Source organism: Lactuca serriola, chromosome 4, assembly GCF_051521515.1.
Source record: "Lactuca serriola cultivar US96UC23 chromosome 4, Lser_US96UC23_V15, whole genome shotgun sequence".
In the NCBI taxonomy this organism is placed as follows: domain Eukaryota; kingdom Viridiplantae; phylum Streptophyta; class Magnoliopsida; order Asterales; family Asteraceae; genus Lactuca; species Lactuca serriola.
In genome coordinates this window covers 383,085,501-383,157,589 of record NC_136411.1, presented here as the reverse complement: position 1 = coordinate 383,157,589, position 72,089 = coordinate 383,085,501, and the positions used below count along the sequence as shown (strand labels likewise).

Genomic DNA, 72,089 nt, shown 5'->3' with positions numbered 1-72,089 from the left:
ATACAAATCACTACAAACATGGTTTTGTTATAGTAAATTACAACGTATAATGAAAAAAAAAACATCTTAAAATTAATGTTTTTTTAGAAGAATGTTAAATACTAATAGTGAAAACATTTTTAAAATGTGAGTTAGTTTTCTAAAAGAAAAAAACAAATCAAATAGTAACTTTTGAGATAAATGATTAAATGTATATTACTTTATCTGAAAACAAAATTCCAAAATAAAATTGATATTTAATTTTAACATTTATTTGAATTTCAAGAAAAGTTTGGAAACATAGATGAGTGAAATTTTGGGTCAAACTCAAGTGAGACTAGATAACACTGCAAAAGCATATGCAAATATGATTAAAAGAGGTGAACATTATGACCCATAATGATTACAGATTGTCTCCCAAGAGGAACCGGCAATAATATTTCATACTCATACGTGTTGCACAACAATTATATTTTAGTATGCTTTATAACTAAATTTGGTGATCAAACAAGGTTAAGAAATTAAAATTAAGCCATATATGTGTATACATTTAGATGAATTTGATGAAATACAGAAAATAGATATCAAAGCCTTCTGAAAAGTCCGTAAAATGTATTAAATACCATTTTAATTTGACCATATGATTTTGATAGAACCGTAGATGAGTAATCGTTGTAATGTTGCCATTGCACAGCTATGAGAGTACATCGTGAACCCTTTATTTCAAAAATTAAATAGGGTATCTATTCTATATGTTAAAATAAAATGTTTTTTTTGCCAACCCTATGAATTATTATATCTGGTCAATATATTTTGTATTATATTTATGACTATTTATTTTAAGAAATATTTTGAACGATGCACGAGATCAAAGCCCAAAGAAATTGGAGATTTACAATTTCGTGAATACGGAAATTGAAAGACAACTTGATTGGAAATCATTTGATTTTTAATTAAAGTTAAATGTTAGGGAATAGTTATATTAAGACAAAATTTTAGGAATGATTTTTTTGTTTAATTTTTTTCCATTTGAATGGTGCTTATGAAACTTTTTTGTTGCATCAATGGTGTATTAGATAAAGAGTTGACACACCAATAATCTTTATACATAAGTTGGTTAGAAAGAAGTGTTAAGTCCTCGTAAGGATTATTTGTGAAATTTTACTGAAATTTTGTATAAAGACAATTTTTGAAATTTTCTGAAACTTCGCATAATAATTATTTGTGAATTTGTAAAAAGTTCTATAAGATTTAGTATTAATTAACATATAAAAAAGACAAAAAAAAACTAAAAAAAAAATCCAATATTTATATAAATAAAAATTAAAACTTACTAATTTTAATCAATATTTATATCATTTTAACTACTTTTATTTTTACTTGATATAATTCAAAACTAATCTACACAATTATATTAATAATAAACTCTGACCGACATTAAAATAAGTTCAACATTAAATAGTTCCCCTTTATTTTTAGTTATCATCATATAACGAATGAGAAGGCAAACATACAACAAGTTGCGTTGGTAAGCTCTTTTGATATAATTTAAAATTTTAATCTTCATGTTGTTAATTATTTTAGCATGTAGTAAATGAAAAAAAAAACTAAATTGATTATAAATATTTAATTATTTTATTATTAACTAACAAAGTTTTTTAATTTTGCTTTTAAATGTTTGTCTTTATTAAAAAAAATACATTCACAATTTGATAAAACTAAATATTTTTATTAAATAAAATATCAAAAAAAGATTATCGATTTGATTAAAAAATTAATCGTATGCTATTCGGATTTAACTTAAAAAACTCAATTAAACCGATTAAATTGAAACGGAAATATTTAATTATGTATTTTCATTTAAATATTTTATATAACATTTTTTTTATATAATAACTAAAATATATTTGCATGTTGATTAAAATTAGTAAATTCTATATTTTTTTTATATATAAATATTACATTTTATGGGTTTTAGTTTTTTTTTTTCCTTTTAACTTGAAATTTTAATACTTTTTTAAAAATTTCACTAATGTTCATCATGCCAAGTTTCAAAAAAATTCACAAATTGTTGTTATGCGTAGATTCAAAAAAAAATCATAAATGGTCCTAATGGAGACGTATTGTCTCTCCCTATCGAACGTATCACATAAGGAGCATTGGCATGTCAACTTATGTTGAAAGGACGATTGATGCAAAATAAATTTATAAAACCGTTTGAGGGAAGTTTTCTAATCCAAAAGGATATTCATGAAATTTTATATTATATTAATTATTTCTTCAATAATTATTTTAACTGACAGATTTTTTATTTAAACAATTAGCAACCCATAATTGAAACATGTAAGATTTAACTGCTCTCAACTTCGGCACGTTTAAATCAAGGCACATTGATGGTGGTGATGAAATTATTTTGTTAAATAGAAAAATTAAAATAAAGATAAAACTGTAAAAATTGTACATATGGTTGCATTTTTTTTGGTGTTGGTACCTAAAGTTTCAAAATCGGAGATTTAGTCATTTTCAAAAGATTTTTGTTGTGGATTTTGGTGCTCCAAAAATTAAATTGACTAACTTGTATTTATTATATTTATTTTATATATTTTTTTCTTTGGTTTCTAATAATTATATTACTATTAAGTAAAGTAAAAGGCCCACATACTCATCCATCACCTTCAAGCGCCACGCTCCACCCGAAAATCCAAGGGGCGGTTGTTTATTTTCTCTCTCTATACAGTCACGTCTTCATCTTCTCATGATGACCGATGATACCTGAAACAATAAACAACTGAGTAAACACAAAGCTTAGCGAGTTTCCCCCAAAATACCTCATACGATAAACATAAAAGCATGCATAACGACCGCTCTTCGGGTATTCGGCCCGACTGGACCGCCTTGCAGGCCTTTAGTCTATTCGGGCCGGAATACCAGGGTTTGTTGGCCTACCGCCTCAACCCAACCGCTCTTCCCGAGCTCTCATGCCTTCAGCTTACAGTCGGCCCACAACGAGTATCTTTGCCTACAACACAAAGCAGAGCCGCCTCAACCCACCACTACCATATGCTGACATATAAACAATCAAGGATCAAGTAGGCACATAATACAGGCAAACATCAATCATACAACTCACTACCACCTACTAGTCCTCTCACAGCATACAATCATGCTACCAGCTAACCTCCATAAAATGTATAACCATAAGTAACCAGAGGTGAGATAGCAACCCGAACAGATGATCCTACTCTAGAGCCACAACCAAACAAGGAACAAACAAAAAATCCTAGATCAAGAGTTCTCAGGCTATCCTATATTACCACATATAGTCCCTAGGGCACTCCTCCAGATGATAACCAGCAAGTACAGATAACATATGTTGTGATATGTTGGAAAGGATTAGGTTGGAACTGTAGGGGAGATCCGAGCTGGTATCTTATCCTAATATCACAATGCAAAAGAGAGAGAGGACCGTTAGTCGACGTCCGGGAGGAGTTCTCGGGACGAAGCTCCGACGATCAAGTTGTTGAGTTATGAGCATTCCAACACTCCTAAGTGTACATGCAACCCTAAATACCTTGGATATATGTTTTCTCTATTATACATACAAATATGAATATTCCAAGGTATTACCCTATCTAGCATACGATCTTTTGATACTTGGGTAAAATAACAAGTTAGACTACATACCTCTTGATGTGGCTTGACTCCATGAAGATCGAGAGCCTAGTACCCCAAGTGTGACACCTCAAATGGTTCACACAACATCATCAACACATGGAATAACCAAGAGAAGAAGACATGAACTCTAGAAATCGGCTAGCCCTCTTGTGGATACACAAGTGAAAATTTCACCAACCAATGGGGTCTTTATATAGTGTGGCTATTAGGGTTACACCATGTAACCCATGACTTTACCCATTCCTTATGCTCCATGGGTTTTAACCTCCATGGAGTATCCATGGGTCACCACATGGGTTAAACCCAACATAAGGAATCTTGGATCATAAGCCTACATATATAAGAATGAATGATTTACATAATCAATCCCCATATATTTAATTAGTCTCCTTTGATCACTAAATTAAGTCCAAATTTATTCTTGATCAATACTAATTAAATAACATGATTTCATATTAATATATTAGAACTTATAATATATTAATATGTTACACATGTCCTCTTCTCACAAACGGTCTATCCAAAATGTTGCGATGCCATGCAGCCCAAATGGACAATAACGAGTCGAGTCAAGTACATACCAATTATAGTTATGGACTTAGACACTAATCTAACAGTCTCCCACTTGGATAAGTCTAAAACTATTATTGAGTATGAATTCAAAACCTAACTAACAATCGTAGCTCTCAAAAGCCGTTGTCGAACTCTGACCTTGTCGATGAACTCTGACCTTTGTCAATGACTTGTCCATTAGATAAGGGATCATATATTCCTCCATTATAGATATCATATGGACCGAGACATGGATTACAAATCATTCTCTCTGTCCATTTGTTGTTTCTCGACTTCCGATTTATGGCGACTGACTGATTGAACAGATCAAATCAGTCCTGGCTTGGCCAAGCACTCACACGTGTCATCATTAAATAATCGAGGGGCCCACATATATCACTTTTATCCCGAAGGTAAAAGGAATGGATAAACTTCGACTCATATGGCTTGTTCTACTACTTTTTGAATCATACACATAGGCACGTTTTATAACATCGAGTTACCAATGCGTTTTCGTGCAATCAATGTATAACCAACTCATAGTAACAACTTATATCTCTCGGTTTGAAGAATATAAGATATTATCGTCTCATGATCAATCATGATAAAATCCATGAAGTGATTCCAATGAGCATGGGTTGAATCCAGTACTCAAAACTTATGAGCACTCATGAGTGTTGTAGCACCACTTTGTCCAACATATTTGACCTCTACAAGCCAACCCATGACAGTCTTGATTCATATATACTTCCAACATATGACCGACTGTGGATGGTTTGAATAACTTAGTCATTCAGGAAAAACAACATCGTTATTCCTGGAAGTCAAAACATGTGAAGTGAAACACAAGAATAATCAAATCCAATATGGTCTCAGAACTTATGAATATAAATAAAACACCCTTTATTTATCACCATATTGATTACCCATCATTCATTGCATACTATTTCAAACTATCAACTTTATACTTGAATTAAAATAATAGTTGTCCCAAGCTCCAAGCATGTATACTATGTTTGTTTTTTCTAAACACTAGTCATGCCATACTCTAAGTATGCATACTATGTTTGTCTAAACATTAGTTATGCCATACACCAAATATGCATACTAAGTTTTTCTATGATCTATACTTTGTGAAATAGATCGATTGAACATAATTCCAATGATTCTGTTTTCACAATCCCAATTCCTTACCGCAAATGTAAGAATTCCAAATTCCTGCCATTTACCTAAATCTGTTAGATTCTAAACTTATATGCATTGGTCCTCATGTAATGATTATGCACAAAGTCACGAAGACTTGACAACAAACATTACAGAGCATTCCAAAGGAGATCAACTCCTTGGAAACATCCTTCTTGCATTAAGTTTCCTAATCTTACACAGATTTATTGAACAACTTCCACCTTCCCATATTCCCATTTTGACTATCACTTCTGAATAAGAGTTGCCTCTTTTTAGAATATGTCAATATGGTTCTTCCAAAAATTAACATTATACTTCCAACTGTCCCTAAGCAACCAATCTTTGGTAAACCTTAGATTGTCCTCGACAATTGCTTAATCATTTTAGTCATATCCAATTCTAGACCTTTTCCCTTCTTAATGCCCCAGGCATTTGGAAAATTTTAGAAAGGATGAATATTATAGCACATGCAATCAATCCTATATCCGAAGCATATGGGACATGATTCATGATGTCTCACATAAAGACATGATACTATACTAGTCCTTTTGCTACAATATTTCTATTTGCCAAGTTCTCATAATTCAGATTATGAAAAGGGATGCCGTAATCATAATCGAATTTTAGAACGCAAATAATAGACCTATATATAGAATTTCCTTATGTTGAGCCATTCCAACACAAAATTCATATATATCCTTGATTAAAGATGATTAAAACCTCAATCTAAGCTTTTAGAATTGAAATGAAGTATAATTTCCTCTCCCTTAATTATAGCAAAACAACTTTTTCCTAATTGAAACCTTTTGTTTTCTATAATTAACATTACTAACTTGCAACACTAACAATAATTATCATGCTCCCACTAACATGATGATTATTATCATAATACATATGCTCCCACTAGCTTTGACATGTACTAAAAAATCAGCTGGACTTCTAGAGGTCAATATTTTACTGACTTTCTTACCAAAGTTCAGATTTCTGAGACAAGATTGCCTTGATAAAACTTTATCAAAAACATACACCTTATCTTAGATAGCTCATAGGTGTGTCTAAACACTTTTAAAACTATGAAAAGGGATGTCGTAATCATAGTCTTAATTGTTTATATCTTTGCTATCTGCTTCAAATCTACTTGGTGGAAGTGTTTCCTCACCATCATTTTCATGAATAAGAGAAACCTTATGACCCTTAGATTTTATGGTGTATGTGTTTTTATCCATGTGAATTGTCAAAACCATAGTCACAAGACAAGGATAATAAAAAAATCTAAACTCATATGGATTGAACTCAATCTTAATTTCTTGCCACCTGGCAGCTCAAGGGCCTGCCATTGCTTCCAAGTTGTAATGCAACAAATTGAGAATTTTAAGAACTCATATGCAAAGCCAACTTTAACTGGAATGGGCACAGAAATAGAAATATGTCAACACGATAGGTTATAAACCTCACGTCGTGTGCTAGTGTTAAACTACAAGTTTTTATTCTTGATTAGATCTTGAAATTCTTCCAGGATCTTGAAGACTCCCACTGTCCTCTTGACATATAAGACTATCTTGCCAAATATTCAAGTGATAGTTTGGGTTCTTTATCAAGACAAACACTTCAAACAATTGGTCATAGTTGGTCTTTGTTTTATCCAAAACATCACAACTTATCAATTTCAAATGTACAAGATTAGGATACTTTTACTCTTACATTTGACTAGTGTTAAGAAACCTTCCTTTAAGATATGTCACGCAAGTTATAATCTTGGAGTATGACTCTAAGAATTGTTTTTGGAACGAGGTATGAATCATCTTCTTGATTTGACCACTTCAACAATTCATAGCTCCTCTTCTTAGCTATCAGAATGCACTTAGAGGATGAATTATGATAAGGTCTCTTAATCATTAAGATGATCATATAACATGATACTAAAGTACTCTCCCATCTTTTCAGATTTGAGAAACTTTTATCCTTTTGCCTAATTTGATTCTTCTCATTCGTTCTGCCATACACCGAAATTTTTCCAATGTATCAGAATTACACTTAAACTTGCAAGTGTAACCATATTTACGAAACTTTAGTAAATCATGACGAATAGTCTTATAGATCTTTTGTGGTTGACTTGATCAGTGCACAAGAATGTGTACTTGATCCCTTAGTCCTTCATTTGACTCACATATAAATGTGAACAAGGAATTAGTCTTAATTTTCCAAAGCTGAAAGTTCTCATTCATCATACTATACAACTTGTATGATTTCAAATTTCTATCCAACTGAAAACTTGGATGATGATGATAAGCTTTCCTTATTTGGTAAATTTAGACACTACCACAAATGAAAGAATCAAATTCAAATTTCTATTATTACTAGAAACATACAAACATCAAGTTTTCATAAATGTCATTGCAAGGAGATATAAAATAAAGTAAAACAAACTTTAATTTATTTATAAAATGCGGAAAAAAAACTTTTCCTTACAATGAAACTTTAAATGAAAACTATGCTATTACATGTTTCCTAGCAATCTATCATAACTCCTAAGAGTAGCTCAAGAATCCGATCTTCAATCAAGCGATATAAATCCATCTTCGCGGTCAGATTCAGCATACTCGTTCTTTAAGTTTCCTTCACTTTAGATAGTGGACTTTACTTGAAGTAGAGTCAAACTTATTGACTTTACCAGCCTTATGATCTTTCAGGTAAATTTGGCAGCTTTGCAACCAATGACCTTTCCTTTTGGCAATACAACCATATGGACCCTTTGGGAATGGTACATGAGACAATTTTAGACTTGGCCTTTCTCTTTACCATTTGGTCAACCGAGTTGACTATGACCAATCCCTTTCCATTGGGAAGAGAAAGCGTTTACTGGGTATCCAATGCAACCATTGTCAATGTCCATTGAAGGTTTGGAAAGTTGATCTACTAATCAAATTTGCTTTACCAAAGCTCCAAATCATTGCTGATTCAGAAGTACCAAGCAAATAGATAAGATCATTCGGGGTCATGTCATAGTTTATTTCATAGTAGCCCCAAAGGTAACTCACTATGTGACTTAGAAAGTGATTGAACATCCAACTTTCTTAAGACTTTGACACCCAACTCTCCCGGGTTGTCAATATGTGCCTTCATCTCCAGGATGCGATCACACTGATGGGTTTTGAGCATTCTAACACTTCCTAAGTGTACATGCAACCCTAATAAACCTTGGATCTATGTTTGTCTAAATACATGAAAATTTTGGTTTCCAAGGTTCATAATCATATCTAGCATACATGGGAACTTTAATCCTAAAAGGATAGCTAGAAATACATACCTTGTAGTTGATTTTGATTCCTTGAAACCTTGTGAGCCTAGCACCCCAAGTGTGATGCCTCAAATGCTTTACACAACACCAAATGCTTTTGGAATGACTTTAGAGAGAATGCACACACTCTAAAATCGGCCTAGCCCTCACTTCTCTTTGTGTTGTAGCCGATTTTGGTGGAGAACATGTTCTTTATATAGTGTTGACACATCTAGGGTTACACCATGTAAACCCTAATGTGTCATGGCTCTTCATTTCCATGACCCATGGGTTTGTAACTCCCATGGAGCATCCATGGAGCATCCTATGGGTTTAACCCATCTTGATAATCCATGGAGCCTCGTAGCCCACTATACAAGTTATGGATGATTTACATAATCAACCCATATATTTAATTAGTTATCTTTTGATCACTTAAATAATTCTAAATTAATTCTTGATCAAACTAATTAAAAAATACTATTAATATATTAGAACTTATAATATATTAATAAACCAGAAGTGTTATTTCTCTCATTTAGTCTATCCAATTGCATGGTGCCATGCAACCCAAATGGACCATGCCGGGTCGGGTCAAGTACATACCAGAAATAGTTATGGACTTAGACACCTTATCCAACAATCTCTCACTTGGATAAGTCTAATAACTATAACTGCAAGTATGACTTCAGGAACCGACCGACAATCGTACCTCTTTCAAGGTCTCTCAGAACTGAGAAGATGATGATACGCCATTTAAGATAAGTGATCATATAATCCTATGTTCTAGATATCAGCCGGACAAATACATGGAACAATGTCTTACTTATTGTCCAGAAGTTTGTTTCTCGATTTCCGATTTGTTTGACAAAGAACTTAATTGAACACATCAACTTAGTTCTGATCGGGCCCGGTACATGGGTCAAAAGAAAATCATCGAGGGGCCCAGATATCAGCTTCTAATCCAAGAAGGAACAGATAAACTTCAACTCATATGGTTGTTCTACTACTCATTGAATTATACACAAAGGCACGTTTTATAACATCGAGTTACCAATACGTTTATGTACAATCAATGCATAACCAACTCATAAGTAACCAATCATATCTCTAGGTTTGAAGACTTATATGATATTACCGTTGCACGATTACTCGAGATAAATTCCATGGGGTGATTCCAGTGAGCGTGGGTTGAGTCCAATGCTCATAACTTATGAGCACTCATGATTGTTGTAGCCATGTCCAACACCTTAGACCTCTGCAACCAATCATGACAGTCTTGATTCATACCTACTTCCGACATATGATCGACTGTGGAGGTTCGAATAATATGATATACCAAACATAATTATTCTGGAAGTCAAAACATGCAAAAGAAATATAGTAAACGATCGACAAGAGATAGCAACACTTTAATCATAAATAAAACACCTTTTATTCATCATCTAATGTCAATTACACTTTACAAATTTCAAGGTTATCTAACTACTAAATCTAATATCATCCTTCAGCCCTATGCTCCGAGCATGCTGGAGATGCTTAACCCGAGTCAGTCCCTTCGTGAGGGGATCTGTTGGATTCTCATCTGATGATACCCTCTTCGCCACGAGGAGTTCTTCTTCTATTCGATGTCTGATGAAATAGTATTTTTTGCCGATGTGTCTGGATCTCCTGTGATCCCTTGGTTCCTTGGCTAAGGCAACTACACTTTCACTATCACAGAAAATTTCCATTGACTCCTTAATGGCTGGTACAACTCCAAGGTCTCCAATGAAGTTCTTCAGCCATATTGCCTCCTTTGCTGCCTCGCTAACTGCTATATACTCTGATTCGCAAGTGGAATCAGCCACTGTCTCTTGCTTGGAACTCTTCCAAGAAATTGCTCATCCGTTTAAGGTAAAGACCCAGCCTGACTGAGAGCGGAAATTATCCCTATCAGTCTGAAATCTAGCATCACTATACCCTATAACTCTCAAGTCATCACTCCCACTGAGGGAAAGGACCCAGTCCCTAGTCCTCCGTAGGTACTTGAGGATATTCTTTACCGCAGTCCAGTGTGCCTTACCAGGGTTCCCCTGATACCTGCTAGCCATGCTCAAGGCAAAGGCTACATCGGGTCGAGTACACGTCATAGCATACATGATTAATCCTACAGCCGAAGCATAAGGTATTCGACTCATTTCTGCTATCTCAGGCTCAGTACTAGGGCTTTATGTCTTACTCAATCTGGCGTTACTCTGAATGGGTAACTCTCCTTTCTTGGAGTCCTGCATGCCGAATCTCTTCGGCACCTTATCCAAGTAGGTACTCTGACTAAGTCCATTTAGTCTTATAATCCGGTCTCTCAAGATCCTTATCCCTAGAATATAGGCAGCTTCTCCTAGGTCCTTCATAGAGAAACACTTCCCAAGCCAAGACTTAACTTCCTGTAGAGTTGGGATGTCATTTCCTATGAGTAGTATGTCATCCACATACAATACCAAAAATCTAACTATACTCCCACTAGCCTTGTCATACACACAAGATTCATCTTCACTCTTAGAAAAGCCAAATTCTTTGACTTTCTCATCAAAGCAAAGATTCCATCTGCGAGGCGCTTGCTTTAATCCATAAATGGATTTCTCAAGCTTACACACTCTTCTATTAGGGTACTCTGTATTGACAAAACCCTCTGGCTAACTCATGTAAACATCCTCAACCAACTTTCCATTAAGGAAAGCGGTTTTGACATCCATTTGCCATATTTCATAGTCATGAAATGCGGCTATGGCTAACAAAAACCTAATAGACTTAATCTTGGCCACTGGAGAAAAGGTCTCATCATAATCAACTCTCAGAGTTTGTGAGAAACCCTTTGCAACCAGTCATGCCTTATAAGTGTGTACATTACTATCCATGTCGGTCTTCTTCTTGAAGATCCATTTGCACCCAACTGTCTTATGACCAGGTACATTGTCAACCAAGTTCCAGACTTGATTGTCATACATGGACTGTATCTCGCTATCTATTGCCTCTTTCCACTTGGCTGACTCGGGGCCTGCCATGGCTTCCGCATAACTGTTAGGTTCATCCAGACCTATCAGTGTCTCATCACTGATAAGTGTATCACCTTCCGTAGTAATATGGAATCCATAGTAATGCTCAGGTGCATTCATAACCCTTGTGGAACGCCTCAGAGGTACAAACTTGTCAATTGGCTCAACAGGAGTTTCCTCCTCAAGTTGAGTGCTAGGGTTTGAAGTTCCTTCACCACTTGACTCTTGAATTTCTTCAAGGTCAACTTGCCTCCCACTGTTTCCTTGGCTTATGAACTCTCTCTCTCTCTCTCTCTCTCTCTCTCTCTCTCCCTCTCTCAAGAATGCCCTCCTAGCTACAAAGACCACATTTTCACTAGGTCTATAGAAGAGGTAACCAAAGGATTGTTGTGGGTAGCCGATGAAAATACACCTTTCACTTCGAGGTTCGAGCTTATCATGAGTCTCGCGTCTCACGAAAGCCTCACAACCCCAAATCTTGATGTGGTCTAGTTTGGGTACTTTACCAGTCCACATCTCATGAGGAGTTTTGGAAACTTTCTTTGTAGGGACCAGATTAAGGATATGGGCGGCAGTCTCTGAGGCATACCCCCAAAATGAGATTGGTAGCGAAGCTCGACTCATCATGGAACGAACCATGTCCAACAAGGTCCGATTGCGCCTCTCAGCTACACCAATCAACTGCGGTGTCCTGGGAGGTGTTAATTGTGAGACAATCCCACATTCCCTAAGATAGTCGAGGAACTTTGAACTAAGATACTCACCACCTCAATCGGATCAAAGCATCTTAATGTTCCTGCCCAATTGATTCTCGACTTCCTGTTTAAATTCTTTAAACCTTTCAAAATTCTCTGACTTATGCTTGATTAAGTAGACATATCCATATCTACTGTAATCATCAGTAAAATTCAAATAATAACGATTAGCATCCCTTGTGGCATGTTTGAAGGGTCCACACACATCCGTGTGTACAAGATCCAACAAACCTTCACCCCTCTCAAAACAACCTATGAAGGGTGACTTTGTCATTTTTCCAAGTAAGCATGATTCACAACTATCATCTGACTTTAGGTCAAATGACTCCAAGACTCCATCCTTTTGGAGTTGGCCTATGCGTTTCTTGCTTATATGTCCAAGACGACAATGCTATAATGATGCTTTATCCAAGTTATTATGATTAACAGAATCAATACACAATACATTATTTCCTAAGTTATCAACCACAGATACAATTTCATACACACCATCACAAGGTAATGCTTTAAAATAAAGAATATTATTAAAGAAAGCATTAATCGAACCACCTTCATTATCAAATGAAAAGGTGAAACCTTGTTTATACAATGCATGAAAGGAAATAATATTTCTTGCCATTTCTGGCGAATAACAACATTTATTCAAATCTAAGCTAAACCCACTACTTAGCGATAAAGTATAAACTCCAATCTTGGTGACATGTAAAGCTTTCCTATTCCCCATGATTAAGTTTATTCTTCCATGCTCCACATTCTCATTTCTTCTTAGTCCATGCAAATCAGAACATATATGAATACCGCAACCGGTATCAAGGACCCAAGAGTTAGAATGGGGTGAGTTATTAGATAAGATAGTGTAAATACCTGCATGGTTGGGTTTAACTTTCCCATCCTTCACATCTTGCTGGTATTTTGGGTAGTTCCGCTTCCAATGTGATTTTTCATGGCAATAGAAGCATTCAGCCTCTTTTAGGTCAGAAGAAGGAGTGACAAAACCTTTCTTGGTTCCACTTGAAGAAGAGCCATCAAGGGTCCTAGCCTTGGTACCCTTCGAAGAGCTCTTCCTCTTCTTCCCTTGACCTATCCTGATTGCCAAAACCGGGGCGGAGTTTGGAGTAGGAGTGTTAACAACCGACTTACCCTTAAGACCTGTTTCTGCGGTCTTGAGGAGTCCCTAAAGTTTACTGAGTGTGACCTCTTCCTTATTCATGTGATATGTCATGCGGAATTGATCATAGAACGATGGTAAGGAGTGCAAACTGATATCTATTGCAAGCTCCTCAGGGAAGTCCACATTAAGCTTCAGCAACCGATCCACATACCTTTGCATTTTCTACATGTGGCTCGTGATGGATTCCCCGTACTTCATCATGGTTGTTATGATGGAGCAGATGATTTGATACCTCTCTTGTCGTGCACTTTGATGGTATCTTTCCATCAGATCTTGGTGCATTTCAAAAGGGTGCAAGTCCTCATAGGACTTTTGGAGTTTCGCTGTCATGGTGGCCAACATGATGCATGCCACTTTGGTAGCATCCTTTTCATATGCCCGGAAGTCAGCGATCTCCTAGGGAGTTGCAGTGGTCTCCTCAGTCTCCTTAGGCTCCTTGTCAAGGAAATATTCTTTGTCCTCGTAGCGGGTAATCATCCTGATGTTTCTGATCCATTCATTGAAGTTGGATCCATCAAAAGTGACTTTCCCACACAAGTTCATAAGGGTAAAGGAGCCATTAGGATTAGAGCTAGAAGCATCATTGTTTGAAGACATCTGAAAGAAGAGAACAAGATTAGTTTAAATATTAAGAGAGTCCTTAATAAAACACCCAAATGTAATATTAAGGCTAGGATCCAATCACAATATATTATAACTTAGAAGAGGTATGCCGTAATCCAAGCTATAACATATTTGAAAGGTAGGTGAATGACGATTCACCAATTTCCACCATGAAAAACGAAATATAGATATTAGGTTTTTTAATTGGTTCTTAGAAATTCCTAGATTCTTTTGAGATTCAATGAGCTTTTCAAAGGCATGTTTCAATCTCGAGTGTTCCCTCCAAGTTTTGTAACAAGGATACCGAGGATCACAAAACGAGGTGTGAAGTAACCATGCAAATCACTTGGTACCCTTAAAGTTTATCACTCAATCGATGTGCTGGTAAACCACACACGCTCCACCGATACTATGATATACCTTAAGTCACCCTTTACCTACCTTGTTAAGTCCAAGTTAGTGTTGGTTAACCACACACGCTCCACCAACGACTTAAACAAAGTGTAAAGTGTAATTTCATGGATTAGCACCTTATTCACATTTTTCCTAAAGTAACTAAGATTGGGAATTTAATAAAATATTTAGTTACTTTATAATATTCATCATACTTTTAATGAGAATTCATAAGTCCTTGTCCTACCCGTTCGGCTAACGACCCTCCACCGATCAAGGAAGCGGTGGGTGAGAGTGGACACCCATTAAGTTGCCATTTTATAGGCAACAACTTTATACCCCCTTATAGACCGGCTTCGTGAATGAGGCGTACTAGCGGTAAGACGACTTGATCTTACATATATATATATATATATATATATATATATATATATATATATATATATATATTAACTTATAATATTATAAAGTATAAGGGTTGGAACTAAAGTTTTAATCAAGACTTTACTTGTTCCAAAATTTGAGGGCAAGTTTTATAAACTTTCAAAACTTTTCATTTCTTATAACTTATGAATTAATTGAGTAATAAAAATGAAGACTCTTCATTTTTTTATAACTCTTGTGTTCTTTTAATGGCTTTAATAAAAGTGTGACTTTTGATTTTCCATAACTTGAGAACAAGTTATGGACTCCATTAAAACACATTATGATCATGAATTAAATTACCATGAAGGTTACAAGCAATTCCTATGATCATCTAATCTTCATAAGTTCAAGAACATGAATATGAACACTTTCAAGAATAAAAAATTACACTTAAAAACTTGTAATTTTGATAATTGCCATTGTAATGGATTAGCATAAACATTACACCATCTAAAACAAGTTTTAAAACACCAAAACAGATTAGGGTAATGCTCAAAACCCTTCATACATGTCATACATAATCATGAGCCATACATATCATACATATACCACAATCAGTAGGAGTTTTATGTGACAACCATAGTCTTGCCATTATGCCACGAGCTAACTCGTGGTCTTCCTTGCCAGGCTAGGGGCGAAACCCTGGGTCTTACAGACAAGTGCTAGGAGCCACCTCCTGGTCTTCCATGCTAGCATCATAAAGATAACTAGCATACAATATACCATTACTAACTAATTAACTGCCAGAGTTCAGACTCTGGTCTTGCATACAAATTGCCAGGAGCTGCCTCCTGGTCTTTCATTCAAAATGCCAAGGGTCACCCTTGGGTCTTCCTATAATACATAAACCAAACGGGTCGGCATTTGTATCTTCGACCAATAGAAGAGTGAGGAGACTCACCTCGAATGCAGAAGCTCACTGAAAGAAATCCCTAGTTGTTTCCCTGACGACTTCCCGAGCTATCAATGCCAAAATAACACCCAATTAACAATTGGATTCCAAACTATGCTCCATAATCCATACTTGGGGTAAAATGACCATTTTACGTCTGGCCCAACTAGACTTACAACTAAGGCCTAAGCCTAAAACCAAACACGCCCAAAACTACAAGGTCCATAAAAGCCCACTAATGGCCCAATTTTCCAAATTGGGCCCAACCCCCATACATGCCTTATCCTAAAGCCTAATAATTCCTTATCCAATAAGAAATTTCAGATGACCCAAAGGCCCAAATAGAAAGTCCAAGAAAAGCCCAAAACGTAACAACCCAAAATCCATCAGATCGACGAACGCGAGGCGTACGCTAAGCTACGCTGGGCGTACTCTAGGAGTTCCAGATCGCGACTAAAAGGAGGTACGCTGGGCATACCTTTAGTTACGCAGGGTGTAATCTCAGTTTCTTTAAAACTCGATTTATGACTTAATCCTTTAAGTCCTTTGCACTCAAACCTCAGAAAACCTTCCAACGAAGCTCTTAATGCATAAAGTCGGCACCTTTTTGCATTTGCATGACTTAATGGGCCCAACAACCAACTTAATCCATTAAGACCCAACATAATCCATCTAGAACATGCATGGATGAATTTTAACCTTAAAGGTGGCAACTTGATGAACTTATAACCTCAGAAATGCTAAGAGTAGCAACTCAAAGTTCCTGGAGTGGTGTCCAACCACTAGATCTCATCCATGAGGTCAAAATGGGACCAAAACCCACATAATATTAGATCTCAACTTCTAATGAGCAAGGATAGAACTTTTTACCTTTTATGATCTTGAAATGGAGCAAAGATTCAAGATCCATAAGCCTTCTTCTTGATTCACCACCTTCCACAAAGCTTTCACTCTTGAATATACAATAAAACCCACCAAAAATGTACATAAAAAACTCACAACACTCTTGGATGAGGTTACAACACAAGATTAGGGTTTATGACATTGGAGGATGAAAGCGAGGCTAATACCTGGGACTTAAGGTGTTTAAATAGTGAGTTAAACCTAAAATTTAGGGTTTTGGGATCCAGCTCATTATGCTGGGCGTAATGTCTGTATGCTGGGCGTACAACTTCAAACACTCGCATTTGCTTTCCAATCTTACGTTGGGCGTACCCCAGCTTATGTTGGGCATACACAGCCAACACGTGCATACCCTCATTGCATTCATTGGACCGATTTGCCAATTATTTCCATTAGGGGCCAAATCTGCCAATATCTTCAAAATGCAATAACTTCCCCATCTTTGATCCGTTTCCAACGAACCTTATATCCACGAAAAGGTGGCGAGAAGCCCTACGCTCCTAGCAACACACCCAAACCTTAAAACTTCCCTAACAAAACCTAGAATCCATAAGAGACGTCCTTATCAAATTACCATCATACCCTTGACCTCCAAAGACACCATCGAACACTTGGATCATTCAAACCACGACGCCCACATCGAAAAAGGGTCAAATCCTTTCTTTCCCAAGGCCCTAAGCCTCATGACCACTGAAGATTGGGCCGCAACCTCGAATAAAGAAGCAAATCTGAAACCAAGTGTTACAGAATAGATGAGGATGGATCATGGCTCATACCAGACAATATGAGGTGGGTCAAGACTGACATGAGACACAAAAAAATATTTGAAAGTTGGAAAGGGTGGTATAACAATTGAAGAAGTTCACTCCACATAGGTTGTGGGGAGGACTGATGGGTTTTGCGAGACAAACCAAGGTCACAACCTAGGGATTCATTGTCTCGGAGATGCATAAGTAATGACCACAACATGAGGTGTTGGTCATCCTAAACAAGCCTAAAGATGGGAAGGCGAATAAGATATAAAATATCTGGAGGAAGGGAAACGAATTTTGAAGTATAATGACCTCAAGATTAAGGAGTGAGAGTAACATTTACCAGATAGAATAAAAGAACTTTATGGATTTTGAGGCATTTTTTTTGGTTGGTTTGTTTAAGTTTTGTTGTGGTGTTGAAAAAGACAAATATTTCCATGTTTTATAATAGGGTAAATGTCACTGTTATGTAATGAACTATTACCAATTAGTTTAAATTGTCCCTAAGGTTTTTTTCTTGCTTTCTAAGGGCACAAAGTACCCATTAACCTGCTTAATTAGTCCTTGTTGCCTGATTTAACTGGTTGTAGAAGGATTCTAATTAAATCCATTATGTCCAACATACCTTTTCCAAATCAAGATCAAAGAAAAACACAATTTTTGCGATTTTAGGAGCTTTGATCGGAATTCTCCTTTTCTGGGTTTCGCTTTTTCTTATAGGAGATTCAAAAACAACAAGATATTCAAAAACAAAAGGAAAAAAACTCAATTTCAAAGAGATTATGTAAGAACAGTAAAAGCTTGTGTTTTGCTCAACACCGGTGCAAAATGGTTTCATATGGTTAAATTTCTGGGAAAGGGTAGAGCTTTCGATGAAATTAGGCATACCCTCAATCACACCATATGGAATTACGAACCGCTAGAATCGCACAGCGAAGGGGTAATCGTGCTCAAGAAATCATAAATGAAGGGGTCGTCACGTACCTTAATCTGCTGCAAGGATGGGTATTTGTATTCTCATAATAGGGAGCATCAATAAAACCCTAGAATCACACCTGGGTTCGAAGTTGCAGAGGGCAGTGTTAATTCAAGATTCTCGAGTCACACCAGAGGAAGTGGTGTACTCGGTAAGCGTCAATTGTTTGTGCCCTAGTAGTCGATGAAAGGGGCGTTGGTTAAAACGATAATGAAGAGGTTTTAAGAAAATCGTGTGATGCTTCTGTTCGTTCATGAGAATAACGAAGAAATCCAAATCATCAGAGGGCGTTGGACTTTTTTTTATGTATAAACTCGATCTTATGTTGCAAAACATGTGATCGTTACTTAGTTAGCGATGAGATGGGCTTTGGATTTTTGTTCAATCTCATGTATTTTTACTTAAACAAAACCAAACTTCGATGTAGATACACTATGTTGACTAAACTGCCACATAGACTTATACTGCCAATGGAATCACCAAGTCATCTGAGTTACCCAGTCATATATCTAAATGTGACCTTTTAAACCCGAAAAAATGCACTTTGTGCCCTTAAAACGCAAGAAAAAAACCTAAGTGACCATTTAAACAAATTTGTAAAAGTTTGTTACCCGATAGTGATATTATCCCTTTATAATACGTTGGAATTTACTTTTCACATAGCCATGCATGATTGTTTTTTTTTACTATCTTGAAATCACCGATATGTAGTTATCATGTCTTTACAAAGAGATTTGCTAACATTACATTTGATGGGAGTAGACATCCCAATTGAAGCTCATACCACTACACCTAGCGGTTTACTAGAGACTCCTTTAACCCCAACCGCAACTTGTGGGCACGACCAAGGATGAGAGGGAGGTAGGGATAAGGGAAAAAGCCAATGAGCTGTCATGATACCAATACGTGCACAATCGATACATGCAAGCTCTAATTTCAATCGTCGTTGTGGTCGGGGTGGGGTCATGCAACAAATATAGGCCATCATGGAAGAATTAGCTAATGAGATTGTTTGGGGCATACAAACTACCTTGTTGAATATAATTGATCGGTCCCGAAACACAATATTGAATGCCAAGGATGACAACGATGTGATGAAAATGATGATACATGTCATTACAACAACAATATACCAATATTGAACCCTAATATGGCCCATGCCAACCATGAGCAGAGAGACTATAGCTACATTCATGGTAGTCAGCCTAATTTTAATATTATTTTGATGTCGAAAGAAATATGAATTCATGGTGCAATCTGTGTAAAATATTGATCACGACCGACCTAGCTTTTAACTTTATTCCTTATTGCATAAAATAGGCTGAAAGTCGTCAACAACTTTTACATTAACTTATAATTTTTTTTTTCTAATAAAAGATTGTAAAATCATATAACCCTGTTATACGGTAATCTATGTAATAAATTCACATTATAGTAATAATTATTTTTTAAAGGAAATATATAATCGTCTTGTATTATAGTACTATCAAAACCGGAACCTAAATATGTTTTATCCATAAATGCATCATATACAATATATATAAATATTTTAACCAATTCATTTAACAATTCTTTTGTTTATTACTACTTTTTTTTCTTTAATATAGTATTTCACATTTTATCGAATTGTATAATAATATCTTATGTTTCTATCAATTTATAGTTTATACAACCGACACTAATTTAATAATATTATAATATCTTGTTCTTAATCAAATTATACCATAATATTCAATGAATCCCAAAATAAAACGTCATTACATTTTGTTTACGTAAAATCAAACTATTGTATATATAACTTTATAAAAAATTCAACATTATCTTGTACATCAAACCCCTTCTAGATTACATCTTAATAGTAACATAATACTACTTTTATAATAAATATTAATTAGTTAAAAAACTTAACAAATTACAAGGGTTACAAGGATAGTCGGTGCTATATTTAAAAATTTCCTACAAATTTTCAATCACAGTGTGAATTTGTTGAAATTTTTTTCTAACATAATCTGCTAAATTACCTTAAAATCAAGTGTATTATTTTTGTTTGTGGTCCATCACTAAAACAAACAAAAAAGAAATTTGAAATTTTATATAAATGAAAATGAAAGTAAGAAAGATTTGTCTATTAGTTAAGTATTAGTTATCTCCCTACCTAATAAAAGAGTAATACATTTGTCACGTGTCAATCAATTAGAGTTTCACATTAATTATTTGCCACTTGTCATTCTAAGATTTTTTCTCATTAATTAAATTTCCACTAATTCGCTCCTCCATTTTACACATATCAAACACGTCAACAAAAAATTTATTTGTAATATCTATTTTCTAATTTATTAAATTATTATTTTTTTATCATTACTCAATAATTACCTTATAATTTAATTTAAATTATTTTTACCTTTTTATCCGTGGTGCCCATGAATTATAAACTAGTTATTATATATTTTGTGGAAATTGTCATTGTAAATCAACTAAAAATAAATAAAGAAATTGAAAACGACATCAGATAGAATTTTTGGTTGAAACAAAAGACAAAGGAAAAAAGCCAAAACTTAAGCGGGAGAATCGGAAAATAAATACGGTGTAGTCGTGATGGCGACTGATGGATGCACACACTCACTCTAAGCGAAGATCATGTAGAAAATTACAAACGACAGAATGATGACTGTCGGATTAGCGTGGGGATGCAATTATTGGATTGCTCCCTTCTCTATCTTTATCGCTTTATCCGTCGTCGTTTTCACCTTCCTTCGTACTCTACTCCATTCTGTTTCTCTTGCCGGAATTCTCGCTCACTTCACCCACCAATCACGTAAAATCTACCACTCTTTTTTTACCTTTTTACCGTTCCTTTTTTACCCAACCATGCCGTATATTCCATAAACTATTTTTTTCACTGTCTCATTACTTTTGGAAATCCTATATTCATTTATTGAATTTAAGGGTTGTTGTTGAGTTTAATTTGGTTGAGTAAAGGTTCGATTTAATCATATTTAGTTTTTAATCTCATAGAATATCATACTTTTGTTTATTTAAATAATCTAACATATTTCACTTTCAACAAAATCTATTATTCTATACAAAATTACCACTTTTAGAAGTAATATTGTTAATATATACAAAAACATAATAAAACCAAAAACATAAAATCAGCATCTTTCAAAAATTGTTGTTGGAGAAATGTCATAGGATTATTAAGATCACATCATTACATCGATACATAAAATTATTTACGGATTGGAATTTATTTATCATGAAAATTAGCTTAAGTTTAAGATTTGTTTTCTAACAATATTGAAACCAATTGTTTGTCAAATTGAAAACTATTATTGTAAAAGTGTTGTCATGGAGTATAATAAGAGAGGAGTGAGTGAGTGGTGGCACTTTTAAAACATTTTACATCCTATAAGCATTAATGTTTGGAAACTTATTTTACATAGAAGTCATGTTTAATAAATCAATTATTATAATTTATAAAAACCACGTTTTAAATACAATATCCCAACAGATAACGATCATATCTTGGAATGGGGTTACTTTTTTTTTTTTTTTTTTTTTTTTTTTTTTTTTTTTTTTTTTTTCTGGCATCATATTTTAAAATAAACCGTGTCTTTGATAAATACACATTAATTTAATTAATTTTACCACATTAAAATAAAAAACTAGTTGTAAAAGATCGTTGTTTTAGATATTTGGGAGCAACCACACAATTTAGAGAAATGGAATAACCACTTTTTAGTATACTTGAAAAAATAACCCTTATTTATTTTTATTTTTTTCAAAAATGACCAATTTGTTCGAAATGGTCTATTTCGGACAAAAAAAAAGTATTTTGTTGATTAACTACGGAATGACATTCTGGATTCCATACTAAAATTTTGGATTTCGAAAAAACAAAAAAACTCTGAAATTTCAAAAACAGGTCCAAAATCCAAAAAATAATTCTAGAATTTTCAGAAAAAAAAATTGTTTTTACTTCAATTTTACAAAAAGTTCAACAAATATAGTAAATATGAAATATATATATATATATATATATATATATATATATATATATATATATATATATATATATATATATATATATATATTAGTGCATAAAATTATACATTTTATTGAAAAAATTAATATTAATACTTAGAAATAAACATTTTGGACATAAATGAGTAATTTAAAAAAAAATGGTAAAAAACCAAAAAAAAATATTCTGGAATTTGAAGATCAAACCCGAAATGAAACATTTCGAAATGGAGCATTCTTTGATTTTTTTTTTTTTAAAAATGGTCTGGAATGTAAACAGTAGTCTTGAATGAAACGTTTAGAAGAAAATAGTCATTTTTGAAAAACTGAAAAATGTAGTTTTTTTTAAAGGTAATTTATATATGTTTGTTTACTAAGTTTCCCACAATTTATCCTATTATATTTAAATAGATTATCATGTTAGTATTTATTTTTTTATATATAACTCTATCATAAAATTATTTCAACATATTGAAATCTAACTGAGCACATTTAAAAGAAAAAAAAAGAACAATTGGTTTTCCACTAAACAAAAAAGTTCAATGATCATAAATTACCAAAATTTAGGGCTCTAACTCAAATTGAGGACTTTATAAATCCATTGAACGAAAAAATGTTATTTTATGTGATTGTTTTTAATCCACTAAATACTAACTAAACATATAGTATTATGTAACAAATTTTATTAAACTATGCATATATTTTGATTTGTATTTACATTCTAATTAACAATTGCTTACTTAATTTACTTCTACTAGATGTCGTTGAGCTCGTTAGTAGTAAATATATCATGCATACAAATGTTATTATCCTAAAATTTATGGATATAACTATATACTTCCCACAAAAAGGAGCATGAACATCTTTTAGGTAGTCATTGTAATTCCAACACACACACACACACACATATATATATATATATATATATATATATATATATATATATATATATATATATATATATATATATATATATATATATATCACTAAACGCCACATACATGACACCAAAGATGGTGTGCACGACTGTGACCACCCTGCCATGAGAAGAGCTCATGACATTTATATCCGGACGGCCTAAAAGGTTAGCGATGCATATTGTTATCATTCTATCTTCCACATTGATGTGAATGTGAATAATGTAATGCTTAAATCAATAAAAATTTGAAAAGTTTGGTGACATCCATACTCAATCTAAGAACTCACATTTATAGTACACATAATTAAATTACTATGACATTAGTAGAATCACATGAAAAAATATTCTTAGTTTTTCTTTAAGAGTAAAAATACCTTTTTGCCATATCATCAATCTATTTCTTGGTAACATATCTATTTCTTGGTAACATGGAATGATAATATAATTAATGTGTACAAAATAATAAACATATACACATATTGTCATAATACTTGATCACATCATCCATATGCTTGTCCTTTTTGAACTATTCAAAGTTTGTACATTTTGTTATCTATGGTCTCTTCAGTACTAGACATCTATAAGATTCTAATCCACAAATAATGAATGTGAAATAAATACATGAACAAATTTAGGTAGCACAACATGAATATAACATTTAATCTCGATTGATTGAAAATCAGCACCACCAAATTGGTCGAACGCATGTGATGTCTTAACTACAATTTGAAAAATACAATAATGTAAATAAAATATGGAAAATAAACATTTATTATTTATTTATATATATTATATATTGTTAAAAGAAATTAGTAAAGATAGATGTTGGATGATTGGTTGAACCGGAGCCAGGGGTCCTGATCGCAGGCTATGTTGGGTCTGTCAAATAAATGGACCGGCACCTGTCCGGTTGTCAGTCAAACCGGTCGGAGATTTGGTTTCCTAGCACGCGCCACCTATTTATTCTTATTCTTATTCTTCCTAAACCCCTCTCTCTCTTACGTCTCTATCACGCACGCAGACGCATCCCATACTATACACATATACACCTTCTCTATCCCACCAACTATTTGTCTTTCACATCATAACTTTTATAATATTGTTGTATTTAACTTAATCCTATTTACGTAAAAAATTATATGAAATAGGGTTAATAACGAGCTTTTTTTTAATTGGAGAAACTAAAATATGTAACCACTTCATTGATATATAAAAATTATCAACGGCTTACATATATATATATCTCTCTAATAAATGAGTGTGTTTTTGACACATATCACACTTTAATTCAATTTGTTAAATGTCATTTTGTGGTTATTTTGAAATAATTTTTTTTTCACATGTCATTTTATGGGTTTTTCTATTTTAAAAAATTACACATAATATTTTAATGTAATAATTACAATAAATCTACTATAATAAATAAAAGTTTTTTTTTTGCCACATGTCACTCATTCAATTTGTCAAATATCATTTTGTGGTTATTTTGAATTAATTTTTTTTCCACATGTTATTTTATAAGTTTTTTTTATTTTAATAAATTGCACATAATACTTTAATGTAATAATTACAATAAATATAGTAATAAATGAATATCAATTTCATTAATGAACTTACATTCTTATTTCAAAATTCCAAAATTAAAGTTCATTAGTTTATTTAATAGATTTATTTAAATTTAAAAGATAAAAAATCAATTTTAATAATTCACTATTTTTCTTATAAATCCAAACTTCTTAAATATTTAAACCTTTATATTTTTTTTAATTAACCCATGTAATACATGAGTTTTACACCTAGTTTGTATTTAATATATTTGGCCTTAGATATCTCTATAAAAGTAAATATACATCTTTTGGAGGGAAATTGAGTAATCTAACTATTTTTTTTTTCTTTTTGTGTTTTTTTAAAATATAACTTTTTTTTTAAAACGACTATTTATTCCGGAATGAGGCATTCCGGAACATATTTCAGTCCAATTTTTGGGTAGGCCGACCCATAACCGTAGGTTCGAAATTGCCATTCAGAACTATCCGTTCGTGTTCCGGATCGGGAATTTGAATTTCAAAATCCGGAATATAATTTGAAAAAACCCGGACCAAAGCCTTTATTTCGGATCTTGCTCCGACTTTCGATTCTGGGCCATTCAACTTCCGATTTCGATCGTCATTCCAATCTCCGAGACGTAAGTCCGATCTCTGACACACAACTCCAAATGGAAGAAGAGCACTACGACCCTGTTATTTCACGGGCACGTTCTTCGATTTCTCTTTACATTATTTGTTTGTTTGTTTATGCCTATTCATCTACAATTATTGTTTCAGAATGCGTAGAACACCTCCAGAATGAACTGAAAATGTTCCAGAGTTTAAATTAAAGATGTCATTATTGTAGGACCAAGTGAAAAGTAGTTTAGATTCTTTAGTATTGTTGATTTACATAGAAATGTAGTGTTTCAGATGTAAAAGTTCATTATGGAAGTCTCCGGAACACGAGGAACTGTTCTGCAACACGATAAACTCGTCCGGAACATGATGAACTGGTCCATAATATTGGTCATTTTCATTTCGGAATGAAATGTTAACACCTTTTTTATTTGTGCAACACAACATAGTTTTTGATGCAACCAATACACTCTCTTGTAAACCTAAAATCGGCGAGCAAATTATTGCGACATTCAGAGACAGACCCGAATGCAAGACTATGTTCTGGAATACATGTTTTGGAAGCTGGTTAGACATTCCTAATGTAGATGAGGATCATTTGCTTCTACATTACGTGTTTTGGCACGAAGTTGTCACCGAACCCCAAAACCAAGTACATAAAATGGTTTTAAGATTGGGGGTTACGAGCTCTCTTTCGGGAAGAAATTTTTTTGTCTCATCACCGGCTTCCGATTTGGTGACTATTTTCTTGCTTCTGCATCCGGTGCCGCCTTTTGTTCCCGTGCCTTTCCTATGATCCCGAGGAATGTCTCAGTCAAATTAGAAGATGTTATTAAGTTGTTTAAACATTCACTTAATGAGTTATCGGACGAGGATGCAGTCCATGTATGTCTTCTCACTACTAGAAAACAGCCCTTTAATGACGCGCAAACAATGACACGCGGTGATTTACGATACGCAAAAGTGTGTACCCTAAAAATAATGTCATCTCTTCTAAAATTTGAAGGATAAAAGACACGTTTTTGTGCGCGCCCTAAAATTAATGTCCAACAAAAAAAATTAAAAACATGGAGGGCACTTACTTAAAAATGGGCGTCGTCTAGAAATGTCACTTTATATTTTTTTAATGAAAGGCGCTTTCTCTTTTTTGCAGCTGGGGGGAAACGAAAATCCAAAAAGTTTGAAAGGCCGCCATTGTTATCCTCTCCCTTATTTCCATCGTTCTTTTCTCTCTCTCTTTCTCATTCTCTCTCTCTCTCTCACTCTAATACCCAAAAAAACCTAATATCATCACCGATCCTCTTTTCTCCCACAACAAAATCGCAATATCACCAAATCTCTGATCCCGTCTTTTGAACAGATCAAACCCGTAGGGGGTTCTCGATTTCTCTATGTTGATGTGTGTTGACACGAACAAAAAAAGAGTGTAGCGCCTTTACCTTTCAATTTCATTTGTCGGTTGCTTCAAATCGACTCTTGTTTTCTCTCTCACAGGGTTTCTTCCATCTACAATATTTCTTTCCGGCGATGAAGGTTTCTCATGCTTTTTTTGTTGTACTTACAAGCCCTAGGTCCTGATGCATGATGCGTGCGTATCTTGCACCTGATGCATCCCCTCTCCCAGTATTGATCAAGCTTCGGAATGATTGTTATCCCTCTGCCTTCCCCTGCAAATACGCTCCCACCTCCCATGATGTCAAACTCCTAAAACTGCCTCCACGATTGATTGAAGTTTTTGTATGTTAGTCTTGAACTGAAATCAGTTCCACGATTGATTGAAGTTTTTGGAGAAATCTCGGCAGTGAATTTCGTTGAATTCTAGTTCTGAAATATGAAGATTTTAGCTTCGAATCTTATTGAAATGAGATTAATCATTAATTGAAATTTTCCAGTGAAGTATGGATCTAAATAAGAAGCGAACCAAAATGGTTGACCGAGTCGATCCAGTTGATCTTGCTGAGGTGTCGCCGGAATCAATTCCGGTGTATCCGTTTCCTGACGAGGTTCTAGAACCGGTGCTCTCGCCGATAAAGTCTCACAAGGACTGCAGTTTCGTGTCTCTAGTATGTAAAGATTGGTACAACGCTGAGCGGTGGAGAAGACGTCATGTGTTTATTGGAAATTACTACTCGGTACCGCCAAAGAATGTAGCCAGGAGGATTCCTAAGATTCGGAGCGTAACCTTGAAGGGGAAACCGAGGTTTTCAGATTTCAATTTAGTACCGGAGGATTGGGGAGCTGATGTTCATCCATGGTTGAGTGTTCTCGCTAAAGCGTATCCATTCCTGGAGGAGCTGAGACTGAAGAGAATGGCAGTTTGCTACTCATTGCAGGTAAAATTTCTACTTTTATTCTCTTAAATGTTAAAATTCATATTATAATCATTTCAAGATTGATGTGAATTTAGGGGTTTCGGATTGTGATACATCGTTTTTTACTTTTGTTAACAAAAAGATGATGTTGACTTTTCATGGTCAAACATATCAATTTTTTAAGTCTCGAGATTTATGTATATTTCAAGTTCTTGTACATACAAGTTGTTACCCTTTACCCTATTTTAAATGTTTTATCATCTGCCTTTTGTTTTCATGGTCAAACAAGAAGGATAATTGGTCTCTTGAAAAAGTGTAAGTGGTTTCTCTGCAGTCCTAAATGGGAATGCTTCAGGGATCTTGGGTCTAATATTTGTTGATGAAATGTCTGTTTTAGTTGAGGTGATTTCCTTCTTCTTCTTCTTCTTCTTCTTCTTCTTCTTCACTGATACCTTAATTTTTCCTGTAACACCTACAATTCCTTCATTTTTAAGATTGCTAGTTTGCGTACTTTACCTTATTCCCTGCATTTAAACTATGTTTGCTTATAACAACTTTGATTATTTTCTCTGAATTGAATAGAAGTTTTTGTTCTGTGATGAATTATGATGACTCACTTGATGTTTTTTGTGTGACAGGTGGTTAATAGTTCGATCTTTGCTCTATCAAACACATTGATCACAAGCAACACATCTACTTCTAGAAATTCTAATTATTTTGATACTCAAGAGATGTTGCGTGTTAGTTCTGGAAATGAGATGCTGATGAGTTCAATTACTGGAATGCCCTTAGTCATTCTGACCACTCTCTATATTTGTGATGTTAATAGGTATATTATGATTTGTGATATGAGTCACATGTGACCCCTCACCTGTCTTTAGGTGGGGAAGTGTTATGATTGAATCTATTGATGTGGTAACCTTGCCTCCTTCCTAGGATATGCTCCCCAAAACTACCTCATTGTTAGTTCTAGTTTGGTTCTAGCTAAGATTAAGGTATAAACTTGCAAAGAAAAAGTTGCCAATTCTTACAAGCTTGCCAATTCTATCATCAGTTTATGAACCCCATTATAATCTTGATTTTGTGTTTTTTTTTCTAGATGGATAGCAAACATGAAGCTGCTAGTGCTTATGCTGATGCAGCTCACTCATACAAGAAAACAAGCACCAAGGGTATAAACTAAAAAGATAATGATTTTTAATCCATTTTTTTCCTGGATATCTAAAAAAATGTTTTCTTTTTTCTTGTTATCTTAAATGTCTGCAGCGTGCATAGCTAACCTAGAGCAAGCATTAAACATTTTCATGGAAATTGGAAGACTCAGCATGGCTGCCAGATATTGCAAGGTACATACATCATAGGATTATCATTTATTTTTAGTTTTTTATTTATTAATTTTAATTTAGTTTTTATATAATTTGGTTTCACTATGTAGGAAATTGTTGAGTTATATGAACAGGAGCAAAATTTGGAGCAAGCTATTGCTTACTATAATAAAGCATCTGATCTTTTTCAGGATGAAGAAGTAACAACTTCTGCAAACCAATGCAAGCAGAAAACCGCACAATTTTCAGCTCAATTGGAACAGTAAGTTTCATATATATTAATACAGGATTAAAATCATGAGTAATAATACCCTGAAAATGTGTTATTACAGATATCAGAAAGCTATTTTTCTAGTAGTGTCTTTTAGTGTCCTTCAAACCAATTGCATCTATTTGGAAATGGTGAGTTTCCATGATTCTAAGATTAATGAATCACTCTTTACCTTGTGTTATCTGATGTTTGATTTTACATATGACAGTTCCAGCCACACATCATGTTGATCCAGTAAATTATTCTGGTAGAGAGCATAATAGCCCTGCCTTTTGGCCCAATAAACGATCAAGGGAAGTTGAGACTAATTTAATGCAGAAAAAACTTCCGATATCATTGAACCAAATTCTATATTTCTTATATATATTTTTTCATTAACACCTTCATCCCTTAACCAAATTCTATACTTCTTTTTTGTACTTTGAAAAAAATCTACCCAGTGTGTGTGTGTGTGTCTATATATATATATATATATATATATATATATATATATATATATATATATATATATATATATGTTATGGTGTTGGTTGTAATTGAAGATTTTATGGTTGTTAGAAAGAAGTATCTCAACTTCAAAGCGTGATTAATGGGGGAACTGGAACTGGAAATCATGAAAATGATGCTTGGGCGGTGGGATCTCCGGGAGGCTTCAGATGGGAAGGGTTTCAGGGATCATTTAGTCTAGTTACTGCTGTTAAATGGATGTCTCAGGTACTTGTTATTGTCACTGATAAAATAAAGTCATAAACTTTTTAATTTTCTGTTTCAGTTGAAAATCACTTTCTTCTATTTGCTTATTATAGTTTCCAACATTCATTTATTGTTTATTCTTAAAAATTTTCCCAAGTTATTATAATTGAGTAGATTTTTCAAAAGTAAACTAAGAAATATATTGAAAATATAGTGTTTGTGATTAAGTGTTATTTCTTATATAGTAGTTGCTTTTTTTGGCATTTGGAATGAAAGATGTTTAGAAGATGTAATTCTAAAAATGTTGAGGTTGTGTGTAATATATTTGCAGAAGAAAGAATATGAAGTAGCCCTTGTTGGTGCTTTTAGGAGGGAAAAAGATAAAGACCTGACGTTATAGGCAGTAAACGCTGAAAGCCAGGCTGCCATGAAATTGGTATGTAACTTAACATAGTTGGTTCTAATCCTTTTATTACAAGAAAATGTATACTTTTATGATTTAGTTAGAAGGTTTGTTGCTTTATTTTGGGGTATTTGTAGGAAAAACAAAGGGAAGATGAGATACAGGGATTGAAATTGAGATTAAGGTTTTGTGAGGCTGCAGTAAAGAGGCTTGAGGGTGTGGACAAAGTGAGAGAAGTCGAAGGAAACCCTGATTTTTCCAACAAGGATGTCGGGTGAACTCAACAACCAACAATGGTTGCAGAAGTGAGTTGAAGAGCTAAAATGGAGATTAGACTTTTAAAAGCATTTGACGGTATATTTTTTTATATTTCTTGTATGTAATTAGTTTGTAAAATTTTGTTACAACTTTTATTGATTTGTTTTATCTTTCCATGCAACGATTATTTGTATGACATTAAATTTATGCAATGAATTCTATTTTTTGTATATGATATTTTATTTTCTATTAGGAAACATTAAATACAAATTTAATTTGAAAATAAGTAAATCTATAAATAATATTTTTTTTAAACATTTAAAATTATGATACGCAAAAATGTGTGTCATCTTCATTTATGACATAGCCTTTCTTGACAGGGGTTTTCTTGATACGCATTGCGTGTCATTAACACGCGCACCGTAAGGTTACGACACGCGAATGCGTGTCGTCTTCATTTATGACAGGGCCTTCCTTGATACACATTGCGTGTCGTAAACGCGCGTCGTAAATGCGCGTCGTCTCTCTTTATGACAGGGCCTTCCTTGACGCGCATTTGCGCGTCGTCTGAGCCTTTTACGACGCGCAATGAGCGTCGTAAAAGGCTGTTTTTCTAGTAGTGTCTATACTTGTTAGAGAAGGGTTTCAATGGGTGGTTGCTTAAACAACCTGTTACAGAAGAGTATTTCAATCTGCTATCCAACATTGATGAATTCAAAAGGTATAATGTCGTCTATTTTATAATTATTGATTATAATTAGTTATCGTCACTAATATTTTTTAGAAATTTAATTATTAATTAATTTTTTATGTGGCAGATATTCATGGGGGAGGATAATTTGGGATCAATTGTACTCACAGATAGAAACTGTATTCAATAAGGTTGACGAACATATACATCCAATCGAACCAAAAGATAAACAACCTCAAAAAATGACTTACACCCTAAACAGGTTTTTATACGTTTTTAAGGTAAGTATATGATGAAAAAATTATTATTTATTTTTGTTTGCTAACATTCTAACAAATTTTTATGTGTTTTTTTTGTTTACATTCAGATATGGATTCTTGAGATTTTTCTGATGAGCAGTTTGTTTGGTACCCGACAACAGAATGTGATCCATCATGCTGTTGCATGGTCAAAACTGATGCCTTCTGAAAAGCCTGAATGCAACCAGTTTTTACAAATCGACGACGTATGGTTACTTTGTTATTTAAATATTTATTTATTTTATAATTTATGTTTATTTATAATTTTATAATTTTGTTACTAGGATACTAGACTCGAACATAAGTTGGAGTAGACAGAAGAGAAGATACGTGCTGAATGGTGGATAGTTAGCTCGGTTTGGATTGATGGCCTTGATTTTCCCGACACCGAAGTTCGCTGGGCATCTTCCCCAACACCATCACCCCAGAACTCCCCTACCTGTGAGCCTCAAGAAAAGAAGGCACAAACAGATGATCCATATCACCTGCCACCACCACCACCGCGAACTCTTGACCCATTAACTGACAAGGAACGAATTATTAGTGACTTGCAAAACAAGGTCCGTCAATTGAAAAATGGGCTCAGAGAATGTCGCGAGCAATTGAGGTCACATGATCAACATTTATCAGAGCATGACGCTACTTTAGCCATGGTTCTAAAACTTATCAATAAGAGTCCCGGAGATGATGTTGGTACCTCGAAGGGGGTAGAGCTACATTTTTAATTATTTCATCGTTTACGGTCGTTATGTTTTTGCATTGTTTACAAGTATATATTATTGAACCGTACATGCATACTACAATGTTGATGACTTATGGGAACATGATTATACCATAAGCACCCCCGAACAGCCATTGAATGACGACCTTGAGCAGCCGTCTCCGCCTATTCAATCGCTGGATGTAGAAGAGATTTCACAGGATGAATATAAAAGACTGTTGCAAGCACCTCATAGGCGTTTTAAGCTCTAAAAATTTATGTCCATATGGTATAATTCGTCATGGATACAAATGAAGAGGAAAGGTGTTACATGGAAACAACCAACATCGTTGGACAATCTTTTAGAGCCTACCGTACTGTAACGTCCCAAAATTTCAGGCCAAAAATTTCATTTTTAATTAGGTTATTACATAAAATCAGAGTGTGAATAATCAAAATATAATATTATGAAACCATATCAAAGTATAATCCCAAGGATCTCGTGTGCGGAAAACATAGTGTGATGCGCTACGACCATGCCGACTCCATTCCTTTGAAACAAAGTACCTGAAACCAAAACTATAAACCGTAAGCGCGAAGCTTAGTGAGTTCCCCCATCATACCACATACCACATAATACCATCGGTATCTTTCAACCGGTAACTGCCATCGGTATCTTTCAACCGGTAACCGGGGACTATTTCACCCCTACCACTATCACATAATAATATGTCATAAACATACTGATCACGTACTAACATCATAAACATGCTGATCACATACTAACATATCATAAACATACTGATCACATACTAACATATCATAAACATACATATAAGCATTGCATGGGTTCTGTATACCCCTTCGATATCTTTCAACCGGTAACTGCCATCGGTATCTTTCAACCGGTATCTGCCATCGGTATCTTTCAACCGGTACCCGCCATCGGTATCTTCCAACCGGTAACCGGGGACTATTTCATCCCCTACCGCTATCATATAATATCATGATATAATCATACAGTCAGGCATTTCTGGGGTACTGACCTACCCTTCAATCCTAACGATCGAGTCAGGAAAAAACTATTCCCTTCTACTACCACTAACACACATAGCATATCACATAAGCATATCACATAAACATATCTCATAAGCACATCACATAAGCATATCTCATGAGCATATCACATAAGCATACCAAGATAATTATCACAAAGACAATTATCTACCAACTACCCTTGTTGGTGGGCCGACATTGTGGCCTTAGACCCACCCCTACTGGAAGGTAACTCACCTCACACTGTTGACGTCCCGCAGACTCAATCCCACACTGCTGAAGTCCCACAAACTCGACCCCAGCTGCTGACTGACAGATTCCAGAGCTGTCAACACCAAAATAACACCCAATTAATAATTGGGTCCTAATACAAAACCATACGTACATTCTTTGGGTAATTACTACATTACCCCTAACTTGGCCTATTCAAGCCCAAGGCCCAATCCATAGGCCCAAAGTCAATTAGGAATCATAGCCCAACACATGACCCAATTTTCCAAATTGGGCCTAGGCCTATACATGGTCTCATTCTAAGGCCCAACATCATATAATCATTAAGGCCCAAACTATGGCCCAATTTTACAAATTGGGCCCAATCCCCTTACATGGGCCTTACCTTAGGCCCATTAAATTACTCTAGACCGTTTGCTTGACTTGGATAGTCCACTTAATAACCCAATCATCAAGGCCCAATAGAAAGGCCCAACAATAAACCCAAGTGAAATTAGGGTTTCACATAAAATGATGATTAGGGTTAAGTTTCCTACTTAACCCATTAAGGACTTAATCCTCTAAGGACTTAATCCCTTAAGTCCAATGTCGCTTAGATTAATCTTTGCCAATGATTTTTATTTAATATCTGAAGTTACTAAATAATTCTCGTGTGTGCGACCCGATTGATTCTTAAAGTTAGGGTTTCATTGGCATTAGGGTTTTCCAATCCAAATATTAGCCCATTTATCAATTTGTTGGCCTTTTATGTCAATCAGGGCTTTATTGGGCCTATTAAGCCCACTAAAATATTATTAAGCCCATTAGGGTTTTATTGGGTCCAATAGAGTCCATTAAGCTTCATTGGGCCCATTAGAGCTCCTTTGAGCCCATTAGGGTTTCTAGCACCCCAAACGAATCAATCACAAGAGACAAAGCGCACTGCCACCCGACACGGCGGCCGGTGGCGGCAGCCACCACCCTAAGGTGGTGGTTTTCAAGTTCTTTTCATTATTCCTCTTTTTTTGTTACACTTACAATGTGAAATACCGAATTTATCCACACACACATACACTAAAATACACACACTAATAACATAAACACACACAATGGTGGTTCATGGCGGCAGCCACCACCTCACGGTGGTGGCAGTGGCGGCTCTTACGATTACTGGCCAAACAAACCACCCCATTTCACTGAAAGAAACACTCTTTTCCCGAAACAGTGACACAGCCACCCACCTGGTGGCATACGAGGTGGAGAAGGCGCTAGATGGTGGCAGTTTGCGAAGGCAGCGGTGGTTAACGACGGTAGGTGGTAGCATACAACGAAAGGTGGCCTCCAGGAGCTCGTTTTCGGTGGCAGCAAGCTAGCAGTCCCACGAGTCTTGAAGCGACATCACACACCCACACAAGCTCACAGCCACCACCCATGGTGGCTGCTGGTGACGAGATAAAGCAATGACGGTAGGCAGAGTAAGAAGAAAAAGGAGTCATGGAGGGACGATGGCACTTCAACGAACCGAGGGAGAAGAAAGGGTGGAGTGAAGCAACAGTGACGGGGACGAACTACTCCTCCGTCTCCGGCTGACACGACGTCGGCAACAGTCGCAACTCCCACAATCCCAGCTCTCCCGCTCCTGCCGAACAACACGACAACAATGTATGGCTCTTTGTCTTCGCCAGTAACAGAAGGGTTAGCGGTTTCTGGTTTCAACAATGGCGGCAGAAGGAGCATCCATGAACGGTGGCGGCTGTAGATGATATGAAAAGGAGAGGTGACGGCCGGAGGGTTTGTCTTAGGGTTAGGGTTTCATAACCCTTTATACCTGATACCTCTTAAACATTTTTCCATAATGACATAATCAGCCCCTCCCCATAGAATCTTCTTTAAAATTCAGCCCCAATTTTACCATTTAAACCCTGCCCTCTAAAACCTTTACAATTTAGGTATAAAATTTACCAAACAGCCCCAAATATCTTAATCATGACATATTCAACCCCTCCACCTCATTTCCTATTAAATTAAATCCAAATAATTACCACGGAGCCCCTGACTTCATAAGTATTTATAAAATGAGTCCCAAACACACACTATTAACCCCCGACTTCTAGAAATGTGGCAATTAACTCCTCGAACCCAACACCCTGCATATATAATTATTTATTTTAGGCTACCATTCGTTCATTAACTTATTTATTTAACTAATAAATAAACGGGTGTTACACGTAGAAAGTGCATATAAAGAACATGAAGGTTCGTTGTTGTTTGGTCATAGTTATTTGACTGGTTTTGCTACGATTGAGTTTTAGACACAGTTATATATGGATAGTCATGGAGGATGGTTGTCTTGTGATGTAAGTAATATAATTATGTTCTCATTACATACTATGCTTGCAATAACAATACTTACTTTACTGCAAAAAAAATTAATTGGCAACACATCATGATGTAACTCCTGATTCCTGGTACACATTTTATTATAATTTATTCATTTTTGAAGAGCTACTCGATGAGTTGGGAGCCACAGACTCGTTGATTAGAAACGATATTGGACGTGGGATTTAAGTCACCTACTCGACGAGTTGAGAAGCCTTGACTCGACGAGTAGGGCTGTAAGGATGAAACCCTAATTTCAGGTTTTTGCACCCTATTTAAGCATCTTAATCCCCACCTTATGGCCTTATTTCCAGCCTCCAACTCCCAAACTTTAATCCACGAACCCCTAGAGCTAAGTGTGAGCTTGTGAGCCATTTTTGAGTGATCTTTGTGTGATTTGAAGCTTGTAAAAGGAGAAGAAGCTAGAGGATTCCAGGGGAAGATTGTAAATATAGAAGCAACATCTCATCCTCTCCATTTTCTGGTAAACAAGCCTCAACCTTTCCTAATAGCTTGTTAGATCTCTTCTTTGTCACTTTATGTGGTTTTTGGTCCAAGAAGCTTAGTCCTTGGGATATGGACGTCCCGAGTGATCTACCTTTCAGATCTGGGGTCTAGAAGGGGTTTCATGGCATAAAGGTGCAAAATTTATGACCATGGAAGCCCCACGTAAGCTTTAAGGTGTTATTATGGCCTTTTAAGCCCCAAAAGGCCATGGATGGAAGGAAAGTTAGGAGCTTTACGTGTTCAAATGATGTCTTAGGCCTAGATCTATATTAGTATGCTTTAGTTTGGAGTATTATGGCTTTTGAACTAGGATCTATGTCCTAGGGAACTAGGGTTCTAGCTAAACCCATTAAGAAGGACTAATAACGGGTAACGTTGGAAACTTTACCCTTAAAAGGGCATTTCCAGTATGTAGATGGAGTTTGAAGCTTAGCTCTAAAGAGTAGGGGCTTAATCCTTCATGATGGCCCAAACAGACTAAGGAACTCGGCGGGTCCATAGAGGGACTCGACGAGTTGAGTCGTTATGTCCTGATGTTGTACAAGGTAGAACGCGACGAGTCTGCGAAGGGACTCGACGAGTTAATTTTCCAAATCGCGACTATGAGTAGCCAGGGAACTCAGCGAGTCAAGGGGATGACTCGACGAGTTGAATCGTGATTTTAGGGTTTTTGATTCATAGAACTCGGCGAGTTAATGAGTTAACTCAGTGAGTTGGGTCAACCCGGGACGTTGAATTTGACCAGAATGTTGACTTTGACTAGGGGTAAAATTGTCATTTTACCCTAAGAAGGCTTGGGTTAGGGTTTTTGGTCTTGAGAGGGTGATGGAGGCTGAAATATCATGAAAATCTAGCCATAATGTCCTTTATATAGGGCCTTTGTTAAAACGGATGTCACACCATGGCACCCATTGCCACGTCGTGTTCGGTCATTTAATGCGGTCAAGAAAAATAACGTCACGCCGCGGCCGCCTAAGAATAAAATTCTGAAAATTAAATGAATTGACACACACCTGAAACGGGTGTTACAAAATAGATCTATAAAATTTTCATTTTTATGGAAAATAATGAAAATGTAGTATGAAAATAAATAACGAAAAAAGTTATAAATAAAATAGATGATAAATATGATGATAGAAATTAATTTCCAAGTCAGAGTAGTATTGGAGGACTTAAAGTTAAGGGACTTTTTATGTCATAATTAGAAACTCCTAGGAATTAGATGATGAGTTTTAGGCATAACAAAACAAACTTAAAACTTTTAAGTGTACATGTAACCGAAAACAAGATCTATGTTTTCTCTATTGAACCTATAACTAAGAACATCAAAATAAGAACCCTAGAAACCATAGGTAATTTTGAAAAATTAGGATTACATACCTCATTGTTATTATAGAAAATAACAATTATCCTTGACTTGTAGAAGCTTTGGAAGTAAGCACCACAAATGACATGCCTTTGGTGGTTCACACCCAAGCTAGCAAGAAGGAAGATTATGGAGAGAGGAGAGGGAGGAGTATAATTTCGTCTATTCCTTGAGGAATTGGAGTGGCAAAAAATGATAGGGTTAAGGCTCCTTATATAGTGCAACTTGGAAACCACAGATAAACCCAAAACCAATATAATAATATTATCTTGAATTGGTAATTATCTAGCTTGCTAATTATCATCCAAAGATAATTCTAGAACCCTAAAACCATCCTAAAACCGTCCAAGGCTCTAGGGAGGTTCTATAATGCCTCTTGTTCAACTATTGAACAATTACACTTTAACCCCTACACTTTTGATTAATTTCATTAATCTCAAAATTAATTCCAATTAACTTCTGATTAATTTTTAATTATATATCTCTATTTCTAATTCATATATCATTCTCATAATATATTAATAAATTATATTTCAATTTATTAATCAAATGATAAATCAACCTCTCTCTCCAAAAATCATCATGTCCTATCGCTAGGTTTGAGGTAACCCAAAATGACTGTGCTACTATCAATTCAAGTTTATACCAATAATAGTTATGAGCTTAGACACATAATCCAACATTAGATCTCTTTCTCCCTCTTTTCATGTCATTCATGATTTCATCCATGTGAAGGTTTTCTACATGGAGATCCTTTGCATTAGATCTCTTTCTCCCCTCTTTCATATCTTAGTGATTTAAGGTAGTTTTCTTTGTAATCTCTTTATTCCATTAACTAAGGTTTGGATTTTGATTAAAATCTTGAAATTTATCTTTATAGTTAGTTAATGAGTGAATCTAGTTCTATTTCTAGCATATGAACTCCTAAACTCTATGGAATAAATCATTAATTGGTTGTTGTGGAGTTTGATGAGGATTTGAGGAAGTAGAAACTCTATCTATAGTGGATTCATGTTTAATTTGATTTAAATGATTATTTTTGATTGGATTTTTTTTCTAATGATTAGAAATCAGTTATCATGTTGGATTAGCCGTCTATCTTCATGAGATTCCTTATTTGGATCTAATCTCATATTTGAGTTGTCTATTGGCAATGATGAGTTATACTCTAGCCTCTAAGCATAAAACTAAATTCAAATCTAGATTCTAGCTAGAGTCCTTGACTTAATTGTTCATTTGTGATTATCCTTATGATGATTCTATTGTTTCATGAGTGATTTGTGAAGTAATTAGTGATTCTAATGATGATCCACCATAGTAATGCATTGGATTATTTTCAAACATCAATGGTAAACTCAAAAACCTTTTGTAAATATTTTAGAGCGACAAATGATTTCAAAACCCAAGGTATTTAAAGTCTTAATAGTGCTTTATAGATCTAATTGCACTACTAAATGTTTTATAAGAACTAAAGTCTAATAACTACACTTTTGGAACTGGAATCTTGTACTCAATATGGAATAAAAAGTTAACTAAGTGGAATTGAACATTAAAGAGTTTATCATGATGATTAGAATCCTTATTGAGTAATCATTAAGTCATTAGGATGATTATAAGCGATGTGGAAAGCCATTAAGAGCATATGGACCAAAGTTGATGTCATAATGTCTTCATGAGCTTCCTTATAGTTCATGTTATGTCTAATTGTGTTAACCAATAGTTGTACCAGATTATTTTCATTTTTTTTATATTTTTTATAAAATATATATTGCCATTTAGGAAAAAAAAAACAAGTTTTTTTTTTACCTAAAGACGACCTCCAGGGAATATGGATCCAATGGTAAAATAAAAATAAAATTCATGGGATTGTTTAATTGTAACAACAAAGGAAAAAAAGCATTAATGCTTATAAAAAACAAATGATTTAATTTTAAGAGCATTTTTCTTAGGATTTATTGTGTCTATGATGCTTAACGACTCTAGTAAATCAATATATATTTTCTAGGTTTTTTACTAATGATTTTTTAATCTTATGTATATTACAATAATGTCTTAAGAGCATTTTTCTTACCATTTATTGTGTCTATGATGTTTAACGAGTCTCGTAAATCAAAATATATATCCTAGGTTTTTTTTTTCTAAATGATTTTTTAATGTAATGTCTCTTACAACAATATCTTATTCCGTCTTGATATATGTGAAATTTATGAGTAATTTAGGAGTATAATTAGAATTGTCTTTTAAAAAATAACGTGTTTGGCAACTAATTTTTAAAAGTTTTTAGATTTTAATTTTTAAGAAAAACTTGAATTAAAAAACTACGATAGCAAATATGATTATATAACTTTTATTTTAAATAAAAAATTAATAATACAAAAGTTATTAGAAATGGTTTTTTCAAATTCTTTTTGTTTACATTTTCTTTAAATATATATATATATATATATATATATATATATATATATATATATATATATATATATATATATATATATATATACACTAGCTGTGAGACACCCATATATTACATGAGTTAATTTAAAAAAATGTTAAATATAAATATCAAAATATTTGAGAACTTTGAATTTATAAGAAAATAAAAAAAATAATGTTTTATTTTAATGGAAATATTTTTTATCTTTTAAATTGAAACAAATAATTTAAATAAAGAAAAAAAACTAATGAGCTTTAATTTTGAGAATTTTGAAATTAAAAGGTAAGTTAATTAGTGAAATTAATATTCATTTATTATAATTATTACATTAAAATATTATGTGAAATTTAATAAAATAGAAAAATTCATAAATGAATGTGAATTTTTTTTTAAAATAACCACAAAATAGTATTTGACAAATTGAATAAAAGTGTGTCAAGTTGCAAAAAAAAAAAAAAAAAACATTCATTTATTAGAGAGGTTTTAAATTTTCGTTTTCAGTTTATATATTACACTCAATAACTAGTTTCGTCAAAAAAGCCCTAAATGCTATGTTAACTATAGCCAATCTATTTCGTCGTGTTTTCGAGATTTTAAAAGAGGGAAAGGGAATGAAAGCAATGGAAATGGAAGGAAAGATGTGTTGTTGAGTTCTTTTAGGAAGGGGAAAGATGGAATGGAGATGAAAGCAAGTGTTGTTGAGTTTCATTTAAGATAGAAAAAGAAAGGAAATTGAGAGATTAGGAGAAAAAAAAAGAATTTTTTTTATATAATTTCTTTCCTCCCACTTTGGAGAAGATTGTAAGGGAAAGAGTTGTTAAACTTTTTTTTTTCTTTCTTTCCCTTCCTTTTTCTTTATAAAAAACTCGAGAATAGGGGAGTTTTTATGAATTATTTGGTTTTTAATTTTTGTTTGCATTTTATCTTTTAACTTATCAAATGATAAATAAAGCAATTTACCGAAAAATAAAACCAATGAAATTGGTCAAAAAGCCTTAAGAATTTAAAATAGAATGACAGTAATATGCGCGTAATAAGTGGATATTATTTAATTATTAAAAAAATAAACAAATAGCATTTTTGGATCAATCAATCCATACAAAATATATTTGTTTTGTCAGTTACCTAACCTTCCACTACATCAGATATATGACCATTTGGGTTGGCTATCATTACTTCTTGGCCGGGATTATAGTGACTATTCATGCATGCTACTTCTAAAATTGAAGACAATATTTATTCTTGTATGAAATTAAATTATCAATTATTTTTTGTGATCATAATTATTTAATAATTTATAATAATAAGAATAACGATAGAGCTATATAATAAAATTGTGATCGTAATTAGTTAATAAGTTTCAATAATAAGAATAACTATAGAGTTATATATTGAAAATATTTGTTTTTTTAAATCACTCATCTATAACTATGTTCAATAGATCATTAATTTGCTATTTATATTTTATTATGTGGATTTCAAATGTGCAAGGTACTATTCAACATTTTATATAACATCCATTAAGCCATAATTTATTCATTTTGTGAATAGAATCGTTTTATCTTAGCTATCACTTATCGATACTGGATAATTGCAACCTATGGCAGAAGCCATATAAGGTTGAAATATGCTCTAATGGTTTAACATAATTTATTCATTTTGTGAATAGAATCGTTTTATCTTAGCTATCACTTATTGATACTGGATAATTTTATCTTAGCTATCACTTATTGATACTGGATAATTGCAACCTATGGCAGAAGCTATATAAGGTTGAAATATGCTCTAATGGTTTAATGAAACATAAAATTTTTTGTCGACGTACTGAATACAATTAAAAATTAAGTGACTTAAAAAGAAAATTGAAAGGTATTGATAACAATTTTGTAACATTAACCCATTTTCAAACAACTTAAAAGTTGTGATTATGATTATTAATATAAGACGAATTTCCATGCATTGAGTTGGTTAAATAATCTTTTATATATATATATATATATATATATATATATATATATATATATATATATATATATATATATATTATTTAAATTGGTTATATAGTTGACATTAACCGTGACATAATAATTTTTACATTAAGTTTATATATATATATATATATATATATATATATATATATATATATATATATATATATATATATATATATATAATCTTAAGAATTTTGAATAATATTACTCAATAACTTATGTAGCTATCTTTTAATTTCAATCATGATGATTATTTAAAATACAATCATTTAAAAGATAATGATTATATAATTAAAAATTTGATGTTATTATTGTTTATAATTATTATTCATTGATTTTGAAACCATTTGATATTATTAATTTAATACATTCGTAATATTTAAACATTTTGAACTATTTTGAAAAATAGTATTTGAATAATTTTTTTAAGTTTATTTAATATTTTAATTTATATTTTAGATTTAGTAAAACATTTTATTTAACGAATAAGTGTTTTATAATAATTATTTTTAAATTTTATTAATAATAAGATAATATTTTATATTTAATAGCATATTTTAATTTAAAAGATTAATTATATTAAGTTGGAATTAAAAGATCCTGAAGGTTTCAAATGTATAATATGATAGAACAAATGTTTCCTTTATAATAGAGTATGACATGTCCATATTAACTCTCAATTGTCATTTTTTCACAAAACACCTAACATTTTTTCCAAACATACCTTGTTATTTTGTGATGATTTGATGACACGATTATGTTTATTATAATTATTATAGTGTTTTGCATGCTTAGATGATAAATTTACATTTTATGAAATTGCATGTTAAATGATGTTAAGTTAATGAAGTACATGTTACATCTCATTCATTAGGTTTATGAATGAGACGACTTTGTTTGTTCTAGACACTTTACAAATTCTTTGAGACTTATCAATTCTTTACACATGTTAGAAGATATAGACAATACATGTATAACCCACTAGTATTGCCTATTTGTATAATCAATTACTGTACAGTTCTATCTGTTTAAATTATTGTGAAGCTATCTATTAATAGAAATTCTATAATCAACATGGTATCAAGAGTGTATCCTTTGAAAACCGTACACATTCCACAATCATCGCTTTAGGCGTCTTACGTCTCCTAGAGACGTTGTGCGCCACCATCATATACTTCTTCTCTTTTATCTTTACGATCAAATGGCAGGAGATAATTTCATTTCACTGCCTTCCTTTCCCTCTTTTAGAAATGTCCTAGAAAATAAACAATATCAAATCCCATGTCCTCAACTTCGATACCTCAAATCATCTTAATTGTATGATTAGTTGGAGTTATGTGAACCTCAATTGTCTTAGTTTTGTTAGAATTGATCACATCGACACCACTAGTCTTGCTTCTATGATCCTCGAGGTGAATATTCTTAGGCTTATGTGGCTATTTAAACATAAGTTGAATGTGACATGTATCTTGCTTGTTGTAAAGTCCATTTAGTTGCAAATTGCAAAATCCAACGATGAGGGATTAATTATGATGAGACATTCAAAATGATTGTAAAGAGGCTACTTACATTGGCTTTTACGACATCTGATAATAATCTTTTATATTTATTTATTTCAATGGACAATTACTTTCTTACTTTCTCATATATGTGGATAATATAGTCCTCACAATATCATCCCCATATCTCTCAAACACACCATTTTAACTCTCATCCTCGAGTTCTCCATAAAAAATATTACAAAACTCAACTATTTTCTCGAGATCTATGCCATTCATAGCCATCATCGATTGCTCCTTAGTCAATAGGATTGCACCACATGCATTATTAGGCTATCCGGAGTGGGGGTAGAAGAGGACGTGGATAGCCAAGTCACCCGTGAACATCACCCCGGTGTCCGATGGCTTGGCTGTGGAATGGCGATGAAGACACATGAAGACAATGCATTTGATTGGTTATGAATCTGGTCCCTCATATTTTCTCTCATTCTCTCTCCTCGTTTTGCCCCTTAACTACCAACCTACCAGTAAACACCATTTCCACAACCTAGTGGGTAAGTTATGGAATGGCAGGCTGGCAGCGCTTTTTCGGTGGCTTGGGTGTGACCACTCCCCATACCTTAAATGTGTGGATATGATATACTTCAAACCCCATCATATATTGGTTGACACAATGTCTAAATTAGTCTCCATTATATCTTTAGTTATTATGCCTTCTCTTTCTATTGGATTTTAGGCGGTGCCTTCCAATATCTTATTTTCATACGGTTGGACCTAACATAAGTAATCCAAACAAATTTTATCCTTACATGCAAGATTTAAAAATATATGTAAGGATCAATTTAGTCCCTTAAATAACATATTGTGGTACATTCAGGGGTTATTGACCATGATCTCTAGCTTTATGTTTCACCATCATCAAACCTTACCTGCTTATTTGTATATAATATAGGATGGCTTTCGTGCAACTAGACAATCTACATATGGACATTGCATGTTCTCGGGGAACAATCTTCACTCTTAGTCATACAAGTATCATGTCATGATTTTATAAATCCAATGTTAAGGGAAAATACAGAGGAATCACCATTGTTGCAATAAGGATTTGTTGGCTACACAACCTCTTATGAAAACTCTATGCTTCACTCACCAAAGTGACCATTATTTAGGGTTACAATGTTAGTTTTTCCTACATATCCTTGATGACATCTATTTTATGCATATATTTACGACGTTTACTTATTATTTTATACTATGTTTTTATGTTATTTAGAGCTAATAGATACTTAATATGCTTTAGAATGTTTAACTATAGTTAAAATTTGGGCTGGAATGAAAAGGAGAATAAACCACCATTGTTGCAACATAGATTTGTTGGCTACACAACCTCTTATCAAAACGCTATGCTTCACTCACCAAAGTGACCATTATTTAGTGTTACAATGTTAGTTTTTCCTACATATCCTTGATAACGTCTATTTTATGCATATATTTATGACGTTTTCTTATTATTTTATACTATGTTTTTATGTTATTTAGAGCTAATAGATACTTAATATGCTTTAAAATGTTCAACTATAGTTAAAATGGGAGATGAAATGCAAAAGGAGGGGAAATGAGCTAAAATAACGCAAAAAGGATGTTGCTAGACAGCTTGACCCCTTGTCAGTGTTTTGACCATATCTCATGACTCATAACTCCGATTGACGAGATTCAAAATGATCTGAAACCTAGACAAAATTTTGGACAATTTTTGTGTTATAAGCAAATGATGATTCCCAACTACCACGATGTGGTGACACCACCACGACGTGTTAAATCAAAACTTCAAGATCGTTGAGATTGACTTGGAAAATACGGGACATACACGAGGACCACGACTGTCGTGGTGATCATATTTTAGAGAATCGATATGTTTCAAGCATTTGGATGATTTTTTTTTTGGGGGGGGGGGATTTACAACTTTTATTGATCCTTGGTCGACAAGAAACCTCAGAGAAACTGTTTTGAGTGTCTAGAAGGCGGCCGAAAGGCCGTTAAGCTGACAAGAGCGAAGATCTGAAGGATTAAGGAGCAAATTCTTATCGTAAATCATATGGTTTGTTGTTCTGATCATGATTATCATTCCACTGTGATTCCATTATGTGCTACTTTCTAATTTGGGTATTAAAACCTTTTACTTTGTGTTTATGATTGAATGAATCTTCGAGTTTATGATTTAATTTCTATTTGGATTGTATATTGTCATTTAATTTATTTTTTCAAGTTTTATTGAAAGATCCATATGTGTTAAAGATTGTTACTTTATTCTCTATTGCTGAATTAATAGAGTTGAAATGATCATTTTGACTGTGTTGATTTGAATCATAGTTGTCCATGACCATTGGTGATTATGACTAGAGTTGGACCAAAACCTAGGGTTAGAAAATAAAGTGGTGAACTTTAATGTGTGTTCTTGAGTAGATGACCATTCTATGTGTGATTTAACTCCTATGACCATTAGGGTTAAATATAATCAAATCTTGCTAAATACAAACTAAATACTGATTTGCATGATTGTTTGTTCACTTGATCAATGAATTAATAGTTGTGTTGAAATCAAAGGATTAGTAGCGTGACCATGATGCTAGTCATATTAGGAATCGGTGAATAATGAATGAATATCCATTGCACTTGAGTAATTAATCATGGTTTTGAGATGTAATCCAATCTAAACTAAAGTACCTGAAGTGATTTGCCTTCAATCGATTTATCGTATTTGTTGTTTACTTGTTCATTTGAGATTAAATTCCATAAAACCCCTATTGACTGCTTTTATGTGTAACCTATAATAAAAAACTTCAAATTAATTCACCACCGTTCCCATAATGTTCGACACCTGGTCTTTACTACAACTATACTATTGCACGATTTGGTTCACTGCCTAGTGTGTTTAATAGTTTTGGTTGCGATAAAATCAATTTTATAAATTTAAAATTTTAGCAATTAAATTATAGACATAAAAAGACACATCAATCTTCAAACCCAATTCAACATTAATATAAACCAAACATGTTGACATTGACATCCACTTCATTCGAAATCGGTCCATTTTAGATTTGATCCACATTCTTTCATGTAATTCTTGATACATCAATATCTTCACCAAAAGGCTCACATCTATTTTAATTCACAAGTTCAGTCCAGTTTTAACATGCAAAGCAAATCCCCAAATCAAATTACAAGGGGATATTTTATTTGTACATATTGACCATAATTGTATGGCCCATTATTAGGCCTTTTTTTTGTGTACTCTTTAATCGCATTGTTGCATTTATTCAAATTAATATGAAGATATCTATTAAAGCAAATTCAGTATTTAACGACATGTTCCTGGGTTTATGTGGTCTATACATTATCTGTGGTTTTAGAGGTTCCAATACTTTCAATCAGACCATTCACAATCATGAAATCTAGGTTGAAAGTGAAGTTATACCTCATTTGGTGCTTAAATCTTTGCTTTGCACCATTATATATTCAAAAAAAAAATATATCGTCAATATTGCTTTGAAGAACCAAAAATCACACTTTTGGGTTTTAATATTATTTTCAAATGAAGAAATTAGGTGTTTATCTGTGTTACTAATTAGGTGTTCTTGAATATCCTAATGTTTGGTATGTTAAAAGCATTAGTTGATGAAGTTGCGCGACTAAAGAAAAATTGCATGAGTATGTTTGGTCGACCATAAGATATACTTGATCGAGAGGGTTATTTTATTGTTGTTATTACTATGAATAATTGAGCATTTCTTATTGTTCTTTACGATTTTTACTTTGATATCTGTAGATTATCTTATTGTAAGTGTTTGATTAGTATAAATAGTTTCCTTCTCATTTTAGTGATTTGTGTGACTATATGAGCGTGACTCTCGTACAATAATATGAGACCACCTTAAAGTCTTTAATATAGTGGACCCGACTCTTTGGTGTGGACCATGAAGTGGACTTAGCCTCACATGAGTTGAACCATTCTATATTGCTATGTTTTTTGCAAATTTCTCTTTCCTCTTTTATTTGTATTTGTCTTACGAACATTGTTCGAAAACATTTGTTGTGCAAGATTTTATCTAAACCATTATTTTTATCAAGTAAAATCAATAAGTTCCTTTTAGCATCGAAGTAACTTGTTGCAACTTCAATCACCATGGATAGAGGTAGTAAACTCTAATACCAAACGAACTCCATTACAACCAACCCAAGAAAAAGTCAATAAGAACGGAAAAGAAAAGGCAAAATTAGGAACACACTAAATGAGATATAAGAAAAATCTCTCTATTCTAATAAATAAATAAATTTATTCTCTTATTGATAATCCTTATTAATATTATATGTCAATTATCATGACACATGTCAACCCGTTAATTCTTCATTTAAAATTTAGAGTTTTAAATTTTTCATTCTAATTATATTATATTATTAATTGATTTTTTATTTCAAAGTTCAAATTTTAAATTTTACACTCTAATTACATTAAATTAATAACATTAGAATAAAATATATAATCAAATTAATATATATTATAAGATGATGTAATTTCATGTATTTATTTAAATCAAGGATTATAATTTTATATAAATGAAAAAATATCTCTTAATAAATAATATATCTAAAATAATTGATTAATAATTTTGAGTTTTTATTAAGAAAATTTAATTAATTTTATAACCATTGTTTTTATGAGTTATAAACTATTAGACTAATAAACCTAAAAGGTGGTTAACGTTGATTACATATTATTACATTGTAATGAGAATGATAAACACCAACTAATGAAGTAATGAAGCACATTGTCACACTACCTCAATAGATGTGTATATCATTGTAATCTCGACCTAATCTATAAGTACCATAAAAACAATATTTAGAATGTAATTAATCTGGAATCCAAATTACATATTTAACTAAAAATTACAAGCAACTATAGAATTACTACAGGGTACTATGTTATAAATCAAATACCACCTCTCTCACGTACAACTCTGCCAACCTCTCAGTGGAAGAGCTCTCACTGATAGCAAGGAAGTAGGCACTCTTCGTCAACCTGTCCACAATCACCCAAATTGCATCGACTCCTCTAGTAGTCCTCGGCAATTTGGTGATAAAATCCATGGTAATATGTTCCCACTTCCACTCGGGAACCTCCAACGGCTGCAACTTACCATGCGGTCTCTGGTGCTCGGCCTTAACCTTACGACAGGTTAAGCACCTCTAAACAAACCACGCAACATCCCTCTTCATACAGGGCCACCAATACTCTCTCTTTAGGTCCAAATACATCTTAGTGGCCCCAGGATGGATCGAGAACTTCGATCGATGAGCCTCTTCCATAAAAATGGTACGCGTCCCGCCCACAAACGGTACCCAGATACGACCCTGGAATGTCATAAGCCCCCGGCTATCAGTAACGAACTCCGATACCAACCCGGCAACTAGTTCTCTCTTCTGGTTTTCTGATCCCACGGCCTTAGCCTGGGCCCCACGAATGGTGTCCAACACCGGAGTCATCACTGTCAACCTCAAACAAACATCTCGCATCGGGGCGCTCTCCGCCCTTCGGCTCAGTGCATTGGCTACAACATTAGCGTTACCTGGGTGGTACAGGATCTCGCAGTCATAATCCTTTACCACATCCAACCATCTCCTCTGTCACATATTCAGGTTGGGCTGATCCATCAAGTACTTCAAGCTCTTGTGGTCCGTGTATATGGTACACCGAACCCCATACAGATAATGACGCCAGATCTTGAGGGCGAACACCACTGCCCCCAACTCTAGATCGTGGGTGGGATACCTCGTCTCATGAGGCTTCAGCTGCCTCGATGCGTATGCTATCACATGCCCTCTCTGCATCAGTACCGCTCCCAACCCTAATATCGACGCATCACAATACACCACAAAGTCCTCCACCCCCTCCGGAAGGGCTAAAACTGGGGCTTCGCACAGTCTCTGGCAAAGTGTCTCGAAGGAGGCCTGCTGCTCTGGGCCCCATGAAAAAGCAACACCCTTCCGGGTCAACCTGGTGAGTGGCACGACGATCTTGGAGAAATCCCTGATAAATCTCCGATAATAGCCTGCCAGCCCTAAGAAACTCTTGATCTCGGTGGGTGACCTCGGCACCTCCCAACTCATCACTGCCTCAATCTTGGCCGGGTCGACCAATATCCCTTTCTGGTTAAGGAGGTGCCCTAGGAACTGGACCTCTTGCAACCAGAAATCACACTTGGAGAATTTGGCATAAAGCCTCTCCGATCTCAGAACTCCAAGAATCTCCCTCAAATGCTTCTCATGCTACTCTCTGGATCTCGAATACACCAAAATATCATCGATGAACACGATCATCGAGCGATCCAACATCGGCCTGCACACTCTGTTCATGAGATCCATGAAGACCGCCGGTGTACTGGTGAGTCCGAAAGGCATCACCACAAACTCGTAATGCCCATAACGAGTCCTGAACGCTGTCTTCTGGATGTCCTCATCTTGGACCCTCACCTGATGATACCCAAACCTCAAATCGCTCTTGGAGAACCAAGATGCTCCCTGCAACTGATCGAACAAATCGTCGATCCTCGGCAACGGGTAACGGTTCTTGTCCTTCAGCTTGTTCAACTCCCGGTAATCAATGCACATCCGGTGCGAACCATCCTTTTTCTTGACAAAAAGGATAGGCGCTCCCCACGGCGAGCTGCTCAGCCGAATAAACCCCTTCCCCAGCAACTCCTGAAGTTGCGAGGATAACTCCTGCATCTCTGGAGGCGCAAGGCGATAGGGCACCTTGGCGATAGGTGCGGCCCCCGAAACCAAATCGATACTGAACTCCACCTGCCTCACGGGAGGCACACCTGGCAACTCCTCCGGAAATACGTCCGGGAACTCATGCACTAACGGAACCTCATCAACTGACCTCGGTCTCTCTGAGTCAACCCTTGTATCCATCACATACGCTACAAAGCCCCTACAGCCCTACTGTATACACTGTCTCGCTCTAGCGGCCGAACAAAATGCTGACCCAGAACGTGTACCCTCACCGTACACCGTAAGAACTCCCCTACTAAGGTCTCGTATGGTCACCAGCTGTCGCTCGCAATCGATAACGCTCCGAATCTGCTCAACCAATCCATGCCCACGATGACACAGACATCCCCCATCGCAATAGGAACTAAATCAATCGGGAATTCAACACCGAAAATCTCGAGTACACACCCTTGGATCACCTCTGTGGCATACACCGCCCTCTCATCAGCTATGGAAACTCTCAGAGGTCGACTCAACGCCTCACGACTAGCATTGATGTGCTGACTAAAAGCCAAAGATACAAAAGACCGACTCGCACCCAAGTCAAATAACACCAAGGCAGGTACAGAACTCACAAGAAAAGTACCTACGCATAACATAATATAAGCACAATATATCAACATCAAAATAAATACACGAAAGAATACATACCAGCCACGACATCGGGCGCTGTGCGGGCCTCCTCCGTGGTCAACTGAAAGGCTCTTCCTCGTGCCTTCGGTGCCTCGACATTCACTGACCGGCTCTCAGTAGCTCTGATAGCAGCAGGGGCAGATGTAACATCCCTCTCTGGCACGTATCATAATATTGTCCGCTTTGGACCACTCGACACGAGGACTTCCCAGGGGGTCACCCATCCTGGTACTACTCCCGCCCAAGCACGCTTAACTGCAGAGTTCTTATGGGATCTGCTGCCCTCACGGCTTTAAAACGCGTTGTGATAAGGAAGGTATCCACACGCCTTATAAGAAATGCTTAGTTCTCCTTCCCAGACGATGTGGGATCAGATCTAACCCACTTTCACCCCCCATTATAGGGTTCGTCGTCCTCGTCGAACACATCGACCCGTGCCCTGGCTCTGATACCATTTGTAACATCCCCCTTTGGCACGTATCACAATATTGTCCGCTTTTGGCCACTCGGCACGAGGGCTTCCCAGGGGGTCACCCATCCTGGTACTACTCCCGCCCGAGCACGCTTAACTGCAGAGTTCTTATGGGATCTGTTGCCCTCACGACTTTAAAACGCGTTGTGTTAAGAAAGGTATCCACACCCCTTTTAAGGAATGCTTAGTTCTCCTTCCTAGCCGATGTAGGATCAGATCTAACCCACTTTCACCCCCCATTATAGGGTTCGACATCGCCGTCGAACACATCGACCCGTGCCCTGGCTCTGATACCATTTGTAACATCCCCCTCTGACACGTATCACAATATTGTCCGCTGTTGGCCACTCGGCACGAGGACTTCCCAGGGGGTCACCCATCCTGGTACTACTCCCGCCCGAGCACGCTTAACTGCAGAGTTCTTATGGGATCTACTGCCCTCACGGCTTTAAAATGCATTGTGATAGGGAAGGTATCCACACCCCTTATAAGGAATGCTTAGTTCTCCTTCCCAGACGATGTGGGATCAGATCTAACCCACTTTCACCCCCCGTTATAGGGTTCGACATCGCCGTCGAACACATCGACCCGTGCCCTGGCTCTGATACCATTTGTAACATCCCCCTCTGACACGTATCACAATATTGTCCGCTGTTGGCCACTCGGCACGAGGACTTCCCAGGGGTCACCCATCCTGGTACTACTCCCGCCCGAGCACACTTAACTGCAGAGTTCTTATGGGATCTGCTGCCCTCACGGCTTTAAAATGCATTGTGATAGGGAAGGTATCCACACCCCTTATAAGGAATGCTTAGTTCTCCTTCCCAGACGATGTGGGATCAGATCTAACCCACTTTCACCCCCCATTATAGGGTTCGACTTCCTCGTCGAACACATCGACCCGAAAGTGGGTTAGATCTGATCCCACATCGTCTGGGAAGGAGAACTAAGCATTCCTTATAAGGGGTGTGGATACCTTCCCTATCACAACGCGTTTTAAAGCCGTGAGGGCAACAGATCCCATAAGAACTCTGCAGTTAAGCGTGCTCGGGCGGGAGTAGTACCAGGATGGGTGACCCCCTGGGAAGTCCTCGTGCCGCGTGGCCAAAAGCGGACAATATTGTGATACGTGCCAGAGGGGGATGTTACAGTTGGTATCAGAGCCATTAGTTTAAGCGAACTAGGAAATTGTAGGAAAATTTCTAGACTTAAACTTAGATTACTAAGTAATGATTGTGAGGAGTGTGTCTAAAATATGTTAGGTAGTACACCTAAATTGACACAAGCACTAGTTTATTCTAGGAATGATGCCTAAAAAGCTTTTATGTGCTAAATGTTTTGTGTGATAGCTATATTGATGCTATTATTTGTTCGGATCTATGGTCTGTTGCCGACCGAATCTGGAAACCTTATGTGTGTAGGATTCTAAGCGTATGACTACGATATTAGAACTAGCATGTAAACGTTTTGGAGTGATAAGGAGATTTATACGTTTATCGTAATTAAAGCTTTCTTATCTTAAAATTCTCGCTTGGTACACCGAATGTCTGCTTGGATGTACAAGAGGTCATGGTGAAGACTCGTAGAGAAATTGAGTAAATGGAGGAAATGAAAAAGGCTTATGATAGTGGATGACACCTATCAGAAGATATCGTAAGTGTGGTATCTTGCCTTTAGAGTATGTCTTATGAAATAAAAGTACGTTTAGAGGAGTACGGTACGTCTGAAGTACGTTTTGGCATGATGATGGAACGATTGGTGAAATTCTCAAAGTTGTCTCATCGTCTGGTATTTCCATCACCAATCGAGTTGAAGTAGAGTTGGTGATTGAAGATTGAGCAATGAAGAAGTCCTAGTAGAGTCTACGAAAATTGTTTATGATTATTTGGACACATTCGTATGTGTTAAATTGTTTTGTCATTTTCTTGTATGGTGACTTGGTCGACTGTGGGACAATACTTGGGACGAGTATGAGTAGGTGTGAAAGGTAGTAGATGCATATACTACCGGAAGCACAGGACTCGCACTTGGATCAGGGAAAGTCACAAGGTTACCAAGAAGCTAGTAATTGATTCCGTTTTGTTCAAGTGTGTCATTACCCTTGTTTCGGTAGTGACTAGTAAGATGATTGTTAATCCGACCCTAGTGGTCATATTCAAATTGAGTCCGACTACGGTGAGTATGTTACATGGTTCAAAGAACCAAGTTCGAAGTAACATTGGACGTAAGTCAGAGATTGAAGTTAATGCGATCATTGGTATCGCACTCGTTGTTCATAAAGTTTGTAGCTAGAAATGCTACATGCTGAAATGTGATTATATCACATTAGAATATGAAGGAAGGTATATTCCATTTTGGAATTTGACTCTAAGAGACTTGAGTCAAAGCGTTGCATCATGCGATGAGAGGTTAATGGAGCACGACCCATCGATCTGTTACAATAGATAAACGAAAGTATTTATCCTAAGAAGAAGAAGGAGTCCACAATAAGGACTTATTTGGTAACTCGAAGGTTACGATCGAAAGTACAACATAGTACGACAGGCAGCTACAAGATTGGGCATCGTCTGCGGTTAAGAAAGCCATAGAGCTAAATACTCTATCGAGGAAAACATAGAAATTACGGTTATTACCTAGGATGAAGAGATAACGTGTGGAATCATTATGCAAGTCCTATTTCGTTGATGATTCCGGGACGTAATCATCCTAAGGGGGAGATAATTGTAACGCTCGTAGATCCAGGCTAGTCAAATTAGAGACGATAAGCATCAAAAATGACTTTTTAATGGAAGATTATTTAGAAGGATTAATCTTAACCAAGTTGTAGTATATGTCACAAGGTTTCCGTGCATATAAAGAACGCCAAAATCCGAGTTATAACGAAGAAGTTATGACCTGTCGAAGTTTCGCGACAGAACCGGCACGACCTAGCGCGACCCAGCGCGACGTAAATAGTGAATTTAAGGTAGATAGTGATATGTGCTTATTTAGTCATAGAAATCATTCATTATTTTAGTAATTATTGTTGATTTTATATCATTTAATGAACAAAAGGTACTTAATTAGCTTAATATTTCAATTTCAGCAATAAAAGACATGCTTGGATGAAAAAGGAAGAGGATTGAGTGATTGGAAGCTTGGAGATCAAGGATTAAAAGAAGGATCTAAATAAAAGAAGAAACTCGACGAGTTTTTAGCATAAACTCGACGAGTTTATTAGAATATTCTAGATTTAAGGATGCCTTGCCGTACACGCTGAGCGCGCGAATTTTTAGAGAAACTCGTCGAGTTATTCTCAAAACTCGACGAGTTGGGTCGATTTTTGGAAACTATAAATAGATAACTTATAGGCCCGAACCCTAACTTTTGCTGGAGGCTAGCTGCGACTTTTGAAGATCAGAAGGGTTCTTGGAGCTGCTATTTTCGAGATTGCAACCTAAGAAACAATTTAGAAGAGAATCAAAGGCAAATAATCATTCTTCTTTTCTTAATCTTTGTTTTGAACCATGTTTGAATCATTAGATTTTGATTTTAGGTTATTAATTGCTGTAGATATGAGCTAAAAGCTTTTTACTTCTGTTTGGATGAGATAATCTTATGAACATGGTTTGATTGAGTGGTTGAATTGATATTAATTTGGTTATTCATCTTGTTAAGCTTATTAAAGATCCTTATGTATTGATGATAAATGTTTTTAGTTAACAAATAAGTGATTGAGTTGCATGATTACTTGATTCATATAGTTTTATGAATATAAGATTGTATGCCTAGGAATAGTGAATATGAAACTAGGGTTAACTATAAAATATGTAAATCAATGTGTAAGCATGTGTGATGAACATCTATACATGAGTTGATTGAATTGAAAAAATTTGATTAACTATTATTATAAGTCTTGCTTGATACGAATTGAACACTAGGAAACTTGTTAATTTAATCACTTGATCACTGTTTGAATTAACTTGTCTACTAAAGGATTGGTAATAATGAACATGAACCCAATCACATTAGGAATCGGTAACCATTGACATATTAATTCATTGCACCTGCCACGAAATCAACCATATGAATAAGTGAATCGAATCTAAGCAGAAGTCTCTTTTATCATTGAATCTAGTTGTACTTTCTTGTTCTTCTTAGTTGTTAATTGTCTTTGTTTGAAAGTTAATTGATTGATTAAGTTTCTAGTCTTGCAAAACTAGAGAAACCCCCTCTTTTATTAATTGTTTTTAATTAGGTAATACTAGTACTTAATTTGATTGTTACCGTTCCCTATGTTCGATACCCTACTTGCTTAAATTAAACTACTATCGATAGGTACACTGCCTGCGTGTGTTTGTTTACATTTGAGTTTGTTAGGATTAAAACCAGTTTGTTTTACACATATCAGATAGATATGTATCCTTAGTGATCTAAACGAGCTTCAAAGATTTCTTCGATAGTAGTCCAACGATAAAAAGACAGACGAAAACGGAGTTCAGATGAAGGAGTTATGAGTTTATAACGGAGTTTTCCTGTCCCGGCCTACTAAAGATAATATATAAGTAATATACTTATAATATATTAAAAATAAAGTCAAAATTAGCCAATGGAGTCTAAACGATAGTTGTAGAGCATAATCTCACCTTCGTGTCGATATAAAGAACGTCGAAAACGGAGTTCGTATGCGAAAGTTATGAGTTTCTGAAGTTTGGGGCGCGAAACCACAAAACTGTCAGAGACCACGACGTGGCAAGCAGTGCCACGACGTGGCAAGTCTCCTGAAAGCTCCGGGAGTCCCCCAAATGCAACTTGGGATGACGCATGCAGTGACGATCAAGCCCACGACGTGGCAAAAGGATCCCACGACGTGGCAAGGGCCAAATTTGCCCTATAAATAGATTTGAAGGGCCAGCCGACTATGGTTGCTCCATCCCTTCTCTCCCACTCCCGATACACCCTCGAAGCCCTATTTTAACCCCCCGAAGCCCCGATATCAACCCCGAGACCCGAAGCAAGTCCCGAAGCACCGAAGATCCCGAGAAGAAAAGAGTTTCTGAGCAGAAGCTCTGCCCGCGAGAAACCCGGTGTGTGAAGTGATCCCGGTTTCACCAAAGAATACTATTTCTACAAGCCATAGTATTGTCCGATCATCTTCTGATCAAGTGAGTGTATACTACCTTTCATAAACACGATTATAATACAAGTATTGTTTGAATGTATTAAGTATATGTTTGGTGTGAGTGTATAGTCACTTTCGTCTTACACATAGATATGAAGTATTTTATAAAATACGTGCTATGTGTGTGTATATATATATATATATATATATATATATATATATATATATAGTTGTTTATATGTGTGAGTGTGTGGTCACTTTCTTCTAACACATAAATATTAAGTATTTGCTATGAAATACGTGCTATGTGTTTATATATTGTTGTTTATTTGAGATGTTGGTGGAATACATGAACTATATAGGTTTTAATGAGTTAAAATGTATATTTATTTTGTAACTACAAATATGTTGGGTAGGACATGGGTAGATGAGATCCGTGAGTATGGATCAGATCAGGATTAGGGTATAGTTAACTGTCCCTATTCCGGGAGTATGGAATGGGTACAATTATTGATCCGGGAGTATGGATCAGATCTGGAGGTTAGTTTTAGATCCGTGAGTACGGATCAGGTAGTTTTAGATCCGTGAGTATGGATCAGGGGAAAAAGTTAGTTTTAGATCCGTGAGTATGGATCAGGTTAAAAGGTTAGTTTTAGATCCGTGAGTATGGATCAGGTAGTTTTAGATCCGTGAGTATGGATCAGGGGAAAAGGTTAGTTTTAGATCCGTGAGTATGGATCAGGTTAAAAGGTTTGTTTTAGATCCGTGAGTATGGATCAGGTAGTTTTAGATCCGTGAGTATAGATTAGATCAAGAGATTGGATTTAGATCTGAGAATGTGGAATAGGAAAAGAGATAAACTTGTTATTAATCCGGGAGTATGGATTAAGACATAGTTAATTGTCCCTAGTCCGGGAGTATGGATTAGGCACAGTTTAGATCCGGGAGTATGGATCAGAGCAGGATTTAGGTATAAATTGTCCCTAGTCCGGGAGTATGGATTGGGCACAGTTTTGGATCCGGGAGTATGGATCAGACCATAGGTAAACTTGTTATTAATCCGGGAGTATGGATTAAGACATAGTTAATTGTCCCTAGTCCGGGAGTATGGATTTGGCACAGTTTTAGATCCGGGAGTATGGATCAGACCAATAGGTAAACTTGTTATTAATCCGGGAGTATGGATTAAGACATAGTTAATTGTCCCTAGTCCGAGAGTATGGATTGGGCACAGTTTTAGATCCGGGAGTATGGATCAGACCAATAGGTAAACTTGTTATTAATCCGGGAGTATGGATTAAGACATAGTTAATTGTCTCTAGTCCGGGAGTATGGATTGGGTACAGTTTTAGATCCGGGAGTTTGGATCAGACCAAGAGATTAGTTTAGATCCAGGAGTATGGATTAGACCAAGAGGTTAGTTTTTGGTCCGAGAGTATGGATCAGGTGGAGAGATTTGTTTAGATCCGTGAGTAGGGATCAGATAAAGAGGAAAAGTTTAGATACGAGAGTTTAGATCGTGTCGTTGTGAGGATTGATGGGGTGGGATAAGAGTTACTTTTATATGGTGAAATTATATAATTTTGGATGTTCTATATATATTTATATGATATAACATTGTGGAATGAAAACCCTATATGCTCACCAGGATCCCAAGCCTGACCTACTCAGTTTTCTTTGTATCACAGGTATCGATACGAAGATATATTTCACGGAGAGATCAAAGGAGATGTAAAATCTTTAGTGTAAATAATGTAAGTTCTGTTTATGCTTATGTGTCTGTATCGGAACATGACATCCCGAGATTTTGTTATATAATAAAAATACATTTCTTTAAAGAAATGCTTTGATTAATCTTTATCATATTTTGGGAACAAATTCCGCAACTGTTTTCTTTAAAAGATTACTATGATTTTAAAAACAAGCATAAAAAAATCGGTCTTTTCTGGCTGTGAAATTGGGGATGTCACAGCAGATCCCTGAGATGCTCCTTGTGCTGATCCCCACAGCTGTGGACACTCTGCCTTCCGGTGTCCGGTCTGGTTCCAGTGAAAACATACTGCAAACCCCTTGGGGAAATCCTTGGCCATATGCCCCTCCTTGCCACATTTGTAGCAAGACCCTGCTCTGCACACCCCATCGTGGCTCTTGCCGCACTTGCCACAAGTGCGACCCCTCTTACTCCCTGGCCTCGAATCAGCGGGCTTGGCCCGCTTGGCTACCGGCTGAGACTGCACCGGTCGCCGATCCCTCCCCTGAGACTCAGCCTCTTCCCAAGCCTGGGTCTCCAGCTCTATCTTCCTCTTCCGGGCATTTGCCTGAAGCTCGGCAAATGTCCGGTACGTCGATTTCACCACGAACTCTCGTATGTCCTTCCTCAAAATGCTCAGATATCGGCTCATACGTGCTTGCTCAGAGGACACGTGCTCTGGGTAGAACATTGCCCGCTCATGAAACATCCTCGTAATCACTGTAACAGACTCAGTACGCTGCTTGAGGGTCAGAAACTCCTGGGCCAAACGCTCCTTCTCCACCTGGGGAACGTACTCATCTCGGAACATAGCAGTGAACCTCTCCCAGGTCACTACAGCAAGCTCAGCAGGCGTATAGTGTGCCGTCACAAACTTCCACCAATCCTTCGCTCCCAAGCGAAGCTGGTTCAGCGCGAACCGAACTCTCAAATGCTCTGGAGATGAGCAAGTAATGAAACACCCCTCTATGTCTGAAATCCACCTCATCGCCGCAATCGGATCTTGGGTCCCGTCAAACTCTAGTGGTTTTGTGTTGCTGAACTCTCGGAACAGCAACGCATCACCACCCTGCGGCCTAGTCGCAGCTATAGCTGCAGTGGCCGCAGCAACAACAGCCTCAGAAAGAGAAGCGTACTTCTCATCAAATGTCTCTATTAGCATGGTCTTGATAGACCCGAACATCTCTGGTATCTCTTCCCTGATGGCCGCAACCACCTCCTCCTAGATGATCCTACGGATCTCCTCATCACTCGTACCGCTGCCCCCTGGTGTGTGGCGTGTCCCAACCATGATCTCTCTCTCTGAAATACAACACAAGAATAAATATCAGGGACTCACTCGAGTATGCTCACACTCAAAAATACTCCACCCTACTTGTCCCTTGGTACTCCAAGGATTCTTACTTGAGCTGTGCACTGACCCGGTGTATTCAGTAGTACGGGCCCAATACTACCGTTCACACCGCATCAGCGTTCACCCCAAGTCCTCTTCCCAGAGTCCCAAATCCCAAGTACTCTACTCTCTCTAATCATATGATACTCGCTAGCAGATCTCTCATGATCTCCTTGCTGCTACCTAAACACTCTGAAGTATCCCTAGCAGCGAGACTCCTAGACTCAGGCATCACATATCAGGCCACTCTAGTCCTAATAAGAATACCTAGTCTACTCTAGCATGCATAGCATAGCTCATCATATAACATATCATATCATATCTCATAACACTTATTGTAATGGTATTTTGGGAAATCACCGTTCGGGCGCTGGCTGTTCATACACACGACTTTGCTCTGTTTGTCTCGAAAGTTCTTCTTTTGAAAACTTATTTTATTATTGAAATTTCCTAAAATCCTCAGTTTGAGTTCAGATACGCCCGAAGGTGCACCCGAATCCCTAAAACCTAGGCTCTGATACCAACTTGTAACACCGTAAAAATTTAAAACAATATTTCGCATTTTCAAACACATTTTTACAAACTCATTCATTCATAAAATGTCATAGTTGTTGGGTTTTGATCATTCTAACACTCCTAAGTGTACATGCAACCCTAAATACCTTGGATCTATGTTTTCTCTATTATACATGCAAATAAGAACATCCAAGGTATTATCCTAATCTAGCATACAAAAACTATGAATGTAACAAGATAGAATACATACCTCTTGATGTAGCTTGATGTCTTCAAGCTTTAAGAGCTTAGCCCCAATAGTGTGGAAGCCTCAAGTGGAATCACAAATCACCAAGACACCTTGGAATACTTTAGAGAATATGATTACTTGGTTCTCTCTAGTGAAATTGGCTAGCCCTTCTTTAGTGTATCCACACTAGTGCCCATTTCACCAACCAAAGACATCTTTATATAGTATGGAGGATTAGGGTTAAACCCATGACCTTTCATTTCATATGATCCATGGGTTAAACACTCCATGGACTATCCATGAAAGCTTAGCCCAACCTAAATGAACTTGGCCCATTCCATATATACAAGAGTCCATATTTAATTAGTTCATTTTGATCACTTAATTAATTCTAAATTAATTCTTGATCAATACTAATTAAATAATATGATTCCATATTAATATATTAGAACTTATAATATATTAATATTAATCATAAACATACTATTCTCAAAAGATTATCCATATAAATTGTGTCGGTGAAGTGCAACCCAAATGGACCATGTCAGGTCGGGTCAAGTACATACCAAATATAGTTATGGACTTAGACATTAATCCAACAGTCTCCCACTTGGATAAGTCTAAAACTATTATTGCGTATGACTTCAAACCTAACTGGCAATCGTAGCTCTTAAAGCAGCTGTCGAACTCTGATCTTGTCAACGAACTTGTCCATTAGATAAGGGATCATATATTCCTCCATTCTAGATATCGTATGGACTGAGACATGGATTATAATCATTCTCTCTGTCCATTTGTTGTTTCCCGATTTTCGATTTATGACGACTGACTAATTGAACAAATCAAATCAGTCCTGGCCTGGCCGAGCACTTCCATTTGTTATCATCAAATGATCGAGAGGCCCACAGATATCGCTTTTATCCCGAAGGTAAAAGGAACGGATAAACTTCGACTCATATGGCTTGTTCTACTACTTGTTGAATCATACACAAAGTCACGTTTTATAACACCGAGTTACCGTATGCGTATTCGTGCAATCAATGTACTATCAACTCATAGTAACAACTCATATCTCTAAGTTTGAAGAATATAAGATATTATCGTCTCATGATCACTCGTGATAAAATCCATGAAGTGATTCCAATGAGCGCGGGTTGAATCCAATACTCAGAACTTATGAGCACTCATGAGTGTTGTAGCCCTTTGTCCAACACCTTAGACCTCTACAAGCCAACCCATGACAGTCTTAATTCATATCTACTTCCAACATATGACCGACTGTGGATGGTTTGAATAACTTAGTCATTCCGGAAGAATAACCCAGTTTATTCGGGAAGTCAAAACATGCAAAATGAAACACAATAATAATTGAATCCAATATGGTATCAACCCTTTGAACATAAATAAAACACATTTTATTTATCACCATATGATTACACATTATTCATTGTATACTGTTTCAGCTATCAACTTTATTCTTGAATTTAAAACAATAGTTGTCCCATGCTCCAAGCATGTACACTATGTTTTCTTAAACACTAGTCATGCCACACACCAAGTATGCATACTATGTTTGTCTATGATCTTTACTTTGTGAACTAGATCAATTGAACATAGCTTCAATTATTCTCTTTTCACACTCCCAAATCCTTACTGCAAATGCAAGAATTCCAAATTCATGTCATTTACTGAAATCTGTTAGATTCTAAACTTATATGCATTGATACTCTTGTAACGATTATGCACAAACTCACAAAGACTTGGCAACAATCATTACAGAGTATTCCAAAGGAGATCAACTCCTTGGAAACATCCTTCTTGCATTAAGTTTCCTTAATCTTACACAGATTGAAAATTCTAACTTTGAAACATTTCCAGATTCCATTTTGACTATCACTTCTGAACAAGAGTTGCCTCCTTACAGATTATGTCAATATGGTCCTTCCAGAATTATCACTATACTTCCAACTGTCCTTGAGCAACCAATCTTTGGTAAACCTTAGATTGTTCTCGACAATTGTTTAATCCTTTTAGTCATATCCAGTTCTAAACCTTTTCCCTCCTTAATGCCCCAGGCATTTGGAAAATTTTAGAAAGGATGAATATAGCACATGTAATCGATCCTATATCCGAAGCATATGGGACACGATTCATGATGTCTCACATAAAGACTAAACCAGTCTTTTGCTATACTATTACCATTTCAATTTGCCAAGTTCTCATAATTCAGATTATGAAAAGGGATGCCGTAATCATAATCGAATTTTAGAACGCAAATAATGGACCCGTATACAGAATTTCCTTATGTTGAGCCATTCCAACATGAAATTCATATATATCCTTGACTAAATGATTAAAACCTCACGATCTAAGCTTATAGATTTGAGATGAAGTATAATTTCCTCTCCCTTAATTATAGCAAAACAACTCTTTCCTGATTGAAACTTTTGTTGTTCTATAATTAACATTGCTAACTTGCAATACTTATCATAATTATCATGCTCCCACTAACATGATGATTATTAGCATAACACTTATGCTCCCACTAGCTTTGACATGTACCCAGAAATCAGCTGGATTTCTAGAAATCAATACTTCATTGACTTTCTTACCAAAGTTTAGATTTCTGATACTAGATTGTGTTGATAAGACTTTATCAAAATCATACACCTTCCCTTAGATAGCACACTTGTGAGTCTAAACAATTATGAAGAGGTATGCCGTAATCATAATGGTTAGACCTTTTTGCCACTTCTCACAAGTTCAGGTTAGTGTGCCGGTAAACCACACACGCTCCACTAACGACTTTGAGAATGCAAATATCACAATTGCTATCTAGCTAAAATCTACTTAGTGAAAGTATTTCCTCACCATCATTTTCATGAATCGGAGAGAAACCTTATGACACTTAGATTTTTTAATGGTGTATGTGTTCTTATCCATGTGAATTGTCAAAATCATAGTCACAAGACAAGGATAATGATAAATCCGAACTCATATGGACTGAACTCAATCTTAAATTCTTGCCACCTGGCAGTTCAAGGGCCTGCAATTGCTTCCAAGTTGTTTGTGCAACACATTGAGAACTCTAAGAACTCATATGCAAAACCAACTTTAACTGGAATGGGCACAAAATATGTCAACACGATAGGTTATAAACCTCAAGTCGTGTGCTAGTGAAGAACTTCAGGTTTTATTCTTGATTAGTTATTGAGACTTTCAAGACCTTTAAGACTCCCACTGTCCTCTTGATCTATAAGACTCCCTTGTCAAACATCCAAGAGACAGTGTGGATTCTAATCAAGACAAACACTTCACACAATTGGCCTAAGTTGGTCTTTGTTTTATCCAAAACATCACAACTTGCCAATTTCAAATGTACAAGAGTAGGAAACTTTTACTCTTACATTTGACAAGTGTTTTATACCTTCTTTAAGACATGTCACTCAAATTACAATCTTGGAGTATGACTCTAAGACTTGCAGTATGACTCATCTTCTTGATTTAACCATTTCAACAATTCAAGATCCCTCTTCTTAGTCATAAGAATGCACTAAGACTTCCTTAGAGAACTAATTGTGCTATGGTTTCTTAATCATTAAGATGATCACAAAAACTGATACTAAAGTACTCTCCCATCTTTTCAGATTTGAGAAACTTTTATCCTTCTGCCTAATTTGATTCTTCTTATTCGCTCTGTCATACATTGGAACCTTTTCCAATGTCTTAGAGTTACACTTAAGCTTGTAAGTATAATCATATTTACTGAGCTTTAGTAAACTATGACGAATAGTCTTATCAATCTTTTGTGGTGGACTTGACCAGTGCACAAGACTATGTACTCGATCCCTTAGTCCATTACTTGACTCACACATCCATGTGACCGAGTAATTAGTCTTAATTTTCCAATATTTGAAAGTTCTCATTCATCATGCTATACAACTTGCATGATTCCAAGTTCCGGTCCAAATGAAACTTGGGTGATGAGAATCTTTCCTTATTTGGTAAATATAGACATTACCACAAATGAAAGAATCAACTTCATATTTCCACTCTTGCTCTTAATGGAATCACATAAGCAACAATTTTTCCTCAAATGCCATTGTAAGGATATTTTAAAATAAATAAAATAAAAAATTTCCTTTTATTTTAAAACTTTGTGGAAAAAACTTGTCCTTACAATTCATATGAAAATTTGTTGTTATCTATTCCTAAGCAATATCTCATAACTCCTGAGAAGTAGCTCAAGAATCCGATCTTCAAACTATGGGATAGAAATCCATCTATGCGATCAGATTCAACATATTCCTTCTTTAAGTTTCTTCACTTTTCTTTGATTCTTAAAACATCACCATGTGACCCAGTCACATCATGTATCAGGAATCTCAGAATAGAAACTTAATAGAGTTAGATAGTGGAATTTACCTGAAGTAGAGTCAAACTTATTGACTTTAACATCCTTAGGTAAATTTGGCAGCTTCGCAACCAATGCCCCTTCCTTTGGCAATATAAACATATGGACCCTTTGATAATGGTACACGAGACTATCACAGACTTAGCTTTTCTCTTTACCATTTGGTCAACCGAGTTGACTATGGCCGATCCCTTTCCACTGGGAAGAGAGAGCTTTACTAGATATCCAATGTCATCATTGTCAATGTCCATAAAGTTTTAGGAAGTTGATCTTAGCAAATAGATAAGATCATTAAGGGTCTTGTCATAGTCTGTTTCATAGGTGTTCCAAAAGAACTCACTATGTGACTTAGAAAGTAGTTGAACCACCAACTTTCTCAAGACTTTGACACCCAACTCTCCCGGCTTGTCAATATGTGACTACATCTCCAAGATGTGATCACACCTAGACCTTGCCTTGACAATAAGGCTTGAGTGACCTTAAACTTTTCAAGAACTTGTGGGTTAGGGAGAATAATTGGAGGAGGAGAAAGAAGTATGATATCCATGGGACATCATCTTCATTAGGAAACCTTGTTTCAAAAGATTTGGGAAGATCATAGGTGCCTAAACCAGACAACTTTTGGGAGATATTCAAGATAGTTGATTTAAAGTCCTTAATATGACACCCAATATGAAATATTAAGGCTAGGACCCAACAAACTATTTTATAACTTAGAAGAGGTATGCCGTAATCCAAGCTATAAAATATTTGAAGGTAGGTGAATGACGATTCACCAATTTCCACCAAGATAAACGAAATGTATTATTAGGTTTTAATTGGTTTTGAAACTCCTAGATCTTTGAGATTCATTGAACTGTTCAATGGCATGTTTCAATCTCGAGTGTGCCCTTCAGGTTTTGTGACTGGGATGCCGAGGATCACAAAACAAGGTGTGAAGTAACCATGCAAATCACTTGGTACCCTTAATAAATTACCCCTCAATCAATGTGCCGGTTAACCACACACGCTCCATCGATACTATGATAAATATTAAGTCACCCTTTACCTACCTTGTTAAGTCCAAGTTAGTGTGCCGGTTAACCACACACGCTCAATTAACGACTTAGACAAAGTGTAAAGTGTAATTTCATGGGTTAGCACCTTATTCACATTTTTCCTAAGTAACTAAGATTGGGTATTATTAAGAGTTTAGTTACTTAGTATTTATCATTAATACTTTTAATGAAGGGAGAATTATAGTCCTGTCAAACCCGTTCGGCTAACGACCCTCCACCGGTCAAGCAAGCGGTGGGTGAGAGTGGACACCCATTAAGTTGCCATTTTATAGGCAACAACCTTATACCCACCTTATAGACCGGCTTCGTGAATAAGGCGTACTAGCGGTAAGACTGACTTTACTCTTATACATATATATATTATTAACTTATAATATTATAAAGTATAAGGGTTGAATTTTAACTTTTAAAATTCTAAGGGCTAACTTGGAATTAAATTATTCATAAGGAAAACTTTTCAAATTCCAAAACTTGAGGGCAAGTTTTGAAACTATTCAAAACTAATTAATTCCATAACTTATGTGTTTAAAGTAGTTTTAATCCAAAAACTCTTCAAGTTCCATAACTTGAGGACAAGTTATGGAAGACTTTAAACTAATAAAAGAACTAACTTTTTCTTTATTTTATAACTTATGGATTTAATTATGGTTACATATTTTTCTTTAATGAAGTGACTCTTGAACTTCCATAACTTGAGGACAAGTTATGGAGTCATAAAAATTATTCAATGACACAAGACTCTTCATTTTGTAACCATTGCCAACTTTTATGAGTTTTATGAGTCTTTAATGTGACTTTTCATATAACTTGAGGACAAGTTACACAAACACATTTTAGAATCAACTCTTAGATTAATTTGGATTGAAAACAATAATTTCACATAACTTTCCTATTAATCTAAGCAACTCATAAGAACAAGATAATTCAAATCAAACTTTTTCATGTAATTAGTCTAAACCTTAAACTAATACAAAACATGAATCTATTGACAATTATCTTTGAAAATGGATTAGCATGAACATTACCACATCAAAATCACGTTTATAAGTTCAAAAACAACTTAGGGTAATGTTCCTAGTCCATTTCTAGCCAAAAAAACTCGAAAATATGCTGTCTGGGGGTCCAACTCGTCGAGTGCATGAACCAACTCGGCGAGTTGGATCGAATTGATCACATTTTAGGCATGGACTCATCGAGTCCTCTAATGGACTCGCCGAGTCTGATGATCAGACAGCACCAAATTCGTTTTTTCAGCTTCTATTGCAGGTATAACAAGAAAACAAGCCTAGGCTCTGATACCACTCTTGGGTTTTGAGCATTCTAACACTCCTAAGTGTACATGCAACCCTAAATACCTTGTATCTATGTTTTCTCTATTATACATGCAAATAAGAACATCCAAGGTATTATCCTAATCTAGCATACAAAAACTATGCATGTAACAAGATAGAATACATACCTCTTGATGTAGCTTGATGTCTTCAAGCTTTAAGAGCTTAGCCCCAATAGTGTGGAAGCCTCAAGTGGAATCACAAATCACCAAGACACCTTGGAATACTTTAGAGAATATGATTACTTGGTTCTCTCTAGTGAAATTGGCTAGCCCTTCTTTAGTGTATCCACACTAGTGCCCATTTCACCAACCAAAGACATCTTTATATAGTATGGAGGATTAGGGTTAAACCCATGACCTTTCATTTCATATGATCCATGGGTTAAACACTCCATGGACTATCCATGAAAGCTTAGCCCAACCTAAATGAACTTGGCCCATTCCATATATACAAGAGTCGATATTTAATTAGTTCATTTTGATCACTTAATTAATTCTAAATTAATTCTTGATCAATACTAATTAAATAATATGATTCCATATTAATATATTAGAACTTATAATATATTAATATTAATCATAAACATACTATTCTCAAAAGATTATCCATATAAATTGTGTCGGTGAAGTGCAACCCAAATGGACCATGCCGGGTCGGGTCAAGTACATACCAAATATAGTTATGGACTTAGACATTAATCCAACAATAGTATCATGTCTTTGTTTCACAAAACATCTCCCAAGATCGAAATAAATAAAATCCCATGTGCGTGTACGAATCAAGCCGACGCCTTCCCGCGGTCATCACTGGTACCTGAAACACATAACACGTAACACTGTAAGCATAAGCTTAGTGAGTCCCCCAAAATACCATAGAAACACATATCAGCCACTCAAGGCTGTAACTCTGTTGACCCTCTGGTCGAATATCTCTGTGGGACCCTCTTGGTCCCATAACTCTGTGGACCCACTGGTCATAACTCTGTAAACTCTGAATCATGCAATCACATATCGCAATAAATCACAACACGTAGTATCATACAAACACACTGACATATAACTCTAGAATACTTTGTCACACAACTCTGTTATCACACTAGGTAAAGTATAGTGAGAAGACTCACCTCAGGCGTCTCGGTAAATCTCTAACTCGGTAGAAATATTGCCTAGCCTCCGCCTATTCACATAAAGTAAATACTCTTATAAATATAACTCTCGAGACTAGACTCAACCTGCCATTGGCACCCTCAGAAGGGTAAAAGACTATTTTACCCCCCTCTTGACACAAGTACTCCATTGTTGACCAAACCCTAAAAGTCAACAAAAGTCAACGGTCACACTTTGACCCTACTCGCCGAGTGTACTCTGGTGACTCGGCGAGTTCACACATGTTCTCTAACACTTTGTCCCGCTTGGCACGCCGAGTCCCTCCCTATGCTCGACGAGTTATACGAGGCATGAATCGCGGGGCCACCCCGACTCAACTCGCTGAGTCTCAAGAACAACTCGGCGAGTACCACCTTGAACTCCAGTCCTCTAACCCCCTTCTGGCTCACTGAGTCGTCCCCCAACTCGGCAAGTCTACTCACTGAGCAATTTACGTGAAACCCTAACCCTACTCGTCGAGTCTCAAGAACAACTCGGCGAGTTCATGCCATGCACAAACTATACTGACCTCCTGAGGTCAGATCTGATTCCCTAAACCATAGATCTGGCCTCCCTAAGCATGAATGTCACGTGAAGTCCGAAACTTGATGCTTGTATAACAACAACAAGGCATCAAAAGGAGATTTAGTCCCAAAAATGGCAACCTAAGTCCAATAACCCCAAACTGATCCATAAAGCTCCAAGGGTTAAGGTCTCTGGACCTCTTTGAGTCCAGATCCAAGGCACAAAATCGAAGAGGGACCATTTGCTCCACATAATCACTCTCCAAAGGGGTTAGAAAACCCTAACTCTAATGATCAACACCAAAACTGAAGGAGGTTCGAACTATTACCTCAAAATGAAGTCTCTGAACTCTGGAACTGCTAGAACCGCACCTCCTCTTTGCTCTTGGTCACCTCCTTCTTGCTAAACCAAAGGTACAAGGATCAAAAGTGACTTCTTCTTCCTCACAACGATTTGGCTCACTTAGGGTTCTCTCAAGGGACTGGTAGCCGCAATGGGAGGCTATAAGTGCCCTTCAATAGGCTCCAAACCCGGGGGATTAGGGTTTCATTAAACAGCGTGGACTCGCCGAGTCCATGAATGGACTCGCCGAGTCCGGACGTGAACCCGGATAAACATCTGCGACCCTAATCGGCGAGTCTTGGCTCCAACTCGCTGAGTTCCTCCACAAACTCCAAAATAATTAAATTAAATTATATACCTGGGAATCCGGATGTTACACTTATAAAGCTAGCATTTTTCCTTGAACCTCATGCATTTGAAACTCCCATGTATTTTTCCTTTCACCACATTCATTTGAAACTCCCATGAATTTTCAATTTCTTTCTAATAATAATAATAATTGGTTAATAAGGTTAAATAAATATCAAACCTAAAGTGTAATCATATATAAAATAAATTTCAATATTAAAATAATATTTTTACTTCTACTTATAAAGTTATATTTTTTAACTTTTAACATATTATACTTAATTTATTAGTGTTAATATATTGTTGGATGTAAACCATTATCATTTTAAAGATAAAATTTTGGGACAATTTGTATAAAATACTTAAATTAGTAATTTAAATATAATATTACACGGTTAACTTAAATATGAATTTTAGTTTGCCTTAAACAACCCAAAAAATATTTTGTAAATAATTAAAAGTGATAAATTATAGTGCATTTTCTAATAATGATTATAAGTTGGTTAATAAGATTAAATAAATATCAAACATAAAGTGTAATCATAAATAAACTAAGCGCCTGTTTGATGTCGATCTGACTCAGTCCAGTCACAACATTTTTCTGACTCGATCCGGGTTGAACAAGGACAACTTGTTTGATTAGGGTTTTTTGCACATCAGATTCGGTCCAGATCCTCTGATTCAGTCCTCCAAGAAAAGCTTCCTAACTTGGTCCTTTGCACAAATTTCACATATTTGTCCTTCTCCTCTCCTTGCCCCTGGACGTGACTTCTCATTCTCCTTCAATCCACGCACGGATTCTCCTTCCACTACAGCTGGTCCTTCCTCTTTAATCGATTTCGAAATAAAGCCATTAAATCGATTTTGAAAGCTGGGCACGATCGAGCCATGAATTATCCTTATTATGTATTGAAAATAATAAAAAGAGAACATCCTTGATTCGTATGGCAAAGTAGAACCACATCTTTCTCAGCTTGTTCATTTTGTATCATCGTTGCTTCAGGTCACCTTGTCTTCCTGTTGACAGTTAACTATGAAAGGACATCTTCTTTTATTAACATGTGATTTAATTTTTTTTATTTCACTTACTTTGCTCAATTAATTCTTAGAGTTTGAAATTGAAACCTTAGAAAAAACATGAACGAATGTCGAAATCCTTTAGATTATAGCCAAGTGAGAGCATATGATCTCTGTGTATTTATGCAACTTTTAAAGTTTGTATATTGATTGCAACAAGAACAACCTGAAGTGAGAACTGAATAGGAATCCCATTTATCATTTCAGAATGTGCCAAAAAGGGAAATGTTCACTGTGGTGTTGATTGTTGAATATGATAGTCTATATCGCTCGTTAGCGGTGTCGATTGTTACCATTGTAACACTTTTCATTAGCGGTCAATGGAACAATTTACAGGGAGAAATGATGAGTTTTTTCAATAGGGGAACATGGCATACCTGATTATTATGATTTGTATAGCGGTGACATTGCAACTTGTGCATATTGGTATAGTTAGGTTGATTTTTGAGGTGCCAAAGTTTCTTTAATGTAATCTATATGTATTGAGTACTTTTGGTATGCCGATAATGGCAATTATATATATATATATATATATATATATATATATATATATATATATATATATATATATATATATATATATATATATATATGGGAAAAGATGAATGGTGATTGCTACCGTGTTGGCAATCTGGGGTTTTGCTTCTAATGTTTAGATGAATCTCGTCCCAGAAATGGAAGTGAAGTTCTGCAGTAGGTTTTTTTTAAATATGAATATGAGATTATGTATCTAGAAATAAGAAAAAATGGCATTCAATTCTATAAGTGGTCTATTATGCCTTCTTTCAAAATATAAATCGGTAAATAATAAAAAAATTATTATAAAAAATATCTATAGTTATT

General features: G+C 35.5%; 1 protein-coding gene, 1 long non-coding RNA gene and 2 pseudogenes across 2 annotated transcripts; 3 read left to right on the top strand and 1 right to left on the bottom strand.

Moving 5' to 3' along the window:
• The first annotated feature begins 29,059 nt into the window (after window positions 1–29,059).
• On the top strand, window positions 29,060–29,827 carry LOC145099830 (alpha-soluble NSF attachment protein-like). The gene is made up of 5 exons (XM_079037333.1): window positions 29,060–29,165; window positions 29,260–29,339; window positions 29,429–29,580; window positions 29,651–29,720; window positions 29,798–29,827. The coding sequence occupies exons 1-5, from the start codon at window positions 29,093–29,095 to the stop codon at window positions 29,825–29,827; spliced, it is 405 nt and encodes a 134-aa protein (XP_078893459.1). The 5' UTR covers window positions 29,060–29,092.
• Window positions 29,828–30,154: 327 nt separating this feature from the next.
• On the top strand, window positions 30,155–31,129 carry LOC145100794 (uncharacterized). The gene is made up of 3 exons (XR_013705253.1): window positions 30,155–30,303; window positions 30,614–30,718; window positions 30,823–31,129. It is a non-coding gene; the product is annotated as an uncharacterized LOC145100794 (long non-coding RNA).
• A 20,600-nt stretch (window positions 31,130–51,729) lies between these two features.
• LOC145049168 (5S ribosomal RNA) lies at window positions 51,730–51,847 on the bottom strand (annotated as a pseudogene).
• A 1,154-nt stretch (window positions 51,848–53,001) lies between these two features.
• Window positions 53,002–53,119, top strand: LOC145049152 (5S ribosomal RNA; annotated as a pseudogene).
• The last annotated feature ends 18,970 nt before the right edge of the window (window positions 53,120–72,089 follow it).

Coding starts and splice junctions, on each gene's coding strand:
- LOC145099830 (XM_079037333.1), top strand. CDS start 29,093: ATGGATAGCAAACATGAAGCTGCTAGTGCTTATGCTGATGCAGCTCAC. Junction 29,340..29,428: donor TGGCTGCCAGATATTGCAAG/GTACATACATCA, acceptor TTCACTATGTAG/GAAATTGTTGAGTTATATGA. Junction 29,721..29,797: donor ATTGCATCTATTTGGAAATG/GTGAGTTTCCAT, acceptor TACATATGACAG/TTCCAGCCACACATCATGTT.